Here is a 72,089-nt window from a genome sequence, read left to right as displayed (position 1 = left end):
CATACAGCCTGTAAAATTTCAGTCAACTCTTGAATGAGCAATGGACCCTCCTACCTTGTAAATCTTGGCTGGAACAGAATCATCACCAGGTGCCATATAAAAGATCCTAATGATATTCAGAATCTCTTTTTCAGTTGGAACTTCAGCTAGGTACAGATTGACTTCAACTTGAGATCAATGGCTTCCACATCAATTGATGATGGTCTGTTATATACCTGTAACTAATCAATGTGGTTCCATCAGCACTGAGTAGATTAGACATACTATCTTCTTTTAGTCCATAAATAGCCTTTAGGACATCATAAAAGCACTCTGGATTATTATTCACATAAAACTGAATTTCATATTCCTTCTTACTGAGCCAAGAATCCTGCATCTCTCCAAGCTTCACTTTCCTTTGGATGGAATTAAGTGCTGCCTTCTTAGATAGATGAACTATAATGCTAGTAAACCCTGTGGGGTTTTTGTTTTTCATTTAGCAGTTTCTGTATTTCCCCATTATTTTTATCAAACCAGTCTTGATAGTTTGAGCAAATGCAGTGAAATACACCAAAACTCTGAAAGCTGCCCACTCCTTTTCTTCTCCCCCATTGCCAGCTGGGTATTGGTTTATCTTTCCCTCCAAGTTAGCAACAGACTGTTCCCACTCAGAGAAGTACTCTAATCTCTTGACATTAATTCTTCTCATAGTCAGTTTGCCTTGGAGTTACCAGTTTGGTTGAACATGAATATTTAGCTTGGAGATGAGGAGTCTGTAATCAGTCCAGAAGAGTGCACCTCACATTGCTTTTGTTACTCTCATATCCTGTATGTCTCTTCTCCTTACAATCACATAGCCTATTAGATGCCAGTGCTTGCTGTGAGGATGTATTCAGGAAGTTTTATTGCATTTAGGAAAAATGAAGACAGTTTTGGTGATGAAAAGATCATGAGATGCACAAGTCTTTAGCATAAAGGGATCATTGCTGTTGCTGTTTCTAACTCCATTCCTCCCTAGGATTCCCTGTCATATCTAATAATCTGAGCCTATTCTAGTATTAAAGTCACTCAGAATTATAAGCTTGTTTTCTAATGGTACATTGATTATGAGAATCTCCAGGTCTTCATAAAAGTTCCTTGACTTCATTAGGGTTCATCATGGTGGGAAAATAGGTGATAGTGGCATGGAATTTTTTTTGCAGGTGGCAATCACATTGTCATTTGGCTGTCGTTTCCTTTCAGTAGGCATATGAGTTTATTAACTTGATTAGTTTTGATTGCAAAACCTACTCCAGCTTCACAGCTCCCCTTCTCTATGGACACTCCAGAAAAAAACTTGTATCCAGCTCTGACTTCAATAATCTGGTTTTCATTTGTCAGACTTGTTTCACTCAGGGCTGCTATTTATATGTGATACTTGTTGAGTTCTCATGCAATAAGAGGTGTTCATCTTTCAATTCTACTGGATCTTGATTTATCTATGAGTGTGTATATTCCATGTAATGGTTAGTGGAATCACCTTTGAAGAATTTTTGTAAAATTTTTTGTGTTCTGACCACAGGTGGGATCCCCACGTGCCTCAGTAATCAGGCCAAGATTGGGGAAACAGACATTTTAGGACACCTTTCCTAGCCCCTTCCTCACACCAGGAAGTGAGTAGTGTGATCCTCAAAAGCTTGCTCAGACACCCAGGGGACTGCTGAATTCCACTGCTGCTTCCGGTAAGGAGACCACCCTATGACCTGGACCAACTATATACAGGGTTGTGACTTCAGCTCCTGGTGTATTCACCCCTGCTGCTTCATCACCTACCTATTGCCACAGGTCTTTTAATTTGTGTGTATATTGTATTTAAGTGAGGCAGAGTTGCACAAAGTCGTTGTCGTTGGCCTCACTCTCTCTTCCAAAGACATCATGGTCCAGTGGTAAGACAGAGTCAAGACAATTGTGCAGTGGATGACTTTGGTGTCTTCAATGTCTAACCAAGTTCTAAGTTCTCCATAGTGCCTGCTTTAGCTGTCTTCATGGTTGTTGGACCAAATTGCCTTGTATCCAGAAAACAACCCTGAAAAGAACTTGGCAGCCCTCACAGCAGAGGGCTACACCCCAATGTTCTACTAGTCCCATTAGTGAGGAGTAGCTCTTTTTAAAAATAACTCAACATTTAAAGGATGAAAGTTCTGTCTGTGGGTGCCTATGTACACAAGGTATTTGTGTATCTGTTGGGAGGCGTATGTATTTATTATTAAAATCATATTTTCTTGTTTATTAAATATTTTGCTGAAATTCTTTTCATTTCCCAAAGCCATCACATGAATTTGTTGTAACTTTTCTAAATAGTAAGAAAGAAATTGATGGTTTCAAAATATTAGCACTTGAGTTGGATGGCCCCTGAGAGCTAATTCTAGGCTTGGCACATACATTTTTTTCCTTTAAAACATAGGAAGGTATGGGATGACCACCAAAAGGACTAACATATTTTGGTGTTCTTTAATCACTGAAAACTTTGCCTGTTGATGAAGTGAAATGATAGGGGGTGGGTGACATGCAGAAACATTGCAACATATGGAGAGCTGTGCTATGAAACAAAAGCAAGAAAATAAAAAACAATCTTGTAGTGCCAATAGACTCTTCCAGTTCTTATTTCAGATAATCATAAATCACCCAAGCTGGAAGGATAATACAACAAGTTGAGTTCAATTGTTGCCTCTGATCCTCATGGACCATGTGATTGTGGGAAAGCTGTTTAAGCCCTCTGAGCCCATTTCCTCACCTGTAAAATGCGTATAATAATTGTAATCATCTAAAAGAATTTCTGAGAGCCCTCAATGCAGCAATATTTCTAAACTATTTTTCCAAAAGTCTTTCAGATTATTACCCCTTCTATGATTGTGTCTATTCTTTTGTGCTAGCTTTCATTAAGGAGAACTGGCTTTGGAGTTAGAATGATGGGAGTTCAAACCCAGCTTCAAATACTTGACACCAACTAGCTGTGTGATCCTAGGCAAGGCACTGAACCCTGATTACCTCACATCCAAAGTCATCTCAATTCATATCTGGTCACTGGACCCAGATGACTCTGGAGGAGAAAATGATACTGGTGACTTAGCACAGACACCCCTCACTCAAATACAATTCATGCTTGTCATGGCATCACCTCCCTGATGTCATGGTCTTCTTCAACATCATCATCATCATCATTAAGGTCTGCTCTAATTCCTCACTAGGGTTAGGAAATAATTCTGGGATTTAGAGACTATCTGCAAGTACACAAAAGGGTCTTAGAGGTTAACTAGTCATCTAACCAGAAAATTATAGAATTAATCTGAGGTCATGAAGTCAAACCTTCTTGTTTCCTTTGGTTGTCATTCTTAATTCAATCAAGCAACAAGTCATTCAACAAGATGTTATTGTTTCTACTATGTGTTAAATACTATGGCAGGTAGTAAGGATATAAATACAAAGAATGAAGTCATATAGACACACACACACACACACACACACACACACACACACATACCTACCTACACATACAGTGTGAGTACAAAGTAAATACAAGGTAGTTGGAAAAGAAAAGTATTAACAATTGGAGAAATGAGAAAAGACTTCATGTAGAAGATGGTGTTTGAGCTGCTTCTTGATCAAAGAGAGGAAAATTATGAGGTAGAAGTAAGGACAGACTCTGTTCTAAACCTTGAGGATACTAAGAAAAAACAAAATAGTTCCTGCCCTCAAGATTAAGGCACAAATGTTATCCTCCTCATCTAATTTCTAGTTGATTTGGGAAGGAAATAAAATGTACAAAAATGATGTAATACAAATACACAAGAAAGGTACAAAATGAAATGCTTTGTGAGGTCCAAGATTGAAAGGGCATATTTACAAGGAATAAAGAAAGGTTTCCTGGGAATGGCTTTGGAGATCATCTTTGGAGGGGATTGTAGGAAGGAGTACATACCAAACTTAAAATCTGTTTTGGAGGAAGCACATATAGAGGATGGTGAGAAATTTACTTTGTCAAATGAATGAAATTTGTAGAACATAGTATGAGAAAGAGTAGAAAGGCTAAGCTGCTATGATATTGTGGTAGACTTTTGAAAGACTGGTAAAAGAGATACACCTATACTTGGAAGGTAATAATGTTTTGTCCTTTATTCTCGAAGACCATGACATCAGGTAGATGATGCCATGACAAGCATGTGAATCAGATTTGAGTGAGGGGTTGCTCTCCTAAAGTCACCAGCCTCACTTTCTCCTCCAGAGGCCTCTGGATTTAGTGGGAAGCTATGAATCAGGATGACTGGAGATGGCTCCAGATGCAAGTAAATAAGTGTTAAATGACTTGCCCCAGGACTAAGGCCAGATTCAAACCCTGGTCCTCCTGATTCCAAGGCCTGTGCTCTATTGCCTGTACCACCTGACTGCCCCTGGAAGGTAATGGAAACTCTTTGAATTATGTTGAGTAGAGGCACAGCCATATCAATACATAAGAAAAATAAGTGTAACAGTGATATAAAGCTGGATGGTGGGTGAAGAGAATAAAACAAAAAAGATGTATTAGGATACTATAATTCAGGCATGTACCTGTAGTTTCCAAAGTCATAAATGAAAACTGGAAAAGACCTTAGCTTAAAAAAGCCAAGGTCTTTTACTTTGTCTAGGGTCATTATCATCATTTTGACCTATGTTTTGTCACTGGACTTTGATGACTTTGAAGGAGAATGAAGTTGATGACTTTGCACAGCCCTACATCAAAAAATTAAAATTTTTTTTTCGATTACATGTAAATAGTTTTCAACATTCATTTATTGTGTAAGATTTTGAGCTCCATATTGTTCTCCCTTCCCCCTCCCCACTACAACAAGTAATCTGATACAGGTCATAGATATACAATTTTTAAATATATTTTCATAATAGTCATTTTGTGAAAGAAGAATCAAAACACAAAGGGAAAAGAACATGAGAAAGAAAAAAACAAGAAACAAATTTTAAAAAGTGAAAATAGAAAACCCTTTGGTTTGCATTCAGACTCCATAGTTCTTTCTCTGAATGTGGATTGTATTTTCCATCATGTCTTTTAGAATTACCTTTGATCATTCCCTTAAATCCAATTCACTTTCAATTCAGGATATTACTTTCATGATCTCATTGGTCCTCTTTGGGTATAAAGGACTAATAACAATAGGTACCTGTAATAGATTTTTGGCAGTAGAAATAGAGAGGTGGGAACAAATGAGAGAGTAACTTTAGAGTCACCGGGAGATGCTTTTAGATATGAAAGGTTAGGGTACGGTAAAAGACAAAGATACTACACATGTTGTAAAAATGAAACATTGGATGAAATAGTTAAGTCTGAAGAATAAAGATGATCACTAGTTTCTTACTTGGTAAGAACTTCTAGCAATGATTACCAAGTTTTTTCCAGCATGCTTTGCACAATGTTTGCACATAGCAGGTGCTTAATAAATTATTTATTTATTTATTATCAGTTCATCCATCTGTGAAATTCACAAAATGCTCTAAATGTTTTGCTTCATTATTTTAAAGCAAATACATGTCATATAGCAGGCATAAGAGGACAGTGAATGGGTGTCAAAAATCATCCATTCTGCCAAAAGTTTGTTACACCTCCAAGAGTCTAGGAATCATTGATCCAACAACATGTGGCCCGAGTTTGCTTGGTGTGTTTATGGTATAACTATTGTCATAATTCTCCCTGAGTTGAGATTCTTCTTTTAACTTTTTTTGGTTAGAATTTTTTTAAACTTAAAAGTTAAGTAAATTTTAAGATGAATTTAATGTTTTTAGTCAGTTTGGTGAAAAATATATTCAAATGTCTTAATTGATATCAAGCACTCTAAACAAATAGCTGAAGGAATCATTTTTTTAGGTTGTTTTTTTTTTTTTTTGCAAGGCAAATGGGGTTAAGTGGCTTGCCCAAGGCCACAGAGCTAGGTAGTTATTAAGTCTCTGAGGCTGGATTTGAACTCAGGTACTCCTGACTCCAGGGCTGGCATGTTATCTACTGCGCTACCTAGCCACCCCCAAATGAATCATTTTTAAACTTTCCCCATATCTGGAGAGTTTCAAGAGGAAAGAAAAGTTCAGAGTGTTTCAAGATATCATATAAAGGTTCATTAAAGGAACTGGGGCTATTTAAGGTGGAGAAGAAAAGATTTTAAAAGGAACATGATATATAATACATATAAGTTTCTAACTTGAAGGTTGTTGTTGTCCTTTATTCTTGAAGAGAATCATGACTTTAGGGGTGTGATGCCATGGCATGTAAGTAAATTGGTTTTAAAGGAGAGAGGGCTGTGCAAAGTTATCAGTCTCACTTTCTTCTCTGGAGCCATCTGGTTCCAGTGGCCAGATATGGACCAGGATGCCTGGAGATGGCCCTAAGTACAGTCAGAGATCCTGAACTTTTAAAGCTCAGTTTGATGGAGACAATATACATTCTGTCTTTAGGGCTAGGTAAGAAAGAAATGAGGCAGAGAGTGGCCTCTTTAAGTATTAAAAAATATTAAAAATCAATATGGGAGAAGACCCTCAAGGTTTCTGGCCAAAACAGAACATTTATATTGACTCAGCCAATCTGAACTCAATGACCAAATGGTGCTTGACCTGGAACCTATTGTTGACCAGTTGATGAGAGCCAGAGTGATTTGGGGTCTGTAAACTTCAAGATGTCTTGTCAGGTTTTGGAGTGATAAAAATTTACAATCTTTTGGGCAGAGTACACTCAGGTGTTCTATGTGGACAGAAAGAAGGGAGAGGAGAGGATAGGAGAGGAAAAGAGAGCTACGTTGCCCAACTGTCCAACAGTGGGGCAGCTTCTGCCACACATTGGGTTGTGCAAAGTCAGCAGCTTGAAGGACTAGCATGTAGAAGCGGGTGTAGATGTGCTCTGTTTGACTCCAAAGGGTCCAATAGGGCAGAACTTGAAGCAAATAGGCACATAGTCAGATTCTGGACTTGATGTAAAGATGGTTTCCTAATGATTAGAAAATGTGGAATAGGCTGCCTTAGGAGGTAATAGATTCCCTTTTATTGAAGTCCTTTAAGTAAAGACTGGTTGACTATTTGTGGGACATAATATAATATAGAGCTTATGTTATTCAGATTCAAGTTGAACAAGCTGGCCTTTGGGGTCCCATCCAGCTAAAATTATGTGAGTTTTGTGTTATTATATAGACAGTATCTATATATAGGAATGCAGTGTTTTAGGAATTGATTCCACTGTGTCACGTTCTTAGATTTTTCATCCTTTAAATTAGTGCTGTTAAATTTTTATCACTTAATTTGAAAGGACTATTAAAATAGTTTGATAGATTAGAAAGAGAAGCTTCTGAGCATATCTATATTTTTGAAGGTTTGGTTTTTCTCGAACATTACTTATTCATTGTAGTATACTTGACCAAGAAATTCTAAGTCTTATCCTTTAATTTCTCATGAGATACCATTTCATTATTGTTTCCCCTTTTTGAAATTTTTCTATTACTGTCAATTGTCAATTGTCCTTCCCATCACCCTGACTTGAATACTTAGGGTTATACTCATCACCTCCAGTGTTCTCAACTCTACATATTTGTTCATTTGTCAAGTTTCACTATTCCTACCTTCATAATACCCCAAATATATCTAGTCTTTCCACTCACAGAATTACCTCGGTGGTTTAGTCCTTTATTAGCAAAAACCTTCATGATTGCAGTAGCCTTCTGCTTGGTCTCCATGTCTCATATCCTTCCCTTCTCCTGTGTAGCATCTAATCAGCTCCTAAAAACATATCTGACCATGCCACTGCCCTGTTCAATGGTCCTCCATTTCCTTCAGAAGTAAATATAAAAGCTTTTGATTTTTAAAGACCATACAACCTGCCATCTTCCTCATTTCCAGTTTTCTTACACTGCTCCCTATCATTATTATACTATTTAGTAATGCTGGTCATCTTGTTATTTCTTGCACATGCTATCCATCAGCTAACTCTGCTTTTTCACTGAATGTGTTCTATGCCTACAATGTTTTCCCTTCTCATCTCAGCTTCCTGTCTTCCCTCAAGACTCAATTCAAATCTCACTTTTTATGTTAGCTAATCAACTAAGGCCTTCCCTGAGATTAGCTCCCATTTACACTGCATGTGTATGAAATTATAAGAATAGAATTATTTTTGTTTTGTCTCCACATTTGAACTTCTCCAGAGCAAAACCCATAGTTTTGGTTTTTCTTAGCACTTTAAGACAATGCCCGGACCAATGTGGGCACTTTAATAAGCGCTTCTGGTTGAAGTTGATGATACTGATGTCAAGTTATTGAGCACTCTCCAGTGAGGCTTATGATTGCAATGTTTTCAAAATCCTTTAGGATTCAACAATGTTATTCAATTTAGCAAACATTAATTAATTGCCTACTGTTCTCTGCTAGACTTTGGGTCTACCAAGATAAAAATGAAATAATCCTTTCCTTCAAGGAAGTCAATTTTCCTGAGAGGATATGACATTCACACAGGTATATATATATATGTATATATATATATACATACATATACATATATATATGTATATGTATGTATATATATATATACATATATATATGTATATTAAAAAGTGGGATGTGATAAAAGCAAAGGAGATGTTCAACCTAAGGATTCTAGGGATGCTTAAGAGGAAGTCAAATAATTTCTGCTGAGAAGACTAAGATTCTGGTAGTCAGCCCTTTCTCATTTCACCTCCATCAGAACCAACAACAACTAAAATATTAACATCCATGAAAGTTCCATTCATTACTGATACTTTACTCTACCCCACTCACAATATTGAAATTCAGTTTGCAGTTAAAAATATATATTAAATGAACAAACAATGACAATAACAATTCACTAAATCTTGTTCACCAGTGACCAGAGAATTTTACTTTAAAAAAACAAAGAAAAACATTGTTCGGATTAACTTTATTTCAAGGTGAGTTACTGATTCCTTTTTTTCATGTAATTATTTCAAAAGTTATGTTTAAAGCCCATTTGTGGTATCTTTTCATAATTTGGTTTTCTAAAACTTGGCCCCCAAAGGAGCATTTGCAGCCATATGAAAACAGAGTTTTTAGGGCTCAAATATGTCTTAGTGGATTAGGGTTTCAAGGAAGAAAAGACACACCCAAGGTGACAACTTGTAGACCATGTTTCAGCCCAGAGCAATTTGAGATGTCAGAGACATTATAACTTATTAACTGGATTCCTTTTCAAGAATGCTCACCAACCAATAACTAGTCCTGTGACTTGTTCAACCACATTACTGTGCTTTCCAATTCTTGGAGATTCTTTTCATTTTATGTTACCTTTAAACTGGGGGTCTTAGGTCTTTAACTAAAAAGCAAGCATTTCTGGTAGTTTTTGTTTGTTTTAACTTTGCTGGTTGTAAGGGCAGTAAAGGAATGAGAAAACCAGGTAGATCCACTTTCTTGAGATTCTTCTGAACCACCCACTAGTTCTTGCTTCTCTTTATAATGTGGTCTTTATGAGCGGTTTTTCATAGGCAAAAGCATTCTTTACTGATCCTTTACTCCACCCCACTCACAATATTGCAATTCAGTTTACAAAAGAGACCTTGTTGACACCCTATACTTGCATTTGACAGTGTAAAGACTATCTCTTTTGAGTTATTGATATCATTTTAACTGCTTTCTTAAAAATAAGCTTTAGGGTTTTTTAAATAATTAGGCATAAAATCTCTGGCATGTTATTTAATCAATCACATTTCTTTGCAGTCTCTGTTCAGCCTGGTCAGCTGTGGGGAAAGTGGATTTAGTTTGGGGTGGGGGGGAGCAGAAAGAAGAATAATCCTATCTGTGCTAATCAGCTATTGGGTGGGCTGGCTTTCAAGATGACCATCTCCTTCTGGGAACAGTCTGTCTCCTTGAGCAATCCAGTCACACTGGTGATGTCTCTATGCTTGTTTATAGTCCAGCCTTTTAGTTATTTTCAGTCAAAAATTTGAGCTTTTAAAAAATATGGCAGCAAACAAATGAAAGTCTTTGAAGGTCTTCCCCTTTGGGAGAAAATTTGGGGGTTGTGAAACATAGCTATGGTTCTGGGAAGGCTGGGAAAAGATGATGAAATTTCTGAAGATTGGGGGGGAAAAGCCTGTGAGCTAAGCTCATTTCTGAGGATTTTCGTTTATTACTTTACATTAATTAAGAAGAATAAGCTTCTAAGCAATATTTCTAAACTCACATGGGGGGAGCAGTGGGAAGCAAGGGCAGTGGAGCTCAAGCAGAAGGAGGAATCTTAAAAGTATTAGCTAGGGTTAAGACAAAAAATGAGTGAAAGAGTAGTGAATTAAATCTCTTAATAAGCCAAATGAGAGGTCTATGAGAAATATTATCCACAACTTTCTATTAAGAAATGAGGTAATATGACAATGAAAATAGAGATGAGCATTTATATCCCAACCTTGAAATTTATCTGTGTGACCATAGACAAATTATTTAGCCTCACTGAGCCTCAGTTTCCATTTCTATAAAGGAAGAAAAATAATAACTATAGAATCTTCCAAATAGGGTTATTATGAAGATCAAATGAAATAATGTATATAAATCTATAAATATCAAAGCCCTACATAACTGTAAATTATTCTTATCATCCAGATTATGGTGGCACAGTATCAAAATTCTATATATGTTGCTTTGTTCTCACCTGGAATAATCCACCCCTCATCTTTGCAAACATCTGAAAAATTTTGTGACAGTAGTTTGTCTAAAAAATTCTACTTTCTACCTTCTCATTAAGTATTTGTTTTGTCAAAGTATGTGTGGGTGGGAGGGAGTTGGTGGGGGACAATTAGTTTAGCTTCACCAATGCAAAAAAGGCTTTTTTGAAGACAAAGAGATAAAAATAAATTATTGCATGAGTGCAATGCTGATAATTTTGTTTAGCTAACTTGAGTTTGGGTGAAGTCAAACCATGTTTTATAAGAAAGAACTTCTGAGATGAGGGAGGAATGGATAGAGTATCATGAAGTGTTTCTTGAAATATCTAGTTTGTATATCACAAGATTTTTTTTAGGGTAAGTCAAGTCCAAACAAAATGCAAGAGACTTCACAAATTCTCTGATTTTTCACTGGCTACATTACATCATGTCTCGGGCTCCAGGAATTATCTCACAGCACCTCTTTTTGACTTACTGTAATACTGGGAACTACATTCTAAAAATCAATGTATATTTGGTTTCACTCTAGCAAGCCTCAACAATGGCAGTCTAAAATACACTTTAGTACATTCATTGTGTCATTAAAGGTCAGCTGCTGTCGACAAACCTGAGATTTCCTGTAACTCCATAAAGGACATTCAGGATCCATGATGCTTTAAATCACAGGGGAGCAATTGGTAGGATCTTTAGGATGAAATTCTTTTGAATTTGGCATTTGATTGCTGCCTTTCCTTGTTTTCCTCCACTGACTCAATGGTCAGTATTTGTGAAATTGGGTTCATGCTCACCTTGACTTTTGAGTCAATTTTTTGTTTTTGCTCTTTGAGGCTTTTAAAAATTCAAGATGCGAAGTATAACCTATATAGCTCTCTCCAACACTTTCCCCAATTTAAGGATATCTTTGTTAATATCAACACTAGGGTTAATGTGAAGATAAAACAGGGTAATAGAAATGAAAGCAATTTGAAAAGCTAAATGCACTATATAAAGATAAGTTGGCATTATTATTGTTCAGTTGTGTCTTTTGGTTTATTTTAAACATTCCAAACCTGATGATTCTGGCAGCCACTGAATATGTCAGTATATCATGTTAAAATAGCCTTATCACACCACCTTATAACTTCCAGAATGGAATTCAATTGCAGCTTTAAGGGTGGCTTCCCAGGACTTTTTCCTTTCATCATCTTTCATCTGCCCATTCTTTATATTTCAGCAAAGACTCAATATCAGTAACAATTCACCTCAAATAATACTTTTCTTAATAAGGTTTGTGCTATGGAAGAATCAAATGGACATTTTTTTTTTTTGCCAGTTGACAGGAACTGCCCTTGGAGAAGTAAGGATGGATGTTTGGGGAAAGGACAATATGTGTGTCTGTATCTGTGTGACAGACACATATACAGAGAATGTGTGTATTTTGTTCTCCATGATGATATAGCCATTGCTATTTTCAGAAAACTTTTTCTTTTTTGTTAAGTCAAGAAGCCTGTAATTCTTAAATGATCTCTGAACCTTATTTAATGCGGTAAGCCACAAAAGGAACGATGTTGAACTTTGGTGTCTGCAAGTCAGAAAGTAATAACTTTCCCCATCTTTTCTGTAAGCGACTTGGGTCTTATGATGAATGCAGACCCTTTCCTCACAAGGTTTCCTTGATATTATACACTTGTAACAAATAAGGTTAGAACCTTTAAAATATAGCATTTAGTAATGTGCTGGAAATAGCTTCTTCTCGATTCCTTTAAAGGTCACTGCATTTGCTTTCCAGTGGTAATTTTAGCTCTGTCCTCCACAGAGTGGAACATGCCTGCCAATGCTCCTTCAATTTTCCAAAGATTGAGAGGAAAATGGCAGGGTCTTTCTTTCTCATAATGGGCTGTGTGTGTGTGTGTGTGTGTGTGTGTGTGTGTGTGTGTGTGTGTGAGAATCTGTGTGCATGTGTGTGTGTGTGTGTGTGTGTGTGTGTGTGGTAATGTGTGCATAAGAATAGATATTTTCACATGAATTTTCAGTTGAGACAAGCTATTTGCACTAGCCTGCATGCCTAGCCTATACTGGTGTAGAATTTAGGAATTTAGGCAGTGGCAGCTAAAGAAAAAAAAATTAAAAGTGTGATGCTGTCTGACTTGATTTTGCACCTGGGATTCTATGGATGTACCCTCTTCTCCTCTCCCTGCATTTAAATAAAAGCAAATGAGTAAGACCATAGTTACATTTCAATACACCTTTTTCAAAAGTTTTACTGTCTGTCTTCTGTCCAAAAGAATGTATTCCTTAAATCTGCTACTTAGAGCAAGACGTAAGTTAACTATTGCCAAACTATTGAAAGCAGTACTTGGTGGAAGGAACGGAGAGAGCAGAGTGTTTCATGGAGAATGGTAGAAATAGCTGATCTTTTCAGCATTTAAAAAAAAAATTGTTGGGGACAGCTAGGTGACGCAGTGGATAGAGCACCGTTCCTGGAGTCAAGAGTATCTGAGTTCAAATCCAGCCTCAGACACTTAATAATTACCTAGCTGTGTGGCCTTAGGCAAGCCACTTAACCCCATTCGCCTTGCAAAACCCTTAAAAAAGTTGCTTTCATAGTCACCACCATCAGGAATCCTAGACAGAGTCTTTTTGAGAGTATACATGGTTTTAATGGGGTTATAGTATATAGATTATGGGTGATAGACGAGGATTTTTTAAAATTTATTTTTAATTTATTTAGTATCTTATTTTTCCCTAGTCACATATAAAAACAATTTTTAACTTTTGTTTTTAAAACTTTGAGTTCTAAATTTTTTACCTTTTTCCTTTGTGACCCCCAACCCCCACATTGAGAAAGGAAGCAATTTGGTATAGGTTATAAATATGTAGTCACACAAAATATTTCTATAGTAGTCATGTGGTAAGAGAAAACATAGACCAAGACCTTCCTCCAAAAAAGAAAAAAATGTGCTTCAATCTTTATTCTGAAAACTATCAGCTCTTCCTCTGGAGATGATAGCATTCTGCATCCTTCAGAGGTGTCTTGAGTCAGTACATTGCTGAGAAAAGCTAAATCATAAACAACTGATCATCCTACAATATTGCTGTTACTGATCTTGGTTTTTAGTAGTCTGAAAATTTTTAAATTATCTGTCCTGGATCTATTTTCCAGATTTATTGTTTTTCAAGTGAGTTATGTCACATTGTCTTCTATTTTTTTCAATCTTTTGGTTTTGGTTTATTTTTTCTTGATTTCTTATAAAGCCATTAACTTCCATTTGCTCAATCAATTCTGATTTTTAAGGAATTATTTTCTTCAGTAAGCTTTTCTACTTCCTTTTCCATTTGACCAAATCTACTTTTTAAGGAGTTTTTCATTCTTCTCCTTGTTGGCTTTTTGAACCTCTTTTTGTCCTAGTCTATTTTTTAAGGTATTATTTTCTTCACTATCTTTTGTGTCTCTTTTACCAAGCTGCTGACTCATTTTTCTTACATCACTCTCTTTTCTCTTCTCAATTTTTCCTCTATATCTGTTACTTGATTTTTAAAATACTTTTTTGAGCTCTTCTGTGACCTGGGACATGTTCATACTTTTCTTAGAACCTTTGGATGTAGGCTCTTTAACTTTCTTCTTCTGAGTATGTGTTTTGAACTTCCTTGTCATCATAGTAACTTTCTATGCTCCGATTTTTTTTTCTGTTGCCTATTTATTTTCCCAGACTACTACTTGATTTTAACTCTGTTAAAGCAGGGCTCTGCTTCCAGGGTAGAGGATGCACTGTCTCAGGCTTCTGGAGTTTTGCATAGCTAATTTCATAAATACCTTTGGGGATTTATAAGTTTTCAGTTCTTCCAAGGTGGGATGATCTAAGAAGAGGTGCTTGCTGCTTTCTTGGCCTGTGGTAGTCTGGTCTGTGAATGTCCACAAGCCCTGAAATTATGAGGAGGGTCTCTGTTCCTCAGTGGTTCTGGAATGCTAGTGTTCCTCCTCCACCTAGGACTGCCACCCAGGATTCTGACCAATATCTACATATTGGCAAAGCAACAGAGACCTACCTCTGTGCTGGCCAAGAGAATCTATAATCTCCTTTTGACCTGTTGTTGATTCAGTCCTTCTGGAAGCCTGGCCCTCGTTTACTGGGGCTAGGACTGGGACTGCACTGGCTTGACCTGCTCTGACTTGCCCTCCTCTCTCACCCTGGTGCAACAGATCTTCTTGTCAACCTTCTAAGTTGCCTTGGGCTAGAAAATTCTCTCCCCTCTTTTTGTGGGTTCTGTCACTCTAGAATTTGTTTAGAGTCATTATTTAAAGGTATTTGGAGGGGTTGAGGAGAGAGCTTGGGGGAGTCTCTGCCTTCACTCCATCATCTTGGCTCCACTTCTCCTTTTGAGGATCTTACAGAGTTATAATTTCCTTTTTATGTCCTTGCTCACCCTCTTCTTCACTAGGAAGGCTTTACCAGTTCTCCATCCTTCTCTTTCTACCCATTTTTTCAAGGAACAGCTTCAAACTTCCAATTTTTATTTCCCTTCCATTTAAGTGACCTCTCCTTCTTCTGGATTTCTAATGAAGTTCATTTAGCCCTGAGTATATTAGTCTTTCTGTTGCTAGTTTTATGCAGTCTTCACATGTCACAAACTCAAGGCTCTTCACTATCCTGATGCTAGAGCACTCTCTACTGATCTCCAATATCATACCTCCAACTGCCTTTCAGACATCTCCAACTAGTGGTTCAATAGACATCTTACATACAGTGTATCTAAAACACAAGTCATTATGTTTTTCTCTAAACCATCTCTTCTTTTACCTTCCTTAATACTGTAGAGGGAAACACCATCCTCCTAGTCTCTCAGGTTCACAACCTACAAGTCATCTTGTATCCCTCACTATCTTAACCCCCCCACCCACTCATCCATAGCCAAGCTGATGTTAAGACCTGCTGATTTCATCTTTACCACATCTTTTGAACATGACCCCTTCTCTTTTCCAACATTGCCACCACTCTTGTACAGGTCCTCATTACCTCATGCCTGAATTATTGCAATAGCCTGCTGGTGGATCCACCTGCCTCAAGTCTCTCCCCATTGCAATCCATTCTCATTCAGTCACTCAAGTGATTTTCCTGAAATCAGATCTGATCATGTCAGTTCCCTACTCAGTAAACTCCACTGGCATCCTCTTGCCTCCAGAGTCAAAGACAAAATGTTCTGTTTAATATTTAAAGCCTTTCATGGCCTAATCAGCTTCTACATTTTCAGTCTTACCTTACTCTTTGATCCAGTGACAGTGACCTCCTGGTTGCTTCATAGACTCCATCTTTTGATTCTGGGCATTCTCTCCCCAATCCTGGAATTCTTTCCCTTCTCTTCTCTGACTACTGACCTCCATGGTTTCTTTAAAATTCCATCTTCTGCAATAAGCCTTTCCTAAACCCTTCTAATTCTAATATCTTCTTTCTGTTATTATTTCTTTTTAACTTATACTCTAAAACTTTTAGGGGAACTAGGTGGTACAATGGATAGACCACCTGGAATCATGAGGATCTTAATTCAAATCTGACCTCAGATACTTGACTTGTCCTAGCTTTGTGACTTGGGCTAGTCACTTAACCCTGTTTGCCATCCAGGGGTATCTCTAGTTGTCCTGATTCATATTTAGCCATTGGACTCAGATGGCTCTGAAGGAGAAAGTGAGATTGTGGCTTAGCACAGCACCCCCTCACTCAGATCCAATTCATGTACTTGTCATGGCCTCACCTCCCTAATGTCATGGTCTTTGAGAACAAAGAACAAGTATCATCTGCCCCAATAAATGGTAAATTCCTTGAGGTCAAGGACTGTTTTATTCCGCCTCTTTTTGTATACTTAATGCTTGTCACACTGCCTGGCAGCATTATAGGTGCTTAATAAATATTATCTGATTGAGAACTTCTATTTATCTATGTACCCTTCATCTTATATTTATGTAGTTGATTTTTATTTTTGTGCTCAAGTATAAGATTTTATATTTATTCCTATTGAATTTCATTGTGTTAGATTAGTCAAATCTTCTAGGCTATCAAGATCCTGATTCTGTTGCACACCATCATAGTTACCCCTCTCTGCTTTCTGCCTTTTTCAAATCTGATGCATAATGTCTCTTTAATTATGTAATTGATAGCAATTCTAATCCACAGATGAGAAAGGACACCTGAGTTACTTTTGCTGTAAACTTCCTACCATATTGATCCTGAACCATCAACAACTGTTCCTTAAGTCTAGCCATCAAGTCTGAATCTGAACTCATCTGATTATGTCATCACCCCAAATATATCTGTGCACTTTTTCAGAAGAATAGTACAAGTTATTTTATCAAAATCTTTGCTAAAACAGGAAAAGATATTCACAGCATTCCCCTCATATACTACTAAGATAGTACTTCTGTCAGAATGGGAAATAAGGTTCATCTGGCATGACTTGATCTTAATGAGGCCATACTGACACTCTGTAATCACTGCTTCACTTTCTAGATATTCATCAAGCAATTCTCTAATGATCCTTTAAAAAAAATAAAGCAAATCTCACTGGACTATAGTTTAAAAACTTGGTTTTTTAATTTTTTTTTGAAAACTAGGGTTTTCCCCAATCTTGTGGTACCTTTTCAGTTTTCCTATGTTTTTAAAAATATCATTGTTAGCAAAACTGGAAAAGACTTATATGAAATGATGCAAAGAGAAGTAAATAAACAATTTATATAAAAAAGCAATATTGTAAAGATTATGAACTTTGAAAGGTTTAGTAACACTGATCAAGACATTGAACAATCATACTTAAAAAAAGACTCATGCTTAATATGTTATCCACATCCAGATAAAGAATTGATAGACTCAGAGTTTCAATTGAAGTATATTTTCCTTTCCTTTCTTTTTCTTTCCTTTCCTTTTTTTCTTTTCTATTTCTTTGACATTACAATGAAGGATTTTTTTTTGCATGATGGTAGATATTTGTAATGGGTTTTTGTTTTTCTTACCTTCTCAATTAAAGGTGGGAGATGGCAAGAAAGAAGAGAGTGAATTTGGAGCAGAAAATAAAATTGAATTTTAAAAAATATCACTGACAGTGGCTTGGTAATTATATTAGCTCTTTTATTTAGGACCTGAGGATATAGTTCATCTGGATCAGATGCCTCTAATTCATTATGTAGGTTCTCCTATTTCCTTATTTATCTTGAGTATCAGCTCCCTGTTTAATCAATTTTGCTCTACCTTTTAAAGTGAAGAGTTAATTTTCTTTTGCAGAAGAATTAGAAATAACAGGAATCAAGTAGCTCTAGTTTCTCTCTGTTGTCAATTATCATTGTCTTATTCAATCCAAGAAAGATCTTTTCCCTTCTTTCATCCTCTTGTATCTCTCAATACAACTTAAAATACAATAATACTTTGTCCTTAGTTTTCTTCTCTAGTCTCAGCTCAGTTTTTTTTAATCAAAATGATTGATATGAAATTATTGCACATGTATAATCTATATCACTATATTACTAATTCAGAAAGGAGTTAGGGGAGGGAATGAGGGATAGAATTTGGAATTCAATACCTTTTTTTTTTAAAAAAAAGTTTAAAGTTGTTTTAACATGTAATTGAGGGAAAATAAAGTGATTTATTTTTTTAAAAAGAAGTTATTTACTTACTTGGTCTTTATGAGGAGAGGGAGAGGGACAGAGAGAAGGAGAGCAAAAGAGAAAAATAAAGACAGATGGAGAGATGGGAATAATGAAGTATTTGAAATACCTCAATATTAAGATATCAAACTTCTATGTCAGATAAGATGTTTTCCAAATTCCTCACCTACTTCTTCTTCCTATTCAAGTAGTTCTTCTGTCCAATGGCAAATTCAATTCTATTTCTCTCTCTTTGACTTTTATACAAATACTTTCCAACATGCTTCTTACCTCCAGTTCTTGGATTTCTTGCCATTAGTATGGCTTCTTAATAGTCTATACTAGCCTACCCTCCACACCTTACTTGCCTATATCTTTTGAATAAAGTATACTTACCCAAGGCCATGGTCCAATCAAGGTTTTTAACTTTCTATTGTGTCTACTTTAGAATATAAATTGGCATCCTCCCAGAAACTTTTTAGTGCCCTTTTGATTACATTTGCAAGACAAATACAGTCTTATCAACCTTTGTTAGTTTTACTCCACCTGTTTAGGAATATCATTCTAAGTCACAATCCAGAATTTTTTAAAATTGGATTCCACTTGATTATTATATTCTCTGCACTTTATAATTTTGACATAATCCCCTATTCTCTCCTCTATGCAATTTTCTGATCTAGAGATATCTTTCTCTTTGCCAGGAACTATCTCTTTATGTATGCACTTGATGTCTTCTCATAAATTGCCCAGAAGATTGGTCCCAGGATTATCCCTTCTCTTTCTTTGATCCTATTTTTGGTTATTCCCTACTAATTCTTTCCCTACTACCTTTAAACATTTCCAAGTCTCTCCTACCCTTAAAAAAACATTCACCATACTCTACTATTCCCCTCTAACAGACATCATATATCTCTCCTCTCATTCTCAGACAAATTCCAAGGGGAGGGGATGGGAGGGAATGCCTACCAATGTTGTTTTCATTTTTCTCACTTTCTCACAATTCTTTGTAAAGTGTCTCCTGATCTCAGAATTTAACTGAGAGTGTTCTCTCCAAAGTAACCTGATCTGATGGCCTTTTCTCACTACTTAGTTTTCTTGACCTCTCTCCAACACTTGCCACTCTTGATCATTGTCTCCTACTGAAAATTATCCCCTCTCTAGCATTTTCTCATACCATTCTGTATTAGTTCTACTTATCTGACCACTCTAGTTTCCTTTCCAATATTAGGATCCATATTATTCCCTTAACTGTGACATACCATTACTATGTCCAAGACTATCTTTTCATTTCTCTCTACACTTCCTCAATTGATAATCTCATAAATTCACATGGATTTAATGATCATTTCTATGTAGATGGTGTCCAAATCTTCAGATATAGCTCGACTCACTTTCCTGAGCCTCAGTACTCCATAGCATCTATCAATCAGAAATTTCTAGGGGCAGCTAGGTGGTGCAGTGGATAAAGCACCGGCCCTGGAGTCAGGAGTACCTGGGTTCAAATCTGGTCTCAAACACTTAATAATTACCTAGCTGTGTGGCCTTGGGCAAGCCACTTAACCCCGTTTGCCTTACAAAAACCTAAAAAACAAAAAATAGTTTAGACAATGCTAGTCACCTAGTAAGTACTATATAAATGTTAGCTATAATTATTATCTTAGATTCCTTATTCTCACACAATTCACATGTCGAATTGATTGTCATTATCATAGCTGCATCATCTATCAAATTCATTCCTTTCTTTCTAGCTACTAAGTCAAACTCTATTGAATCCCCCTTCACTTCTCACCTGAACTATTACAATAATCTCCTAAATGACCTGCCTGCTTCAGGTCTTCCTCTACTCCAGTCCAACCTCAACACAGTTCTATAACAATTTCCCATCCTTTTGTTCAGATCTGACAAATGTCACTCTCTTTTTCAATAAATTCTATTAACTCTAGGATCAAATATAAACTCCTCTCTTTGACATTTAAAGCTCCACACAAATGTAGGCTGCAACTTACATTTCTGGCTCCATTATACATTATTTCCTTACACATATTCTATGGTCCAGTCACATACATAATTCTCCATTCCTTTATTTCCTTTGCACTGACTGTCCCCATACATTACCTCGTTTTCCCCATATCTTGTATGCCTTCTCTCCTTCAAGACTCAGGTCAAGGGCCACCTTCTACAGAAGGCCCTTGTTGATACCCCCAATTACTAATTTACTCTTCTGCAATCATTTTGTATTTATATTGTATCTATTTTGCATATATATGGAGAGAGAGAGAGAGAGAGAGAGAGAGAGAGAGAGAGAGAGAGAGAGAGAGAGAGAGAGAGAGATATTGTCCTCTCACACAGATAAAATAAAAATTCCTTGAAGACTGGGACTTATTTCACTTTTGCCATTATGTCCCTGCATGGTACCTTACTAATACCAAATGCTTAATGAATGTTCGTTCATTCATTCATACATACATTGATTTAGTAGCAAAAAATGGAAACAAATTGAGTATTCATTATTTGGAGGAGTTGAAAAAAAGCTAAATAATATTGATCTAAAAAGAGCATTCAGAAAAAACACGGGACATGTAATGACATAATATGGAGCAGAGTCAAGAAGGTAATGCAAAAATAACTCCAATGATATAAATGAAAATAATATTGAAAGGCAATTGAGTTTTAATTAATTATAATATTAAATTTAGGCCCTGAAGAACTGAGGATATAACAATTCTCTCTTTTAAACAGTGAGGATTTTCAGATATGGACTATGGTATTCAATACCAGTATCTTGGTTTTGCTTAATTTTTTCTATCTTAGATGACAACACTCAGTACTCAGGATAAACCAGTGGACAATGATTATGGTGTTTTTGCTTTTACAAAAAATAAGCATCAAACTTTTTAAAAAAGAAATTATATTATTGAAGCAGAAGTTAGTAAATCTTTTTTGCTTTAGTTGGTAGCAAATAAAACAGTGTTGAATAGTGTAAATGCTCCTAGAAAGTTAGTCTACTCCATCGCAATCCTGTTTTGGGGTGACTTTTTTTTTAAGCAGTTCATTATTTTTTACTTTTTTAGTTAATGAGCATTTTATCAATTCATCCCTCATACTATATTCCCTTCCCAAATTGAGTAAAATAAAAAAAATTCTTAATATACTGTATATATTGAATATATTATAAAATTAATTACTGCAGGGTGGCTAGGTGGTGTAGTGGATAAAGCACAGGCCTTGGAGTCAGGAGTACCTGGGTTCAAATCTGGTCTCAGACACTTAATTACCTAGCTGTGTGGCCTTGGGCAAGCCACTTAACCCCATTTGCCTTGCAAAAAAAAAACTAAAAAAAATTAATTATTGCATTAGCTATGTCAGAAATGATTTCTTTCTGTGTTTTAAGTTCATCACCTCTGTCAGGAAATGAGTACTATGTTTCACATTCATTCCTTAGACTTGTGATTAATAGCTGTGGTGATCAGAGAGACCTAAAAATTTTCAAAGTTGTTTTTCTCTATAATATTATCATTGGCTCTTAGAGACCCTCCTGGTTACCTCTTGTTTATTATTAATTAAATACTTTTAATTTATAATATTAATTTACGATTATGTGTGTTTATATATGATATGTGTGTACCACTATAAGATGCATCATGTAATGTGTATCTGGCTCATGAGAGAGGAATTGAGAAATGTCAGGAATCTAGCCCAGCTGTCTCCTAGGGTGACTATAATTTATGCCTCTTGGTGAAGAGGGGAAAGGCTACTTACCTCACCCATTTCTAAGAGGAGTATTAGACTAGAACTATATCTGTCTGTCAATATCTTTGGGTCCAACCAAACGCACAAATTCATGGACTCTCAGCATTGTGTTCAACCTGTGCTTAAAGATCTCTATACTACTCAGATTATAGCTTTTCCTTCAAGGAAATGAAACTTTTCACACCTGACTTTGAATTTTTGCTTAGCCTCTCCCTAATCTGGATACTGCCTTTATTGACTGTGTCATATCCTGGACATTGTTTTTCTGATGTCAATGAAGGATTTTGAGTTCTATTTGGGATATAGGAATAATCACAAGATTAAGGGTTTAAACCCCAAATTGAAACTCAAAAATCATCTAGTCCAACCCCCTTTTACAGGTGAGAAAGCTGAGGGTCACAATGGTTAAGTGAATTACATATAGTCCTCAGGTAATAAGTGACAGAACAGGTATTTTAATTCAATTACATTGCTATCAGATCTAACCCTCTTTCTACTATATCACAGTTACAAAGGAGGTATTAATATTCTTATACTTCTCTTGCAGGATGCTCCAGGTGGTGTAAGTTAATAAAATTATAATAATTTATTCCCAACAAGATTAGTGCAATATCAGAATTGTATCATATCACAAATATGGTAAATAGCTAAACCAGGATTTGAAGTCAGGGGTTTTATTGCACAGATGGCAAAAGTTATTTTACTTAGAATTTAAGAGTAAAGAAAGAAGAAAATTAAAGATAAGACAGAATCTTATAATTATAGAGATGGAGTTCAATTTTGAATGTTTCCTCTGTGAATCAAGATGACTCTCTCTGGCCTAGAACAAAATCATCATCTGTAATCTCATCACTAATGCTGCAAACGCAAGCCTTGATTGACTCTACCTACCTCAGTCTCCCCTCTCTTCTGGTTTGGAGGGAAGAGTATGAAACTCCAATGTCTTCCTTTATAAAGGGCAAAACTTGGACTTTCAGATCATTCCACTCTTCAAATGATGTACCATTCCTCCACTCCCCCTGATGTTTTGACTATTTTTGTGTGTTATTGTCCCCTTTAGATTGTAAGCTTATTGAGTGTAGGGACTATTTTCTTCTTATTCATTATATCACTAGCACTTATCACAGTGACTGATTTATCTACACTTAATAAATGTTTATTGGATTGGTAAATCTAGCCCAATCCATTAGTCCCACAACAAATTCATTATAGAGCCCTGGTCTCCTGATTCCTAATCTGTAGTTCTTTCTACTGCATTGTTCTAAATTGAAATTTAAACAATTAACTAAAATCAGTCTAATCATCCACACTTAAAAGCAAACAAACAAGGATCATCATTAATCAACAAGCTTTTATTAAATGAGTACTATTTGCTAAGCATCATACTAAACTCTAGATGCAAATAAAGACCAAAAAAAATTATTGCCTTTCCCCAAGAAACTCAAAGTGGGAGGCAATATGTAAACAACAATGTACACACAAGATATAAACTGTATAGGGGAGGAGGAAATAATTTCAGAGGGGAAGCGCTAGTGGGAAGAGGGACCATCCCTAGGCATCTTGACCTATGTCTTGCCACTGGATTCAGATGACTGGAAGTGAGAGTGAAGTGAATGAATTTGCATAGCTCCAATTCAGTTGCAATTTAATACATCATCTCTCCTTATATCATTGACCCTCTTCTAGAATAAAGGACAAATAACAAGAGTGGGAAGGAGGGGGGGCAGGTAGGTGGTGCAGTGGATAGAGCACCAGCCCTGGAGTCAGGAGTACCTGAGTTCAAATCCAGCCTCAGACACTTAATAATTACCTAGCTGTGTGGCCTTGGGCAAGCCACTTAACCCCATTGCCTTGCAAAAACCTAAAAACAAACAAACAAACAAAAAGTGGGAAGGAAGAGGAGAAACTAAGAAAAGCCTTTTCAGAAGACAATATTTTAGTCATGTGTAATAGGAAATCAGGGAAGCCAGGAAATATAGATGAAGAAGAAAAATATCCCAGCTATGATAGAGCAATGAAAATATCCTGAGTAGGAAAATAAGGTATCTTGTTAAAGAAAATGCAAATAGATTAGGATTGCTGAATCACAGAGGGTGTAAGGACAGTAAAATGTAAGAACAATGAGAAGGTTGGAAGGGGTATAAAAGAGTTTTAAAAGCTTTTAAAGGATTTATATTTGAACCTAGAAGAGATAGGATGACACAAGTTTATTAATAGGGTGATAACATATCAGACCTGTGCATGTCTAGATTATAATATGAAGTCAAATTGTAATTCATTTTCTATGTCTGTTGTCTATCTATTTTTAGGCAGGTGTTAATAATACACAATGGACTTGGCCTAGAATTGAACAGGAAGAAGTGATCAAATGAGATCACATTTGGAAGATTTTACAACATCTTTAATGATTACACCCTGCTTGCTTTTACTAAAATTCATCTTTTAAAATTGAAAAACATTTTTCAATTGTCCTCCTTTGCTTTTCCTTAGCTTTCTTTTCTGAATATATTCCTTACACTCTTCTACAGAGTCTTATCCCTTGTAAAAGACAGAGATTTCAAAAGAGAAAAATGGCAATTAAGAACAATAACCCATACTCTAGTCTCCCATATTTTCAAGAGAGGGAGGTATATTTTCTCATCTCTTTTCCAGAGTCAAATCTGATCATTATAATTAAATAAAATTCAATTTTTTCAAGCAGGATGTTTTTAGAAAACCCTGGAAAGACTTGCTTGAACTGATGTAAACTGAAGTGAGCAGAACCAAGAGAATGTTGAACATAGTAACAACAATCTTGTATAATGAATTATAAATGACTTAGTCAATCTCAGAAATACAATGATCCAATTCAATCCCAAAAGGCTAATGATGAAGCATATTATCAATTTCCAGAGAAAGAACTGATATTGTTCAGATACAAAGTGAAATATACTATTTTCACTTTCTTTCTTTCATTCTTTTTCTTTTATGTGAGTCTTCTTGGGAAAAATGACAATACACATGTATAATCTATATCTGATTTCTTACCATTTCTTACCATCTCAGGGAAGGTGGAAGGGGGATGGGAGAGAGAGAGATAGAATTTGGAATTCAAAACTTTTTTTAAGTATTTAAAATATTTAACATGTAATATATAATATATATTTTAAAAATATAGAAAGTAAAAAAGGAGAAAAAAATTCAGTCATTTTAATTTTTTGTTTACTGCATTGTAGAGCTTCTTGTTCTTGTTCTTTTTACTTCACTTTTTGTTCCTGGTTCTGCTTACTTCACTCTGCATATAAATGTCATCCAGTCAAGGCTATTTTTTTAATGCCAACATTAATTTGGGCATTCCATATAGTTGTACTGCATTGAGTATCACAATTTTAAAAGAACCAGAATTGTAGGTGATTCAAAAACCTGCCTATTATCATCTGTGGGGTTTTTAGATAATCTCTGTCTCTCTGTCTCTCACTTTTCTTATCTATAAAATGAGGAGTTTGAATTAAATGATCTCAAAGGTCTCATTCAACTCTACGAATCTCTGATCCTTTGATCAATGAGCAATGGAAAGATTCCTAATGAATATCAGAAGAATTCAGGATCAATGATGACTTCTGTATAAAAATTAGTATTTAAAACACCATCAAAGACATTCATTTTTCTTTAAAAGGGGACTGGTAATTTAATATAGTGAGAATAGGGGAATAGCAAATGGACAGCCTGGTGATACATTGATGTCCTTGAGATAGTTAAAAAAAAAACTTAAGGAAAGGATCTAGTACATTGTGGATCCTCTAGGAAGAATTTATGGAAAAATTTGAATGAGAACTACTGAAAATGAGATGTCATGGATGGGTTCTCCTATGTACTGGTGAAGATGAGCACTTTAGTAGCTTTCAAAGTACCATGTACATGTCATTCTCCTCAGATGGAAGTTGAGCTACTTGAGGGTAGGGATCGATTCATTTGAGTCTTTATATTCTTAGCACCTTTCACAGTGGCTTGCTCATGGTAGACCCTTAATAAATGCTTGTTGATTAGATGATGCATAGATATTGAAGCAAAATAAGCCAATGTTTGTACCTTTTTTTTTCCCTGTACAATGAAGTGTGCCAGCTCCTACTGATGCCAGTGAGAGTGAGGAGTTACCTCTAACAATCTCAGAGCAAAAATCTAATTTCTTCCCATTTTCTCAGAGGGTACATTTTATTCCATTTCCTCTCATCTGCACGTCTATCATTTGCATATTAAACTAATGAGTGGATCAATTATTTAAAACTGGTGGTACTTTATTATGTCCAATTAAGTGTTTAATCAGGACATTGTGGACTTTAATCCTCCAAAGGCACAATTGTGCTGCACAAATTAAACCACCCAGCAAAATCTCACTAACTACTTCTTGTGCTTCAAGGGCCCAGGGTGGAATTGATCCCTGGTGTAGTTTTTACCTGAGCCTGAAGGTGAACTTGAGGAAGCCGACTCAAAAAGAAGGACCATGTGCACCAAATATCTCTTCCCTGCCCCCCACTTCTGAATGGAAATAATAATAGTAACAGTTGACTGCAGCTAAAGATGATAATTACATAGTCCTTAACAGAATGTTGACTGTGGAATGGTAATTATTGCAGGGGCTCCAGGGACATGGCTCATGGAATCATTGTCACACAACAAACCCAGAAGATTGTTCTCAGGTGAAGCATGTATTGATTTTGCTGTTCTCTAGGCTCCTGTAAAGCAAGTGACCATGTCATTTAAGCATCTGTTAACCAAACACATCAATACACACAAAATATTTTTTAAAATTACCTAGAAATTACCTCATCATTATAGTGTATCTCACTGTAAGTGTATCCAGTTCCATTTTTTAGTACAGTTCCATGTATTGTGTATATCTCTTCTTTTTTAAAATATGTGCAAAGAACTTGTGTTTACTGTCATAAAAATCTTCTTCCCCATGAGCAGAGGCCATGGGATAAGAAATCAACTCATTCCAAAATTAGCAACTGTTTTCATTGAAGAAGCTATTGTTCCAAGCAAATCTGAAGACACACACACACACACACACACACACACACACACACACACAGACATATATATATATATATATGACTATATATATATATGACTAAATATATATTTTATATATATATATATATATATATATATATATATACATATAGGACTAGTTGGGAGAGCGAGCATTCAGTTTAATCAAATCAGTTCAACAAATATTTCACATGTACCTCTAATATGCTAGTAACTGGGGATACAATGACATAAATGTCCTCAGAGAGGTTATACACTCCTGAAAAAAAGAGTTAGAGAGAAAATAGGGATACGTGGAATTGAGCTGAATCATGACTTTATCAATAAGCAATGGAAAATTGGTTCTGAGAATCTAAAAATTGCCAAGACAGAATTTCAGAGTAATAAGTAATGAGGCAATGCTCTGAAATAAAATCTACTTTTTGGGTGTCTTCTTCCCTCTTTGCTGTTAATGTGTTTAACATGGACAACCATTTCAAGCAGGAGTGATAGTCAACAGGATGCAGGGGGTATCTTTTCTTCCCAGTTCCAAGCAGTGGGGAAAAGTTACATTTAGAACAAGGAAGATCATTAAACCCAAATGACTCAGCAAGTTCACAAATGTGGAAGGTTTGTTGGGTGCAGACAACTTTTTCATCAGCTTGGGAAGAAATGCATTATTGATAATGATGATGATGATTAAGATGCTGATTTCCTTCATTATCCTCATTTTTTTTTGCAAGGCAATGGGATTAAGTGGCTTGCCCAAGGCCACACAGCTAGGCAATTATTAAGTGTCTGAGATCGGATTTGAACCCAGGTATTCCTGACTCCAGGGCCAGTGCTCTATCCACTGCGCCATCTAGCTGCCCCTGATTTCCTTCATTATCGAAGAAGACCATGACATCAGGGAGGTGATGCCATGACATGCATGTGAATGTGGTCTAGTAGCCAGATATGAATCAGGATGACTGGAGATAGCCCAGGAAATGAGGCAATCAGAGTTAAGTGACTTGCTCAAGGTCACACAACTAGTTTAGTGTTTGAGGGCAGATTTGAACTCAGGTCTTCCAGTGCTATACCCACTTTACCTTGGTCATTATGTGATTAAATACTCTATGGCTAAGCTATAAATTTCTACTCCCTTTCTTTAAAAAAAAACCATATATAGACTCATTTGTTTATATGAAAGACCTCAATAGAAATCAATTTTGATTGTTTTTAACTCTTAGGCAGAAGGTCAATCCTGATAGAAAGATAATCTCAGCAATTTTTTCCTAAAATTCCACCTCTTTTCCAACTGTTCCCCTGAAAGATATGACTCACACATATAAATAAATTATTAGAAGTAGTCCAAGATGTAATTAAAAATATATTTCTCCATGAATTGAAGTGTTGTTTAGAAAAATATTTGATAGTATACTTTATTACTTTATTACACATACTACACATATTTTATTACACATATTATACATATTTTCCCCATAAATGCCCTTTGCATACTCTCTCTGTGTCTCTCTCTAACTGTGGGAAGAGTTCTATTGCAGTTTGGGTATAGAATTACTTGTGAATCCAAATACTAACACACTAGAAATATTTTAGCACCTCCCTTCTTCCTTTTTTAAAAATAGGAAACCATTCAACTGTCCTGACAAATGCTCAACGGAAGGTCAAATTTTTCAGCCAGTCCATATACTAGAGTCAGTCTATGGGAATAAACAACAGTAAGGATGGAGACACCCAAAAAAGAAAAACAAAGCAAAACAGTGCCATAAGAGTTGCTCTAAAGCCTTTGGATAGCAGAGAACTACTCTCAAATTTCTCATGTGCCCTTCACTTTCATCAGAGTGCTCACTTACCAGAAGAAAACAAGAATAGAAAGCCCTTCAAGTGCAAAAAAAAAAAAAATGTGCCATCTAAGCCCAGGTTCTATTAGGCAAATTAGCATTATATTCCTTTCAGTCACCCAGGTTTATATATATCCTGTCAGTATCACCCTCAACTCCTCATTCTCCTTTCACCCCACATACCCAGTGAATTTCCAGGTCCATTTGATTTTACTTTCACCATATCTCTCCCATTTGTCTTTTTCTTTCCATTCACACAGCCTTTACCTTTGCTCAGCTCCTCACCACCTCTTGCTTGACTATTTTTTTAAAAAAATATATTTATTTTCTCACCTACATACAAAGAAAGTTTTCAAAATTCATTTTTCTGCTTTGCGTTACACATTTTTCTCCCTCCCTTCCTTCCCTCCCTCCTCCCCTTAACAAGGAGTAATCTGATCTAGGTTATATATGTACAATTATGTTAAGCATATTTTTATATTAGTCATGTTATTAAAGAAGAATCAGAATAAAAGGGGGAAAACATGAGAAGAGAAAAACATAAAATAAATTTTGAAAAGTGCATTCAGTTTCCTTAGTTGCTTCTCAAAATGTGGATGATCATTTTCATCACAAGTTCTTTAGAATTGTCTTCTGTCATTGTACTGCTGAGAAGAGCTGAGCTTGCTTGACTATTGATAGTAGCTTCCTACCTCTAGTTATTCTCAGCTCAGATCCATCCTTCAAACAACTGTCAAAGTTTTCTATTTCTTTAAATAAACACTAGTTTTAGTCATTTAAAAAATTTAGTTTCAAATTCCCTTCCTTCCTGCAAACCCTCTCCCACTCATTGAGAAAACAAGTAATATGTGAAAGTATGCAAAACCATTTTCATATTAACCATGTTGCAAAAAAAGGGAAAAAATAAATTTAAAATTTTTGCTTTAATTGCACTCATAGTTCATTAGTTCTCTCTTTCTGTAGGTGGGTCCTTTGAAATTGTCTTGGATCATTGTATTGATCAGAGTAGAAAAGTCTCTCAGTTGATCATTGTTACAATATTGCCCTCATTTCATTAGCTGCTCATTTCATTCTGCATCAATTCATAAAAGTCTTCTCAGTTTTTCTGAAATCATCCCCACATTATTTCTTATAAAATAATCCCCAAAGTAATATGTTTTTAGACAGCACATCTGGCTATTTTATTCCTCTTCTCAAAAAGGTCCAGGTGTTCCTTATTTCCTCTAGGATTAAAAAAAATAACATTTCCTGTTTGACATTTTTCATCTTGGGTCCAGCCTATGGTGCCAATTAATCTCTAGCTAGTCGAATTTATCTTCTTGCTATTCCTTATATACAACATTTCAATCTCATGCATCTCCCCAATACATGACTTTTTACAGGCTAGCTCCCATACTGGAATTGTACTCCCTCCTCAACTCTCACTCTTGGAATTCCCATTATCCTTCAATACTCAGCTCAAGCTATATATAGGAAATCTTGCCTGATTTTTCTGTTAAGCTGCTTCTACCTGCCCCACTGCAAATTTTTTTGTATGCACTTTGTATACATGTTTTATTTACTTAAATGGATACATGTTTCTCCAAAGATTGCAAATTCCTTGAGGTTAAGAAGTTTCAGTTTTGTCTGTGTATCCCAAAGTAGAGCTCAGTGACTACTATATAGGTAATATACTATTTTTTATGTTTTTTTGCAAGGCAAATGGGGTTAAGTGGCTTGCCCAAGGCTACACAGCTAGGTAATTATTAAGTGTCTGAGGCCAGATTTGAACCCAGGTACTCCTGACTCCAGGGCTGGTGCTCTATCCACTGCGCCACCTAGTCATCCCTGGTAGGTAATATATTTTTGTTGATTTATGGATGACACAAGAGTCAACCTTACCTTGGTGAAGACTTTGCCTGTTCCCTGGGAAGTTGTCCCAGGGGATTGTTTAAATTTGGAAGGTCTAAGGAGGAGATCGGTTTCCCTGCCTTCTGATAGCCAAAACATCATCCCTCAACTATTCAGTTTTCTTCTCATTCTGCTGGCAGAGGGACTGTTTACACAGTAGGGATGAAAGACCTGACATCTGTGTTTATATTTCTTCGTTGTAGGGTCCCCCAAATCCACAGTTAGAAATCATCTATATTCAAGCACCTCTGCCCCAGAATTACAAGTGCAAATCCTTACAACTTCTCATGACAGATTGCCTTTGATCTTTAAATGCAAAATGCTTTCTGATTAGTTGTGCTTGGAGGACCAGGGATGGTTGGGGTTTTTTCCTTAATTCTTTGACAAGGTCCCTCCAGACCATTTAGAATGGAAGAGCCATTTGACAATTTCTGTGGGGCAAAGAATGAAGATGAGAGTTTAGAGTTGAAATGAGGTAAGAAAGACTAAGCCACAATTTCTTTTAGAAGCCTAGTAGAGATAATTACTGATGTATTTGCAATATAAGATGAGTGGAGGCCTTTAGATTTCTTTTGATGGGAACTTGTCATTGGAAGAACAAGACTTTACAATCAATTTCTAAACTTGAAAATTGTGGTTCCTTTCTAAGTTTTCATTTGATTTAGTTTAGTGAAAGAAAATTCTCTTCTCTGAAAGTCTGAATGAATGTTGACCACTCTGCCCACCCAAACAATAATCTCTTTCTATTTTGAAGCTTTGGTATCATTAACCTTATTAGCAAGACTGAAGCTATATGACTCAGTGAATTAATGACTAACTCTTAGACCAGGAATTCTAAGGTATAATCTCAACCTAATCTTAGGTTTCAGACTTTACTCATGTGAAGGAGACATATGTCTCATGTCATGCCTCATATTCTTCATGTTTCTGAAAGTTTTCTAACTTTGAAAGATCAGAAGTGCCATAGTGGTTCTTGTCCTTCATTATCAAAGAAGATCAAAATGACATCACTACATTTGAGACAAATTACAGTGTGTCCAACTGTGACTGATCAGACCAAAATGAGCTCAGAATGCCCTATCACAGGTTGACCACAAATAGTCCATGTGAACACCTGTTTCCTTTGAGCTGCTTCAGTTCTGCCTTCCTCAAAGAGTGTAGCCCCTTCACTGATGAGGGCATGCCATGCTGGGCAGTCCTATGCCAGTGTCTCCTATGCTGAACAATCAATTTTAAATTTCTTCAATGAAACTTTCAGGATGTCTTGGACTGCTTCTTCTGACCCCCCTTTGATCACTTGCTTTGTGTGAATTCTCCATAAAATAGTTAACAATGTGTTTGGTCCATCATAGTTGCTCTCGGTAGTTATGTTAGAATGCTGGGTAGTTTAGCTTGAGAAAGGACCTCAGTGACTGATATCTTCTCCTTCCTGGTGATCTTCAGACTCTTCCTAAGACAATTTAAATGGAAGTGATTCAGTTTCCTGCCATGTGCTGGTAGACTGTCCAGGTTTCACAGGCATATTGCAATGGGATCAACATAAAGGTTCTGTAGACCTTCAGTTTCTTTTCTCCCACCTTTTCTTTCAGAGTCTCCCAAATGCTGAACTAGCTTGGGCAATGTAAGTGTCAACCTCATTATCAATGTGTACCTTCTTGGAAAGGACACTGTCAAGGTAAGTGAACTTGTCCATAGTATTCAAAACTTCTCCATTTGTCATAATCTCAGAAGTGTCATAAGAAGTCAAGGAATCCTAATACATAGCGACTTTACCAGAAACTGAGTCCAATGACTTCAACCCCAAGGAACATAGCTGGGGTTTGGACTATGAGCTAGCAGCTATACCATCCCGGGAAGATATCGTATTGACATCCTACTAAACATTAGAACTCCTTTAAGTTTGAGCTGTGTCTCCTAAGGAACTGAGGTGGTAAAGAGAAGAGTGTGCCCCAGTTTGTGAAGGAGATGGATGATGTACTTTGGTTCCTTCTATATCTTTTTAATACATATCATTTTGCAGAAGCTAATTTATATTATTAATTAGCAAAATGAAATTGGGATGCCAATCACTGGTGATTGATATTTGGGGGCACACCAGGATAAGAACTTATGCCACTATTTTTAAAAATCACTGCTCCTCAAGTTTGCCCCAAGAAATGTCAGAGGGAGTTGTATACAGTTATTCTCTACGGCCCTATCCTTGTAATGCACATGTAGGTTGGGAAAGGAAATCTAGGACCTTGCTATATAAATATGTATGTATACATACATGTGCACATGCATGTATGTTTAATGCATACTTTATTTAACTCCCTGCTAGATTTTTCTGGGAAACTGGAAAAATTAGAAAAAAAAATTTACTACCTTCAAGGAAGACAAAATGAATACATTTTCAATAATCAGACAGCATTTAAGAACTAAGATGTGGCTATAAAATTCAGAGGAATATTTAATACATTAGATACAGTAACCTTACATATCCAATTAATCTTCAATGGCCCCTGGTTAGGTAACATGGGTCACTGAAGTAGAATGGTGGACATGAACTCAGAGACTTAGATTTAAATCCTGTCTCTGATACTTACTAGCTTTGTGACCATTGTCAAATCCTCAAACCTCCCTGAGCCCTATTTTCTTCATTTCTAAAATAGGATTAATAATAATATCTGTTTATGAAATTCTCATGAGGATTGAATGACATGCTATACATAGAATACTTTGTGGTCATGATAGCTCTATAAAAAATTAGTTATTATAATGCAATAGATTCTCCTTCAAGCACAAATTGAATGTGATGACTTCTGAGGTTGCTTCTAACTCTGAAATTCTGTGGTTCTGGGCTGCTACTTTCTGAGCTAATTATTGTGGTACATAGTTAGTCACCATTACCTTGCCACCACAATTGTGATCTCTTTTATGTTAGCATATATAATTGTGATTTCAGTGTGTTTTATGACTAGACATGTCATAACTATTTGCCTCTACTCCAGATCCCACATCATGCCACCAGTGGCCACCAGCCACAAGTAGAGCTACAAATGTACTTGGGATGACTAGTGTACATGTGTTTTCATTTCATAGTTAATTGTCTTGTCTCTTTTGTCTGTTAGGCTCTGTCTTTTGTTGTTTTTCTTCCTTTACAACATGTATGTTCTTTGTTATTATCAAATTAATTCCATTAGTATTTGTTGAATAGAATTATTAGGTTACTGAGTTATATGGAGAAGAATATTTAAAATTAGCAATGATTAGAAAAAATTCAGAACATGTGATCCTATTAAGACTAAAGCTGTTTTGATTTCATGGAGGAAGTGAGCTTTGAAGGACTGATGTTACTTGAACACTTAGAGGCAGCTAGATTGCACAGCAGGTAGAATGCTGGTCCTGAAGTCGGGAGGCTGGAGTTCAAATTTGATCTCAGAGACTTACTAGTTGTGTGATCTTAGGTAAGTCACTTAACCCTGATTGCCTCAAATCTAGGACTATCTCCAGTTATTCTGATCCATACCTGACTGTGGGACCCAGATTGTTCTAGAGGAGAAAGTGAAGTTGGTGAGTTAGCACAGCAGCACCCTCACTCAAATCCAATTCATGTACATGTCATGTTATAGCCTCCCTGAAGCCATGATCCTCTTTGAGAATGAAGGACAAACATCATCAAAAGGTAGAGGAGAAGACAGAGGAAATTGAAAGTGGGGATGTCAGAGGGAGTAAAAACACAAAAACAAGGATGATAATATATAAGAAATGTGGGATATCTTGTCCCTTATGCTAATTTAGTTTTCATTAACTCTATTTGTGTATTGCAAGTTCCTGAAGGGTGGAGTAAATATTATCTTTCTGTGTACTATAGTACTTGAGAATATGACCAGTTTATCTCTTCCCTCCCTCATCCCCAGTACATTAATGTAGGGAAGTAATCAAAGAGAAGAATAACTAAGAGTCCAATTCTTTGGAAGACCTTGAAAAACATACACTGAACATTTATTGCTAACTTTAGAAGCAGAAAACCTCTATTTGAAACTTGATTTGGCCACTTATTACCTGTGTGACCTTTAGCAAGTCACTTAAACTTTCTGAGACTGGGTCCTGACCTAGACAGTGAGGAGTTGGACTGGGTCACCTCGAAGGTCTCTTGAAAATTTAAATCAATGATCCTGATCATTGTGCCATGCTGAATGTTGAGTAAGCAACTTACCTCTCAGTGTCATCAACTTCAGAATATAAAACACAAAACAAGCCATGCCAACCAATCTCTTTTCATTGGGGGAAAACTGAATGTTGAATAGGAACATAGACTACTTTTCATGTATTAGTAGTGTCTATGTTATGGCTAAAAACTGTGTAAAGTTCTTGTATGTAGCCAAGAAGCACAATTGGCCGATTCAGAGATCAGTATTATGTTTATGCTTCTCTGAAGGTTAAAGCTTTGGTTAGCTTTCATAAGACCCCCTGAGGTGATTTCAGATGTCAGCACAGGAAAGTGTTAACTGAGCCTAGGGCCTGCTGTGAGATGTAAAATGGTACATTCCCACAAACCAACCAAAATTTAAGCACATTCTCACTTTGGAGTGTGTCTTAAGAAGGTAGAAGTTAACTTCAAACAAACAGTAAAGAGAACATAAATTAATATAGTTTGTTCTTCATTGCTGAAGATATGAGCCATGAACAAGCAACCAATTGAATAGTGAAAACTCTACTAACCTAGTGGTATTCCATATTTTCTTTTCTGACAAATCCAAATTTCTTTAGGAATAAATGCAGTAATCAGAATATACTGAAAATGAAGTGTAGCATTAACAGCAACATTGTGATGATCAACTATGATGAATCCAGCTCTTCTCAATAGTTCAGCAAAGATAATCCTGAGAAACCTGTTACGGAAAATGTCATCCACACCCAAAGGGAAAAACTATGGCATCAGAATGCTGAGCAAAACATACTAGGTTCACTTTTCAAAATTTCTTCTATGTTTTTCTTTCTTTCTCATGGCTTTTCCCCCTTAGATCTAATCCCTCTTTTACAACATGACTAATATGGAAATTAGTTAAACATGTTTATACTTGTATAATCTATATCAAATTGTTGATAGTCATGGAGGGGGAAGGGAAAGGAGAATGGTAAAAAAAATATGAGGAAGAAACTTGCAAAAGGAGGAATACAGAAAATTATCTATGCATGAAATTGGAAAAAATAAAGAAAATTAAAAAGAAGAGAAAATAAAATGAACAAAAGTAACTTTTGTCTTTTTTATCTTTCTTTGTCAAATTTGTATTTGTTTGGAGCTGCAGGATCATCTCTACCTTTCTTTTACAAGAAATGCTGCCTTCAGAGCTAACTGCACAACTGATCTCTGGAGGAAAAAAATTTGCTCATTTTTTTGAGTGAATATGTATGTATTCTTCATCATAAGCAATTTGCTTTTGAAGTCTGATGAAAGGCATGTGTAAACACATCAAGAAAGTACCTCCAAAACTACAGACCTGGTGTTTGTATAATGCATTCGTTAGGGTTGCCAACTTGCTTTTTTTTTTCTTGAATCATTAAAACTGTCTTTCTAAATCTAGAGTTGCTTTTAATATTTTCTGTACACATTTCATGCTTCATCATAGCCATGGTTTAATGGTTCAAGCACAGATAATTATCTCAAGGAAACAGAAACCTTCTCTCTCAGCCATCATATAGGCTTTGTGGTTCATCCATGACTCTTGGCGAATCCTTTAGAAAACCCAACCTGGCTTCCTTGGAAAGATACTTGGTGTTAGAGAAATACTACTGGGGAATTTGTATTCTGTCTCTGACATTTACTTGCTTTCTGACTATGAGCACTTACTCTTTGAACCTGTTTCCTTGTCTGTAAAATGGGTATAATAATGCTTACATCTACTTCTTGATAGGGAGTATTGCAAAGTGGATGGAGTTTTGACTTCAGAGTCAAGAAGACCATGTTCAATTCAAGTCCTAACTCTGAAAAATATTGACTGTTATTCTGGGTAAATCACTTCAAGTCTATCCAGGTGACTCCAAGTTTCTAAATTACAGAACAGGTGCTGCTCTACATTGCTACAGAAAATCCCTTACCAGCAACTCCCTACACTGATGAAATCAGACATCTGGCTGAAAGAAAAAATCTACTTCAGAGGCTTGTTGTAACAATGATATGTAGTAGTGTTTAGAAAGTATTTAGCAAACTTTAAAATAATGTATGCATTTTAGTTATCATTACTCTTATAATTCATTTTAGTGACTTAACAGTATATATTTAATAAATGTATTTATAATATTTCCTTACACCATTAACCAGGCAGTTAATTTCAGCTACTGTATTCAAAACCATAGTATTGTCCCCATAAAAGATGCAATTTAGGTATGTTTTCAATCATAGCTTGTACAAGTGTGCATTTTGAAGTCTTTAGAGAATGGATAATTAGAATCACTGATTCATATACCTGAGACATTTCTATCAGTTTATAAAAGTGGTCCTCTGAAGGAAATAAGGAGTAAATAAACAAGCTGAAATCCTTATGAGAAACCTAAAATGAAGTGCTATTTGTCACCTTTCTTCCTCAGCATGAGATTCATTAACTGATCTTTTCATTGGCAAGGGCTTAATAGCAATGTTCTAATAATTGCTTCTGCAAAAGAAAACACTTCTGGGAGAAGAAAATATGTGAGTAAGTATAAACTCCATTCATTACATTCTGCTGCCTGAACATGTTTTAGACAAAAGAAGTCTGTGATTAAAAAAAAGTCAAACATTTCAAATCTGGTGGTGAAAACCCTTTTCATCATGTTCATAGATGCTATCAAACTTTTAAAAATACTGCAGTTTATTAAGATGTATATTTTTGTACTCCATCTAAATGACAGGGTCTTAGGGCACATTGTGACTTCAGGCCAAACTGAACTCAGTTCCTATATTTCTTAAGGTTTCACACAGGAAGACGCTCCCAATATGCACTGTTGATATGTCAATAACTTAATTCTCTATGACAACTTCCATTCTGGAGTGAGAAAAGTCAATAGCTTGAAGTTTGCATCACCTTGGACAGCGGCTAGGAGAGTTCTATGCAATAAAGAAAAAAAATGGTCATAAACCATGATAAGCAATGATTTATCAATTAGATGTGAGAAAAATAAAGAATCATTAAAATGACAAAATACTCTAAATCATTAAGAGCTGCCCTAATTAAATAATATCCCGATACAAACCAGAGATTTATGATCTACCAGCTGTACAAAGAGGGTTTATCAAAATAATGGAAATAGATATACATCATGGATACAGCCTCTTCTAGCTGCTTCCTTTGGCACCTACTTTGAAGGCAGAGCAAGGAAGTGGCTTTCAAACAATAGTCAGTGGCTGCTTTCAATCTGATGTAATTCAGTCTCTGGTGGGTCATTTGAAGACCTTTCTTCCCTGCTGGGCAGAGTGGTTATGTTTCTCTTCCAACAGCTCAGGGTCTCTGTGCAGACTGCCCTTGGGCATTTGAGGTTTTGTGCTATTGGGTGATGGTTCTATTTCTTCCTGTTCCTTATTGTTATTTTAGCCCTTGCTGTTTCTTTTGGCACAGGTTCAAGAATGGCAGAGCTTCAAGCATTACCCTGCAGCACTCTTGGTGAGGGTGTGGACTGGGTTGGATTTCTCTATTCTGCATCCCTGAATGTCATTGGCCCTGCACACTATCAGTGCATTGCATCTACCAGACACTGACGCCATGGCTCCTATTGGCCAGGACAGCTGGATGTATCAGAGCATGAGACTGCCTACTTCAAGATAGAACATGTTATCTTGGGAAGGGGATCATCCTCCTACCCCTTTCCCCATTTTCTATCTTCATGCCTAGACCTCTGATGACTTCTTAGGTGCGAAAGTCCATCATAATGGTCCTTAGAAGTGAAGGAACAATTTTGTTCCTGTTTGTTCCAATTTATTTTTTATTTGCCATATTTAAAAAATATATATTCATTTTAGGTTAGCATCACACCTCTGATACCTGTGGTACTTATACACATGAGTAACCTAGGCATCTGTCACCCCTTGTACATTTGGCTGCTCTTGCATCCCCACCCCCTCCAGTGACCTGAATGTCTCCTTCAATGTCCTAATTATGAAACAGTACTGCCCTCCAGGGTTCTTAAATCATTCTCTGTGGTGGCAGCTCCTTTGAGAGGACTCCTCTGTTTCAAATCCTTCTGATCAATTATCTGCAATAACAGTCACTGTAATAAATACTAGACTGCTGTCTGATAAATCTCATCTCATCCATGAGTATATTGCAGGTCATGACCTTTTCCTGGCTTGCATCTTCAGGACCTAGCTAAGCATGATTGACCAGACAGTAACATTTGACTTATGTGTGCTGTTTCAAGCAAGGCAAGTTTGATTGTGAGAAGGGGGAATTTTACCTTGTTTCTTCTGAGCTTTCTTTTTTACTCATTATAATAGACACACATTTATAATTTGTTTTAAGGCTTAATAAGTATTTTGCATGCAATTTTATGGAAAAAGCTCCATTTTATGGACAAAAATAGCTTCAAAGAGGTTCAGTTTTAATTCATATATGAATTCATATTTATATATAGACACAGAGCTAAGAAGTGAGTGAGGTAAGATTTGAACCCAGGTCCTGCCAACTCTGAATGCAGGAGGTTTTCCTTTATTGATGATGCTTCCCTAATTCACAATATAAAAAACTACATAGTTTGACTTGATTAGTTTCTTCAGTTTTATCTATGTACACAAATGGTTTGACTATTTTAAGTAATTATATTACCAGTCCACTTAGCAGCCAGTTAATAAATAGTTAACTCAGTAGAAATAGTTAAACCTCTCATGCCACTGAATTCTGACAGTGTTTTTTGGAAAGAAGAAGGTTCTTGTCTAAAATGTTGGACAGAATCAATGTGGTATAGGAACTCACAGTCAAAAGATAACCTGCATTTCTTTTTTTAAATAATATTTTATTTTTCCCATTTACATATAAAGATAAATCTCATATCCATTTCTTTAAAAATTTGAGTTCCAAATTTTCTCCCTCTGTAAGATAGTAAGCTATTTGATATAGTTTCATATAAATATATACACACATATGTAATCATATAAAACTTAATTCCATATTAGTCATGTTTGTGAAAGAAGAAACATATAAAAAGAAAACAAGCCATGAAAAAACTAAAGTGAAAAAAATGTATAGATTACTCATCAGTTTCTTTCTCTGAATGTACAGAGCATTTTTCATCATGAGTCCTTTGGAACTGAAGCCTGGGTTTCAATCCTTTCTCAAATGTATACTAGCTATGTCACCTTTGAAAGTGATTCATCTCTTCAAGTCTGTTTTCCTCTCAGATGAGTTAATGGGTATAAGTTCTTTGTGGACCTGAAAACAATAAATAATATTGTATTATAATAGAAAATGATAGATACATGTCACTTCTTGCTATTGTTATTACTACTACTACTATCACTGCTACAACTACTACTGATCCCAAAACTTGCTAAGATTCTTATAGATTCCATTGACAGAAAGATTAAATGCCTTTCAAATTTAGGGGGGAAAACACCTTTTGTATTGATAGAAACAGATAAATGCTCTCATCTATCCTTCTAGTGGTAAATATCATTGAATGGAAGCTATTTTTAGAGATCATGTGCCTATGGGTGGTCCACTCGAAGAAAAATGGTAGCTTTTCCATAGGTTTTGAGGGACATAGTTTAAGGACTGACCCCAAACCTTGTGATAAGTTTCTAGATATTGTTACTTGGTCTTCTGATTTACATTTTATTTATTAAAATGAATCTATATCTATCAGATCTGAAGACACATTAAATATTAACTGTGTGCTTGTGCAGCAGATAACTTTTCCCCTTTTTCTCTTCTTCACTATCTTATGAATCAATGACACATTAAAATTTTCAAAGAAATTGTATTTCTAATCAAGTTTTCCTGATTCCAGGGAAGGTACTCTATCCTCTATACTACCCAGCTGATCCTAATTTGTTCCTAATAATAACCCTAAGGTGTCCCAGTCCTTAAAGTACTTAGAGGTTCTATGCATAATTAAATCAAAAGTGATCTTACTTTATTAGATACCTTAGTTAGATGGGAGCTACTTTAGAAGGGTTTTACATAGATAAGGAAGTGCTCTTGCCTTAATCCATATTTTAGTTAATGAGGGTTTTACCACCACAGTTGAGGTGCTAAAGGGATAGTGGGAAAAAGTATACCTAATACTTTGGTTTGGGCCAGTTATAGGGCTATGGTTGGTTTACTATAGAGACAGAGGGAGGGATTGTATTAAGAAGGACTGGAGGGGCAGCTATTAAGAGGGACTCTATCCTATGAGGGCCTGAGTTCAAATCCAACCTCAGACACTTAATTGCCTAGCTGTGTGACTTTGGGCAAGTCACTTAACCCCATTGCCTTGCAAAAAAAAAAAAACAAAAAAGAGAGACTGGACGTCATGAAGAGATTTTTGTTTTGCTTGACACTTTAGCTAAATTTGGAGGGAGTATGCTTGGTGGTCTAAATGGTTCATGAAATGATTTGACTTTGCATGATGCTTAGGCTCATGATGATTGTGTGTTTATGGAGTGTACTTGAAAAGGGAGTAAATTATAAAGTGATTATGATTTGATGTGATTTATAACTCTTGAGAAATGTATTTTTTTTTTTGGTAATTATTTGAAAGGCAATGAGGTTAACTGGCTTTCCCAAGGTCAAACAGCTAAGTAAGTATTAAGTGTCTGTGGTTCAATTTGAACTCAGGTCCTCCTAACTTCAGGGTAGGTGCTCTATTCACTTAGCTGCCCTGAGAAGTGTATTTTTAATGAGACAGAAGAAGGGAAGGGATATATAGTGACTATGAGTCAATGCTGCTTATTAATCAACCATTGAGAATAGTATTTCTATCAGGAGAGATAATATGAATATATTTTGACAAAGAGGTTATAAGTACAAAATAAGGTTAAAACAATAAAAATATAAAAAAGACTAATTCTAGGAGAAAGTTAGGTATTAGTGGATAAAGAGACACAAAGACCTTTTATAGAAGAGGGAAAGAAAGGAGGTGTGAACACTGAGTAAATCCTAGATTTGGCCCAGAGAAGGAATAACATACTTTATTAGGTTTAAAAATCTATTCTACCCTACAGGGAAATAAGTGGGGAAGAAAAAGTAAGGGAAGAAGAGACTAATAAAAGAAAAGGTGAAGGTAAAAGGGAAAGGAAAGTTTAAGTTTAAATTTAAAAGAAAAGTTGAAGGAGAAAGGAACAAAACACTGGTAAAAAAGAAAAGGGGAAAGGAAAAAGTAGAAATAGGGAAAAACAGCATTGAGAGGAATACAGAGTTAGTAATCTTTTGTTTTGTTTTAGGTTTTTGCAAGGCAAACAGGATAAGTGGCTTGCCCAAGGCCACACAGCTAGGTAATTATTAAGTGTCTCAGACCGGATTTGAACCCAGGTACTCCTGACTCCAGGGCCAGTGTTTTATCCACTGCACCACCTAGCTGTCCCTATCAATATTGAAAATTAAAACAACCTTGAGAAATTATTTTACATCTGCCTATTTCCTTTGACTAATACTCATTTGGTATGGATCTTACCAAGTTACCACATTACTCTCCTCAAGACTCTCCAGCTGATCAATATTTTTACTAAGGTGAAATGCCCAGAGCTAAAATGTCTTTTCAGATCAGGAGTCAGTGTACAACAAAACTGTCACTCCCTAGTTCTGGATCTCAGGTACAGTCTGAATTTGCATTAGATTTCTTGGCTAATCTATCATATGATACTGCTTAATAATACAGAGCTTGCTGTTCTCCAGAACTGAAAAGAGATGCACTGTTGTGCTATTATTTGTACACCACCCCTCAGAATTAGTAATCTTAACTGTGAATATGAATGGAATGAGGTCTCCTATAAAATGGAAGCAAATAGCAGAATGGATTAAAAACCAGAATCCTGGGGCGGCTAGGTGGTGCAGTGGATAGAGCACTGGAGTCAGGAGTCCCTAAATTCAAATCCAGCCTCAGACACTTAATAATTACCTAAATTACCTAACTGTGTGGCCTTGGGCAAGCCACTTAACCCCATTTGCCTTGTAAAAAACCTAAAAAAAGCCCAACCCAGAATCCTACAATATGTTGTTCACAAGAAACACATTTTAAGCAAAGGCTGGAATAAAAAAATCAGATTTAGTGATCCTGATCTCAGACAAAGCAAAAGCAAAAAATAGATCTCATTAAAAGGGATAAGGAAGGAAACTACAGAATCTTAAAAGGCACAATAGGCAATGAAGTTATATTTTTATTAAACATGTTTGCACCAAGTGCTATAGCAGCCAGATCTTTAGAGGAGAAGTTGAATGGATTACAAGAAGACATAAACAGCAAAACTTTAATAATGGGGGGCCTCAACCTCCTTCTCTCAGAATTAGGTAAATCTAACCACAAGATAAACAAGAAAGAAGTTAAGGATGTGAATAAAATCTTAGAAATTTTAGAAAATCTTAGAAAACTTAGATATAATAGGCTTCTGGAGAAAACTGAATGAGGATAGAAAAGAAAATACTTTTTTCTCTCTAATACATGACACCTATACAAAAATTGACCATGTACTAGGGCATAAAAACCTTTAAATCAAATGTAGAAAGGGAGAAATAATAAATGCATGCTTTTCAGATCATGAAGCAATTAAAATTACATGTAATAAAGGGCCATGGAAAAATTAAACCAAAAATTAATTGGAAACTAAATAACTTAAAGAATGAGTGGATAAAAGAACAAATCATAGAAGTAATCAACCAGTTCATCCAAGAAAATGATAACAATGAGATATCATAGCAAAATTTATGGAATGCAGTCAAAGCAGTTTTAAGGGGAAATTTTATATCTCTAAATGCTTATATGAATAAAATAGAGAAAGAGGAGAATTGAGTATGCAACTAAAAGCACTAGAAGAAGAACAGATTAAAAATCCCAAAATGAAATTCTGAAAATCAAAGGAGAGATTAATAAAACTGAAAGCAAGAAAACAATCTAATAAATAAAACTGAGTTGGTTTTATGAAAAAATCCAATAAAATAGATTAATCTTGGTTAATCTGATTTAAAAAAAGAAAGAAAAATACCAAAATAGCAGTATCAAAAATGAAAAAGTCTCCTGATCCAGATGGATTTACAAGTGAATTATACCAAACATTTAAGGAACAATTAATTTAAATTCTACATAAATTATTTTTAAAAAATTGAAGGATTTCTGCGAAATTCCTTTTATGACACAATATGGTGCTGATATCTAAACCAGGAAGAGTCAAAACAGACAAAGAAAATTATAGACTAGTCTCCCTAATGAACATTGATGCAAAAATCTTAAATAAAATTTTAGCAAAGAGATTGTAACAAGTTATGCCTAGGCTAATACATCATGATCTGGTAGGATCATCAAGCAGGGATATTCAATATTAGGAAAACATTCAACATAATTGAACATATTAATAACAAAGCCAATGTCCAGTCCTATTATAAACATTAGAGAATATAGGAATAAATGAAATTTTCCTTAAAATAATAAGCAATATCTATCTAAAACATCAACAAATTATATATTACATAAACTAAGAGCATTTTCAATAAGTCCAGGTGTGAAACAAGGGTACCCATTATCACCATTACAATTCAATATAGTATTGAATATATCAAATGGGGAAATGACTTGTAACCTTATAAATTTGATTCAATTCTCTCTATATTTTAGAAATGAGACCTTTATCAGAACCCCTAGCTATCAAATTTGTTTCTTAGCTTTCTGTTTTCCTTCTAAACTTGGCAGCATTGGTTTCATTAGGGTATATTGAATATACCTGGTCATGGTGTATTAGCCTAGGCATAACTTGTTACAATCTCTTTGCTAAAATTTAGCAATAAAAAGAAAAATAAATTGAAGGAATTAAAATTGACAATGAGAAAGCAACACTCGCACTCTTTGCAAATGATATGATGATATACTTAGAGAATTCTATAAAATCATCTAAAAATTACTTGAAAGAATTATTAACATCAGCAAGGTAGCAGGATATAAAATAAACTCATATAAATCATCAACAAAGTCCAAGGTCAATAGATAGAATGAGAAATTCCATTTAAAGTAATTGTAGACAACATAAAACACTTGGAAACCTACCTCCCAAGACAAACCCAGAAACTGTAGGAACACAGTTGTTAAACACTTTTCACATAAAGTCAGATTTAAACAATTGCTGATGGTTAGGCCAAGCTAATATAATAAAAATGATAATTCTACCCCAATTAAATTGCTTATTCAGTGCCATACCAATCAAGCTACAAATCATTATTTTACAGTGCTAGAAAAAAAATAGTAACAAAATCCATCTGAAGCACTAAAAGGTCAAGAATAACAAGGGGGGAAAATGTAAAGGAAGATGACCCAACTGTACCAGATTTTAAATTATACTATAAAGTGGCAGTCATCAAAATTGCCTGGTACTGGTTAAGAAATGGAGTAATAGACTGATGGATTATGATAGGTAGAAAAGAAACAGTGGTAAATGACTTCAGTGATCTATTGTTTGACAAACCCAAAGACATTAGCTAGCTTCTGGGATCAGAACTCACTATTTGACAAAAACTGTTGGAAAAATAGGAAATATTATGGCAAAAATCAGGCATAGGTCCACATCTCACACCCTTTACCAAAATAAAGTCAAAATGGGTTTAAAAGGGTGATACCATAGACCAATTAACAGATCAAAAAATATTCTGTGGGATCTAGGGAAGGTGAGAAATTTATAACTAAGTAAGATATGGAGTACATTATAAATTGCAAAGTGGATGATTTAGACTATATTAAATTAAAAAGGTTTTGCCCTAATGAAACCAATGCTGCCAAGTTTAGAAGGAAAACAGAAAGCTAGGAAACAAATTTGATAGCTAGGGGTTCTGATAAAGGTCTCATTTCTAAAATATATAGAGAATTGAATCAAATTTATAAGGTTACAAGTCATTCCCCATTTGATAAATGGACAAAGGATATAAACAGGTAGTTTTCAAATGAAGAAATTAAAACTATATATAATCATATGGAAAATGCTTCAAATTATTATTGATTAGAGAAATGCAAATTAAAATATCTATGAGGTAACATCCTATACCTATCATATTGGCTAAGATGACAAAAAGGGAAAACAATCAATGATGAAGAAGTTGTGGGAGGATTGGGACATTAATGTGCTTGTTGATGGAGTTGTGAACTAATTCAACCATTATAGAGAGCAACATGGAACTATGCCCAAAGAGCAATAAAATTGATCATACTCTTTGACCCAGAAATTCCAATACTAGGCTGATAGCCAGAAGAAATCATAAAAAGCGGGAAAGTTCCCTCATGTTCCAAAATATTTGTAGCAGTTCTTTTTGTAGTGGCAAAGAATTAGAAAATGAGGGGATGCCCATCAATTGGGGAATGACTGAAGAAGTTATGGTATATGAATGGTATGGAGTACTATTGTTCTATAAGAAACCATGAATGGTTAGACTCTAGAGAAACATGGAAAGAATTACATGAACTCATGTGAGTCAAATGATCAGAACCAAGAGAAAATTGAACATATTAACAACACTGAATTGATCAATCTTTATGGATGCAGCTCCTCTCAGCAGTTCAGAGAGCTAAGACAACCCTAGGAGACCCGTTATGGACAATGCCATCCACATCCGGATGAAAAAAAAAATCAAAAAACCACAGAATCTGAATGAACACTACATTCACTTTTTAAAAACTTTCACTTAAATTTTCCTTCCTATGGTTTTCTTACTTTTCCCTTAGTCCTAATTTGTCATATACAAAATGACTAATATGTAAACATATTAAACACAAATGTACATATACAATATTCACTAGTCTCCTGCTGAGGGGGGGGCAAGGGAGGTTGGAAGAAAATTGTGTTACTTATAAAATATGCATATGGATGAAGTTGGAAAACTTTCATAACATGTAATTGAAAAAATAAAATATCAGTAAAAATAACCCTGTAAAATAAGTTGTAAAAGCATGATCATCAAAGGAAATTGAGTCAGAAAGAGTTTAAACAACTTAAGATTGCATGTGGTAGTATTTAAGCTCCTTGTTGACAGGTACAAATATTGGTTTTGCTTTTGTATTCCTGGCACTAAGCACTTGCTTTATATATAGTAGGTATCTAAAAATACTTATTTAATTGAATTAAATTCATAGAATCTGAGATTGGAAAGGACCTCAATGAGCAACTTGTCTAATCTATATATGAAAGGAATTTCTATTACAAAATACTCATTAAGCAGTCATCATCTTTTGCCTTGTAAACCTCTGAGAATGAAAAGCACAACACTCATCAAGGCAGTCCATCCAGTTTTGGTCAACTTTGATTTTTAGAAAGTTTTTTCTGACATAACATCTAAATTTTTTAATTGGTCTCTTTGCAATTTACATCCATTCCAGTTTCTGCTCTTTAAGACCAAATTAACTAAGTTTTATTCTTCTTCTACTTGACTGTCTTTCAAAAACCTAAATACAGGTCTCACATCTCCCCTGAATTGGGAAGAACTGATTTCAATTGTATCAAGTCGTGGTAAAGCTAAACTTCAAATCTGGACTTAATTTCCTGTGTTACATGCCCTCTATCATACCACTCTCCTGTGTTGCATGCCCTCCACTATACCACCCTCCACTGTGCCTAGTTTGAACCCATCAGTCTTGAATATTTTTACACATGTAGTCCACAGTTCTTGCTTTCAGTCCAAGAGCTGGGACAAGTAATTTGTGTTCCCTAGGGAACAAGGAAAGGAAATTCTAAGTGCTTTCCAAATATTGTTACATTTCCTCCTCAAAGCAACAATACATCTCTATTTTGTAGTAGAGAAAACTGAGGCAAAATGACTTGCCTAGGATCACAAAACTAATGAGACCTGATTTAAACTTCAATCAGCCATTGTCTATACAAGTTTTAAGTCTCTCCATTTCCACTACACACAGTCCTTCTCTCTTACTATTACTCCCTAGCAGATGCTTTGAGCCTTGGCTATAACACAGGAATCTCAACTTACCATAAAATAAATGCTATGTTTTGGGAAGGGTAGAATTTGAGGGCATTAAAATATGTGTTTATACAACAAAACTTTAAAAAGGGTTCCTTCTCCCAGGTCCCTGCTAGGTAACTACATTATCTATCCCTAGTGCCATATTGGTCATTCCATTGAAACATTAGTGCCCAAGCTTGATGATATCCAGCTGCAAAATTTATCAAGTGTTCACCACATCTCTGAGGCCTCAATTATTGAGATCATTGTTCAGTTTCAGTCCACCATCTGTTGTCCCAGTCTTCCTAAGTGATTTTCTGGGCTGGGTTCCTTTGTCATGGGGAATGTGAAGGAGTTGTTAAAAAGCACAGCACATTCTTTTGTGCATTGTAAAGCCATCAGGACTCGATTAGAGGAATATTCTTTAGCAACAATTGATTTGTTCAACTATCATTCAATTTCTAATACTCTGGTTTTAATGAAAATTGTTTGAGAGGTTGGTGGGAGCATTGCTTGGGGCTCCTTTGAGGTCACCATCTAGTTTCTAATATGTTCCAAGCCAGTTTTCAGTGAGAGAATGCTGGGCAAACTGCCCCCTTTGTAACACATAAAAACTAGAAATGTGACCCAGGTATTGGTCTCAGAGATCACTGTTTCTTTTTTTTTTGGGGGGGGGAATTTCTATAGATCTCTACATTATAAACTAATAAATAGACCTGATGAACCTGGCAACCCTTAGTAGCTGAAACTATTGTTCTAGGGTCTGGGACTTGGCAAAACTCACAATGTATTTTGTGCCCAGTCCTTTCCCCTTGAATTTTTAGCCACCCCCCCCCCCCACTTTTGAATTTGCAAGGAAGTTTCAACCATATGTTTCTGATTCATTTAGAGTTAGCTCAAAAGTTAGTTCTAACTCATGCAACTATTGTTCTGTAAGAGCTATTTGATTTCTTAGAAGCCTTTACTAATCCCTTTAAAGCCCTTTCCCTTCTTCAGACCAGAGGACTCTTAAGAATCCTAAGGGATTTTGTTTCAAGGTATATTGTTGTACTGCATAGAACTGCAGAATGCTACCATCAAATGAACATGTGATCTCTTCTCGACCATCACTCAGGTGCCTAGAGATAGCACATCTTGGACTAGCATGTGTTAAAATGAAATGTGCAAATTCCCATTTGAGTCTGTGATAATGAGTATAGAGCAATAGAGTAGATTTCCTTGCCTCCATTCTGATAACCAATGAAGAAGAAGCTGATGGGTAATCAGATAACTGGTTTGAAAGGGAGGCACTTTAGAGGATATAACTTAAAAATCCTAGCAGAATGTTCAGAAAATTAGAATTAACCTATGCTGTATTCCAGCATAGCTCACTTTGGATGTAATTCTGTGTTAAATGGCCTTTCTCAAGTGTTTTGGAGATAATCCTGAAGTATTTTCATTTTGACTCCTGCATGCTAGCTCATTACCAGTTATCATAAAGCAGTGCTCATATGCTACTTTCAAACTCTGAAAATGTAGCATTACAAAATATTTATCAACTGACCAACATACTTAGGGCATTTGGGGTACATGAGAATGAAATGGGTGACCCTTGGGCAGTATATATATATATATATATATATATATATATATATATATATATATGTATATATCTCGATTCTTTCATGCTAAAATTTGGCTGTCCAAACTTTCTCAGTACAATTCAAGGAAAGTGCATTAGATTTCAAATCAGGGTTGAAAATCTGTGTCTGATATATGTTAAATTAATCACCTTAGGCAAAACACCTCACCTTTCTTTATCTATAAAAGAAGATATATTCTCTAGTATCTCCCTATCTCTAGTCTTATGACCCTATGATTCACAAAGGCACTCCTAGAAATTTTTGTGGTATAAAAGCCTTGCTGGATTTCATCAAAAAATTTCAGAGATGGAGAGAACATTAACTAACTGGTCTCACCTATTTTCTTCCTATAAGAAAATGATCATATGAAATAAAAAAAAACCCTTATTGACCAACCAAAGTTTAACTTCTACTTGCTTAACTTCAGCCTAAGCCATTCTATCCCTCACTGTATGTAGGGATAAAAAGTTTATAAGTGATAGAACTGTGTCTTTTAACAGTTTTCTGAATCTAAACCAAATGATTTCCCTACCATTAGCAATGAACAGGTTTCTGAATATGATAATAATATCCTGTTGACTTAAGATCAAATCAAATCCCTTATAAACAAGGGATCTTGCCATTGGAATTCATCAGTCAGCGTACTAGTGAGATGAAGAAATAATCAACAGGAAAAATTGAGATAATTCATATGAAAGACCACAGACTATCCAAAGACATTGGAAAATTCTCTTGTTTACTTGTTCTACTTTGTTCTCCCATAATTTCTTTCCTACCCACAATCTCTCATTCTCTTCTTTCCTCTATCTGTTAATTCCAAGCAATCACCTTTCCAAATGGCTCTTTGATGGTTAACTGACAAATGGATCAATTGGGTTCTGTGCTTTTGATATTTGTGCAGCTAAATGCTTGATAATATTGGTATGACTGGAGATTCACAAAGTGCCAATCACTTTTCCTTGGGTGACAAAAGAACTCATAGTGTAATTAAAGAAAGAATATTAAGGTATTTAAAGATCTTTAAAGAAATAACTCGTAGTCTATCAGTTATAACACTTTCCCTCTGAAATTTTGCCTTTTCTCTTCAGATTTAATTTTTGGCTTGTCTTTCAATGAGCTGCCTCCAGTCAGACTTTTTTTTTTATCAACTTCCTCTTATTCCATAAAACTGGAAGATGATGCCAAGAGTGTTTTCTGAAAATCATAAAATATCATGTCTCTCTCTTGGGCAGTTGGCTGGATGTTTTTCACAGTTCCCTTCTCTGCCTTTGGGTTTCAAATTTGCCTTGTACTGTAGACTATCTAGAACAGACTGAGAAACTACCCAGAACAGACTGAACAATACATCCTAGAATTCCTGCTATGAGTTTTGAGATGTCCCTGATCTGATTTGCTTTTCTACATTTAAGGAAATAGAAAACTAGATAAGGCTTTGCATGCTATCATCTCTTACTCCATCTATCCAATAATCAATGAAGAAAAGTGAACATTAAAAGTGAATGAGAAGCCCTGAAAATGAGAAGCCTTGGCAAAATCTCACATATCAGAAGTGCTAGTCCTCCCTGAGCAACCTATATACCTCTCACTTCAAGATGCTGTAGCAAGTGCAATGTCCACATCCTGATAAACCATCTTGGTAGATAGGCAAAACCAAGTTGAGAGTAATCAACAAGTCTCAAACATATTGGTGAGGTAGGGAGATATTCATCTCAAGCATGTGAAGACTTCCCTGATTGGAATGGGTGGATAAGAATAATTTGTTCCAATGGCCATGAAGGCAGCTGTAGTAGGCACTAATAGAACACTTAGAACTTGATGAGACCATCAAAGATGCCAAGGTCATCCATTGCATTACAGGTTATTGCCAGGCATCCTGACTTTTGTCCTTCCAGTAGACTTCAATAACTCTGGAAGAGAAAATAAGGCTGATGACTTTTTTGTGATTCTATCTCACTTAAATCCAATTTGCATGAAAGTCAAGACATCATCTCATTTTGTCATTGGCCTTCTTCAAAAATGAAAGACAAAGGAATAAAACAACAGTCCATGGATTAAGTTCTATGATGAGATGATGAGTTCATTGGGACACTAGTATTGGGTTTTTTTCTTGATCTGGAAGTGAGCCATAAGTATCATCTATTCCAGGACCTGACCTTGAGACTCTGATATGTAAAATGACCTTTCTAATGCTACTTTTAGTGGATCTGGGGTTTTAAATCTAGTGACCTAACTCTGATTTTAGTATACTTTCTATTATTCCACAATGTTTCCTCATTGATCTGACAGCAATTTGATTTGAGTTTTAGTCAACAGAATATTATTATCATATTCAGAAACCTGTAGAGGAGAGAAGGGAAGGAAGAGGGATAAAGGAAAGAGAGACAGAGGTAAAATATAGAAAATGAAGGAAAGGAGAAGAAAAGGTATGGGCAGGGACATGAAAGTAAGGGGAATGGGATAGAGAGCAGAGAAAGAAACAAAACAAGGGAAGAAGAGAAAGGAAGAAAGACAGAAGAAGGAAAGCATGAAGGGAACAAAAAGACAGGGAGTATGATGTCATCACTGTACCATTAATTGACAGATGTCAAAATCATTTGAACTACGATTTTATCTTGTAAAGTTCATTGTCTTCTGGACAATGTTCTCAGTGCTCTAAATGGGAAAGTAGTCTTGGACCTGAGCAAGTAGGTTAAAGGTATCACAGAGCCCACCTGGGTGAAGTGGAGCTCTGCCAAATTGTATTCTATGACCTCATCTTCAACACTGAACCAATGGGACAATCACATTTTCAAACCACACTCTGCCCTGCCCCCTTCAACTTCCACTTAGATAACACATTCTTGCAAGGTTCCCAGGGTTAGGATTGTGAGTTCCTTTCAAGGAAGTTCTTGGGAAGAGGTCTAGTCTGGTTGCAGCAATTAAACTTGCCAGGTGAGAGCCACCCTGATGCTTTCCTTAGACTGACGCTTTCATCAGCCATTAATGAGCATAGTGCCAGGCAGTTTTATAAATTAAAGGATTCAGATGATCGCTATGTGTAAATCCTTCCAAGAGGCATGTTCTAGACAGGCGGCATAGATCTGAAAAAGAAAATGATAATGTTTTGGAAAATGATGACATTCTGTAAATAAAATCAGGCAGCATAAGTACTTGGCAAAACTATTGCTCAAGTCGACATGCTCCAATTTATTGCTACATGAATCAGGAATTAATTCTCCTTCCATCATTCCTCTATTTTGAAGTGTGACATTGTTAGCAATGTCTGAAACCTCAACTGGTACTGAGATTCTTAATGCAATAAGCCAGAATGAATATAAACATTTGGGAAGGGAAGTAAATTGGGTTTCTCTCAATTTTCTGGGGAATTGAGTTTGCAGTGACTAGAATATATGAAATTGCCAAAGGGGGAAGGAAAAAAAGGAGTTGAATCATTTTGGCATTCATGGGGGGCATTTATGTTCCCTGATGATAACAAAGTCCAGAAACTTAGTGGATATGTTGGCAAGGAAAGATGACTATTTAAACTGTTTATCTTCAAGATATTTGATGCCCTAGTTGTCCGAAAGTAAAGAGATGTGATATGACTACAATCCTGGAATCCTTACAAGTTTATTTTTGCTCCCATATCAATCCCTCCACAATATCATACTTTCTGTCTGCCTTTCCTCTTTTCCTCCCTCCCTCCATGCAACATACACTATCTGATTTAGTATCTATGAAAAGAGGAAGGTGGCAAATATAATATTTGTCTTGACCATCATTATACCTGGGTTAGCAATCAATATTTATTAAGCCTCTACTATGTATATGATATAATGCTATATATTCCATTGAACAAAAAAAATATAAGAGGTAGTCCCTGTCCCTTAGGAGGATATATTATAGTTGGGGACAATCATAAAAAGAATGAGACCATTGGGGCTTTGTCCCAGAGTACTGAAGTTTAGAAGGTGCTACTAGCACCTTTGCAAATAGAAAATAACAAAACAAAACAAAAAAGTGGAGCCTGTCATATAATAGTTGAAACCAGAAGTTAGTTCCTCCCTGAGTGGTAATAACTCATTTGAGCTCTTCCTCAGCCTACTCTTCATCTACCCTGCTTTCTGTCCTCACTAGTCTTCCCAGACTCTTTAGTGTACCAGGTTCTCCACAGGACAGGTCTCTTCCCACAGGAGTCAGTATATGTGGTGATCAGATTTCTCCCATCCTATGGGGCCTTGTCCCCAGGATCTGATATCCCTTACCTCATCCAACTCAATTTATTTTAAATAGTTGATTTGATAACATTTTTAGTGCTATTTGTATTGAGAGTCAAAATTGTTAGATATGACTCTATAACTAGAAATACAAATCAATCAATCATGTGACTAATTTATATGATCTCATGATTTTTTACAATTCTGTGATCAATCATTAATACTCTTTAAACACTTAATGTATACCACATACTATAATAAATATTGATGATAAAAATAGCCAAAATAGAAATAGCTCTTGCCCTCAAGGAGATTTCATTCTAATATGACAGACAACATGCACAAATATAAGAATATGAAGACTATATACAAAATTAATTCAAGATAGTTTGGGGAAAGTATGTATGTATGTGTATATATATATATATATATATATACATATATATATATATATATGTATATATATATATATATATTTGACTAATTATGGGAGTTAAGGCCAGAAATGGTTTCATGAAAAGGTACCATTTAGTTGAGTCTTGAAGGGGGAGTGTTTTCTGTAGAATTCTTAATTTTTTAATTTATCCTTCATTTTGTGTTTCATAACTTTTCATTGAGCTAATTATATTAATAGCTTGTGTGGGAAGTCTTCTTAGGCAACTTTTGGAATATCATTATTCACTCATGAGATTGTGGGTCAAGGTAAATCACTTCAACTTATATAATTCTGTTTCTGAATTCTATAATTTCTCCTTGATCAAAACCAAGAGATGTGAAAATCTTACTTTGCAAAATAATAGTAGGTGACAGATCCAAATCATATGACTATCCATATATAATTTAATGAAACTCAATTGGGTAAAAGAGGCCATTCTATTTCTTTCTTCCACAGCCTTAATCACTGAATGGGAATTGCCTCAGTCAAACAAAGACCTATAAAAGATCTTAGTTTAAAAAGGTCTTTTACTGCATCCAAGATGAGATATCCAATTGTCTGGATCCATATCTTGCCACTGGACCCAGATGGCTCTGGAGGGAAAAGTGAGGTTGGTGACTTGGTATAGTCCTCCCTCATTTATATCCAATTTCCTTCCTGATATAATGGTCCTCTCCAAAAATGAAGGACAAACAACAATAATAATGAATATCAATCCACCACGACCCAATAATAATCACTTTTTTCACAACAATCTTGTGAGAGAGGGAATATAAACTATATTATCTCTATCTCCATCTCTAGCTGTAGAAGAAGAAACAAAGTCACAGATAAGCTAAGTGGCTTATTTTTGGTCTCACAGATTGTGTAAGAGTCAGGCTTTGGCTTCAGATCTGTTGACTCCAAATCATCCATCCTCTCCACTGTATTATCCTGCTTTTGTAATTACAACAGGATCACTCTCCCTTTATCCTAACTCCTCCAAAAGAAAGCATTCAAAATCAGTATTCCTTTCCAAAGTCTCACTCCCAACTCCATGGAATAAATAGTTGACATTCCAAGGAAAACAAAAACTTCCTTGTGTCATGGATTGTCAGATCTTGAGATTGTGAGCAGCTGTTTGGGGGAGGCAAGCAGAATTGGGGTGAAATTATTTCAGGAGTTTCCAGTCCTCTTAAAGAAATTATACTTTAAAGGAAAATAATGGCATAATCAGAACCATATTGGAATCAGCACATCTGAACATATGGCAGGAAAAAAATGACCACTGCTGTCTACACATGGAGACCACTCATCCAAACTGAGGCCAAAGTCTCTTTTCACTTGAGTGAGCTCCTTCTGTCTACACAGGTGACCAAGAGCATTAGGAAGTGAAATGCTGTCCAAAAAGACCTATCAGCACTGTTGTCAATGCAGTAAACTTTATAATGTGTGCTTTTCAGATAGAGGCTAATAAATGAGCCAAGGGAGGACTTTGTGACCATCTTGTATAAAGACAGTTCTAAGATTCAACTTGAATCTATAGGTGAAAAAAGTGAGCACTGATTCTTTCTTACCAAGAATGAAGAAGCATTTAAGAAATGGTAGCTTAGAAGGCCCAAAAGAATTGCCATGGGAACAAGTCTATCTCTTTTTATGGGTAGAATTAGGTCTACCATTTTAAAGAGCTATCAGTAGATTGAATTGGCAAAAGAAAGGGGAGGTTATAAATATTTATAGAGAGTCTATAATGTAGCAGGTACTGTATTAAGTGCTTTACAAATATAACATCATTTGGTCATCAAAACAACCCTAGGAGAGGCAGTTATTATTCACATTCTACAGTTGAGAAAACTGAGGCAGAGGTTAGATGAGTTACCCAGGGTCCCAAAGCTAGTATCTGAGGTTGAATTTTAACTCAGGTTTGCTTGACTCCAGGCCCAGTGACTTATCCATTGCCCACTTGTCATAGGGGACAATAGAGATCCAACTAAATAATAAATTTGGGAAGGACATTGGTAAATTGTGCTCACTGAGATGACGGCAATAAGGATAATGAATGATTACCAGTTCCTGTGTTTTGAGGGTCAATTTTGAGGAGAATAATCAGGAGATGAGGAATGACACCATAGCTTTCTACAAGTCTAATATAATGGAGGGACTTTTTCCCTCCTTGTCCAGTTTAAAGAAGGCACAAATACCCTCAACTTCCTGTCAGCTAAAAGGATTCTTTTAATTGACTTTTAAGCCCTAGAGGATTGGTGGAGGCAATGACTATTTTCCCGCTAGTCCATGGTCTGTGATCTCATGAATGGGTAAACCTGTGTGTGAGGTGAAACAGTCTATTTATGTCTTCTTTCTTTTGCATAGGACCTTGTGAAATTTTAATAGTCAGCTGGCAGCTAGGTGATTCAGTGAAAAGAGTACTGGACTTGGATGTGTAACCTTGGACAAGTCATCTAACCTCTATCTACCTCAGTTTCCTGGAAAATAATAATAGAACTTATCTCATATAACATTAAATGAGATGACATATGTGAAATACTTTGTAGTCATTAAAGTATAATATAAATACTAATGATTATTGCTTCCTCCCTGAGTCTCAGGCTATTGGCTTCCAAGGGAGAAAAAGTATAATATAATGGAGGGTCGGCGGACTAGATGAGATGAGAGAGAGAGAGAGAGAGAGAGAGAGAGAGAGAGAGAGAGAGAGAGAGCTACAGAGAGAAAGAGAGAGAGAAAGGGAGAGAGACACAGAGTGAGACACTATGGGGGAGAGAGAGACACACATACACACAGAGAAAGAGGGAGAGACACAGAGTAAGATAAAAAGAGAGATCATCAAAAGAAAGAGTCTACATGTAGTTTATTGGGGTATACTAAATGAGGTAAGATGAAATACCTACTGAAGAAAGAATGGAGAGAGTTTAAAGCTTAGAACTGATAATTGTTAACCTTACCTAAAAATTTAACTCTCTGAAGCTTAAAAATGAACCAAACAGGAAGAAACAACTCCATGAGATAACAAAAATATTAAAAGAAAACAAAATATTGAGAAAAGAAGAAAGTATAAAATATATTATTAGAAACAATTCACCAGGAAAAATGACAAAAAGATTTTTTAGAAGCATTGGACTATCATTCTCCAATTGACAAATGGTCAAAGGATATGCAAAGGCAATTTACAGATGAGGTAATCAAAGCAATCCATAGTCATATGAAAAATTGCTCTAAATCACTATTTATTAGAGAAATACCACCTCACATCTCTCAGACTGGCCAATATTACCAGAAAGGACAATGATGTGGGACAAGGGATGTGGGAAATCTGGGACACTAATGTATTGTTGGTGGAGCTATGAACTCATCCAACCTTTTTTGGAGACACACCAAAAGAGCAACAAAAATGTTCATACCTTTTGATCCAGCAATACCACTACTGGGTCTATACCCTGAAGAGATTATGAAAAAAGGGTAAAAACATCACTTTGTACAAAAATATTCATAGCAGCCCTGTTTGTAGTGGCAAAGAATTGGAAATTAAGTGAATGTCCCTCAGCTGAGAAATGCCTTAACAAACTGTAGTATATGCATGTCATAGAACACTATTGTTCTATTAGAAACCAGGAGGAATGGGAATTCAGGAAGCAATTGCATGAACTGATGCTGAATGAGATGAGCAGAACCAGAAAAACATTGTAAACCCTAATAGCATGGGGGTGATGGTTAACCTTGATGGACTTGCTCATTCCATCAGTGCAACAATCAGGCACAATTTTGGGCTATCTGCAATGGAGAATACTATTTGCATATAGGGAAAATATTGTGGAGTTTGAACAAAGACCAAAGACTATTACCTTTAAATCAGGGAGGGAAAAAAGTTATCTCATTATGTAATTTTGCTGTCTCTTATACTTTATTTTTCTCCCTTAAGGACGTGATTTCTCTCTCACCACATTCAGCTTAGATCAATGTATACCATGGAAACAATGTGAAGACTAACAGACTGCCTTTTGTGGGGGGTGGGACACAAGGTAGGGGGAAAATTGTAAAAACTCAAAATAAATAAAATCTTTCTAAAAAAGAAAAAATCGTTGGACTATCTGAAAACTAAGACAATCAGTCTATGCCCCTTATTAACAAATTATAAACAAAAACTGTCTAAATCTATTAGAATTTTAAGTCAAAGTGAAAATAGAAGGAATCCACATCCCATTAAAAAACTTCAAAATGAAAACTTGTAGGGAACATTCTAAGAGGCAATTTAATGTCTCAGCATTGGGCCTGGAGTCATGAAGACTTGAGTTCAAATGTGAGCTCAGACAAATTCTGTGTGACCCTGGGCAAATCACTTGATCTCTGTTTACCTTAATCCACTGAAGAAAGAATGGTAAACCACTCTAGTATCCTTACCAAGAAAATATGAACAAACATGAAGAACAGTACATAACATAAACAACCTAATAACAACAACAAGATCAGGAACATTCTAGTAAATATAAAACTTTCAGATCTAAGGAAAAATAATCCAAGCAGTCTAAAAGAAAGTATAAGTATCAAGGAACCAGAGTCAGGATTTAAAAAATTTGGAAGCTGCCATTTAAAAAAGAAAAGCAGAAAACAGTATTCCAAACCATAGAAAATAAAAGCTTGCAATGAAGAATAATCTCCCTGGCAAAATGAAGAATAATGCTATGTAGGGGCAGCTGGGTGGAAAGTGGTTAGAGCACCAGCCCTGGAGTCAAAAGGACCTGAATTCAAATCTGATCTCAGACACTTAATAATGACCTAGCTGTGTGACCTTGGGCAAGTCACTTAACCCCATTGCCTTGCAAAAATCAACAACAAAAAATAATTATACTATGTATAAAATATGAACCTTTAATGAAAAAGAGAGCTAAATGAAAAGGTCAGAAATGAGCAGAATCTTTTAAAAACAAATTCAGGAGACAAAAGAAACAAAGGAATATACATATGATTAAATGGAAGAGATTATATAATAAAGAATTCTTTTCACTCTAAAAGAAAAAGAAAAAAAATTTTCTCAGAATCTTAATTACTATCAAGGCAGAGAACCTGGGAATGCTGCTATTTTATTTTGATAGTCTCAGGTGGAGAAAGAAATGGGAAGTATGGGAGGCAATAGAATGAATGAGATAAAGATTACACAAACAGGGAGAAAGATATGGAAAGAACAGGCATCCTAGGAATATCATTTTACCTGAATGAGACAAAGGAAAACTGAAAAAACTCATATCTCTGTGTATGTGTGTATGTATAAATGTATGTGTGTACACATACACACATATACACCCTCATACAATAAACATATATGAAGACTGTGGCAAAGAAATATGTTGGTTTTTTTTAAGTTGAGAATAAAACAAAAATAAATATCCCAACAATACTTATATACAAACTTATCAATAGAAAGTAATCATTCTATGATTCTTGCTAAGCATACCCTTCTTTATATGAGAAAAATATCACTATAGATGATTCATTTATGTTCTCTAGGGACCTTTTGCTACTTCCTTTTCCTTGTTCTTGCTAGGGAGAACTCCTTAGACTAAGAGACAATGTTAGAATTGTTTCTTAGAAATCTGAAGTGAGGGTGGAAGTGGAGCACAGGGGAGTCTACTTCTATTGATGAACCAAGCAACCCAAGAGCAATGAACTCAGGGCAAACTGCAAAGGCAGGTAAAGGATGGGAATGTGCAAAGGTTACCAACCCCTGTGGCTTCAGTCTAGCAGTATCTGGCTAGTCTCTGAGTTAGATGAGTGTTCAAAGGCTTGTCATGTAGAAGAGAAAATAGGTGGATTCTATTTGGCCCAAGAGGTCAGAATAAGGATCAAGATAGAGACATTAGAAGCAGATTTCAGTTCTCTATGAGGAAAAACTTCCTAGCAATTAGAGCCACCTTAAAGTAGAATGTTCTGCCTTGACAGGTGATGGATTCCTCCTTCCTGGAGGTCTTTAAACAAGGGCTGGGGGACCACTTGACAGATGTCTTATAGGGGGCATTCTTTTTTTCTGATTCAGGTTGGACTCAATGGTTTCTTAGTTCCTTTCCCCCGCTCTAAAATTAGGCAATTTTGTGATTCTTCAAGGTCTGACATTGGGATCCCAGGGCTTTCAGTGGAAAAGCCTGGAAAGTCACAAAGCTGTCAAGGTAAAGTACATGTACTGTTCTGCGCAAATTCTCCCGGATACAGCTCCCACCTGGAGAGTTTAATTGCTATTCCCAGCCTAAGACCTTCCCCACAAATTACCCTTTTCGGAACTGTGGGTCTTATCAAGGTGTTCCGCAAACAAATGAATTATCTCAAAGGAACTGAAATGACCACTGCAGACAGGGTTTTTCCCACAGGCTGAAACATGAATTTCATTTACCTGAATACTTACTCTATAAGAAAGGCTTGTTGTTTCCTAAGGCTGGAAGACATATTAAAAGTTTATTTGGTCTGGTTCTTTGCCCACATGTCCTAGAAAGATGAAAATATTTGTAAGACAGAGAAGATAGGACAAAACAAACAAAGATTCAGAAGATTTGGGTTGAAACCCACTCTGCCACTAACTATCTGTGTGACCCTGGGCAATTTGGAGAGTATGAGCCTGGGCAGTGGATGGGTCTCTCACCTGGATGGAAGTAAGAGAGCAGGGGCTTCATGAATCAATAGTTAGGGGTAAGTGTCCCAATTCTAGCCTCTTCCAGGAATGCTTGGAACACTTTTTGTTTAAGAACATCTGCCATTGTAGGATAAGGCAAGAGATCAATATGATTTCATTTATGTCCCCTTAGGACATAATAACCAGACATGTATTCTGACCTGATCTGCCCACTGTCTTAATCACTTCTTCACAAGTATTTAAAGAGGAAAATAAATCACCATTATGTAAATCTCTGTTCATATTTGTGTGCTGTTAAAGACTAATGGAGGACGTCACCCAACCAAATTGACTGAGTCTACTACAAACTTATTTTATATATCTCAACTGGACCTTTACGACTACATGGCACTCTTTTTTTTCTCTTCTTACATACATTCTATCAACATCATTACCCCAGAGCAAATATTGCAGACTTTTTATTATCTCCTCAAGTCTTCCTCTTTCTCTTCAAGAAATTGACTGTGAAAGTAACAAAAGATATTGAATAATAGTTTTAAAAGATGTCAGGATTAAGGGAGAGACCTTGTCACTAACAAGTAGACAAGGAAAAATTGAATATGAGAGTTCCAGGAAATGGAATAAACAAAGTAGAAAATTTCCAGAGAAGATCAAAAGAGAAAGAGATCAAAAATATAAAACAAGAGGTTGTCTCTCCTCTCTTCTCTCCTCCCCTTCCCCTATCCTTTTCCTTTCTTTTTCCTCTTCTCTTTCCTCCTCTCCCTCCTTCTCCTTCTATTTTTTCTTCTCTTTCTCTTCCTCCTCCTCCTTCTTCTTTTTCTTCATCATCATCATCTTCTTCTTCTTCTCCTTCCTCCTCCTCATCCTTTTCCTCTTCTTCCCACTCTGCTTCTTCCTCTTTCTCTTTCTATTCCTTCTCTTCCTACTTCATTTCAAAGGCATAGGCAATTCCAGGTGAGAGAACTCCCTCTACCAATGCATATCCACAATTCAAAGACCTAGAGAGAGTTGGCTGGGGCACTAAAAGGTAAAATATATGCAGAATCACACTGTGAGTAAGAGACAGTTTGTTCTTACAGAACTTTATATATTTTTGTTTTGTTTTGTTTTTGGAGTTTCTGTTCCTTTTATTTATTTAAAAAAAACTTTCCATTTCTTTCTTTTTTCCCCCCAACTACATATAACAGTAGTTTTCAACTACCTTTTTTTCTCCTTCCCTTTCTTCCCTCCTCATTCCCCCTGACAGAAAGCAGTACAATATAGGCTCTATATCTATAACCATGCTAAACCTAGATCCATATTAATCATGCTATGAAAGAAGAATCACAACCAAATGGAAGAAAAAATTGGAGTGAAAAAAACAATGTAATTCATAAGACAACTTTTTTTTTTAAAAAAAAATTGACAATAGTAAACTTTGGTCTGTATTTAAACTCCACAGTTCCTTCTCTGGATATAGATGGTATTCTCCATTACAAATCTTTTAGTATTGTCTCTGATTATTGAATAGAGAAATGATCAAACCCATGGGGGGTCGATTCTCACCTCATATTGCTCTTCTTAGTATGTATAATGTTCTGGTTCTGCTCACTTCACTCAGCATTAATTTGTGCAAGCCTTTCTATGCTATTCTGAAGTCCCATCCCTTATGGTTTCTTATAAAAAAAAATAGTGTTCCATCACATTCATATACCACAACTTGTTCAAGTTATCCCCAATTGATGGACATCCATCAATTTCCATTTCTTTGCCACTTTTAAAAAGAGGTGATATAAATAGTTTTGTACAAGTGGGGTTTTTTAACCCCTTTTTGTGATCTCTTTGGGATATAGACTAGTAGTGGTATTGTTGGATCAAAATATATGATGCATAGTTATGCCTTTTTGTCATAGTTACAAATTGCTCTCCAGGAAATATATTTTTAAATATATTTTTAAAATATGCTATTTCTTTTGTTGTATATTATCTATACATATTCACATATATATACAGTAACAACATTTAAATGGCACCTTTAAGTTTACAAAGCTCTTTGAAATATTACCACATCTGATCTTCACAAGATTTCTGTATAATAGGTAATCTTTTGTCTTCATTTTATTGACATGGAAAACTCAGATTCAGTGACTTGTCCAGGATCATACAGAGAGTAAATATCTGAGGCTAGATGTGACCTCAGATCCTCATGACTACAGGCCAAGTACTTACTATAAATCTACCTATCTTCTTCATTATTCTAGGAATCTGACTTATTTTCAAAATAGTGGACCTTCTTAAATAGATCTAGAACCAATACTCATTTACATTCTTAAAATTTTTTCAGGTACCTCAGGTCTATAACACACTCAGTGTATTGGTATCTGAGGAATTTCTTTGGAAGTCTTTTCCCTCTTTATTTTGATGTGAATTTAATAAACACATCAATAAGCAGAAACATTTCAATTTACAAAGAACAAGACAGAAGGAGAATCTGTGAACTTATATATTTTATTTTTTCCCACACAAATTAATTGATGCTTTTTTTAAATCATTACCTCCTGACCCTTTTTCATGAGAAAATTATCTTCATTGAAAAATGTTTAAGAGTATGTGCTACTATGTTCTTCTGAATGATGAATGCAGTTTTGGAGACTGTAGTGACATGGGTCTGCAGCTGGGATTTGGAAAGATAAATTCATATTTTCACAAAATACTAACTTTTCTACTTGCTTACTAGCAACTCCAGTAGTACAGTCTGTAAAGTCTGTGGACTTTCACTTTCAGGGTTGTTGTTTTTTTAAGTAGATGTTGGGCTCAGGGTCAATCTACACAAAGCAAATGAGGTAAATTCTTGTGGATCCAGGTACCAGGGTTCTGACCACCACTCTTTTTCTCTCTCAAGGGTTCTAAACCATTTTTCTCTTATGGTCTTCTTTGGCAGTCTGATGAAGTCTATGAAACCCCCCCTCTCAGAATAATTTAAGTAAATTATGTAGCATGACTAAAAAAATTACATATAATTTTATAACATACATATTATAAGCAATTATATATTTCTATTATCCATCCATTATCTATCTATCTATCTATCTATCTATCTATCTATCTATCTATCTATCTATCATCTATTCGAATTACATAAAAAATAAGATCTAGGACTACAGGCTAAAAACTCCAGTTCTATCGGGGAAAAAAAAGGTTAAAAATTCCACTTACTTCTTAGGTACTTAGGTTTATTGTCCCCTGGGCTGGTCCCAATACATTTGTGCTGTTCATCATTCATTTTGCTTCTTCCAAAGAAATTTCAAGGAAGTGAAAAGCACGATGAGTCAACTCCTAGACTCACAACACTGTAGCTCTCTCTGTAAGATGCCTAAACATTCAAGTCTTTCTGAAGCAAGAGTTATTTGGTATCAGATCGCTAAAACGTCTAAGTAACTAGATTTTTCCAATTTCAGCTGGACCTTTGCCATCCTGGAGACACTGCCCCAGTGTGTGACTTGAACCTCCAGATGAGGAAAGATAATCTTAAGTGAGAAATAATACTCTGCAGTCAAGGCAAAAGTATACCTCTCCTTACTGAGGTAAAAGTGTGCCCCTCTTTTCATTTCCTCATACAACCCCCTTAGTGTATTTCAAATAGCACCTCCTGGAGAGGAAGTTAAGTGTTAAGGGATTTGAGAATCCAAAAGTTTCCTTTGAAACTTTGTGGTTATGGAACTTTATTAAACTCTGTGGCAGACCTTTACAGTGGTAAATACCCCAATAACATTCATAGGATTTAACATCAAGGTTGGAAATTTGATATGTGGCAATGGAGCTGATGGGATTGTGGGTACTGGGGAGCTTTCTGTTCTCCAGAACTAAAGACCATGAGTTTCAAATACAATTTTACTTTGGTAGTATGTGTGTGTGCGTGTGTGTGTGTGTGTGTGTGTGTGTGTGTGTGTGTGTGTGTGTATGATAGTTAATCAGGAAGGGACAAGGTCATTCCATTGCTCCCCAAGGGAGGTACCGTATATTCTCCTTTTTGGAAAAGGAAGGCAAATATGAGCCCTAGTGTATTTTAATTATGGAAAAATGAAAAAGAAAGGAATAAAATACAGGCCAACAAAGCAAAGATTTAAGCTGACATCACTTTCCATATAATTGTGATGCCGGCAGACACTCAATAAACATATCAGCATTGTTAAAATGATTTATCGGCCAAATAGTTGAATGTAAAATATTATCAATATATGTGTCATCATTGATCTTTCTCAGGTCTAGCTGCTGAAGAATGGGGCTGCGAGATGATTTCAACAAACAATCCTTGACAGGAAACCAAAGGCAACAATACACAGGGACAGACAGCTGACAAATGCAGTATGGGGCCATTAAAACATGTGATGAATTTGCCGGGAAAGTATATATTTGTGCAAGAGGTGAGCTCATATCTACCATAAATTTGTCAGCCGTGACACAGTGTTCTCCAGTTTGGCATGAGTAATGCCTTGCTATTTGCCGGCTTTGTCTGGCAAAAGTGCTATCAGTCACTCCAGGGTTATTTACAAAGAAATGTGTCTATCAGTTACAAGGACATGACTTTGCCACTAAAAGATAACAAAAGAGGAAATCAGCCAGTGGCCTCTCGGCAAGGGCTGTGTCTTCTCCAGAAAACCTCTGCCTGGGAATGAATCAGATGGACGGCAATGGACTGTGCTGGCCCGATGCCTGGCATGGGCAGCCTTAGTGCATTTATCCACACTGATTAGATTAGAAATTATTAATAGGGGGCTATGGAGTAGAGCAAAGGGTCATTTAGAGTTTAATTCTGTTCTCAGATAACTTCATTTCGGCTGATGGGATTGTTATTGTAGGGGTTTTATATGTTTATAGGAAACAATATACTCAATAATGAAGTCTTGCCTCCTTCTGCAAGGTCAGGAAAGCTATTGTGTAGCTAGATTGAAGTCTTCACAATTGTGTTAATTAAGTAACAGTGATTGGACTTGGTCTCCTCATGAAATGCATTTAAGGGACTAAAAGCTGCTGAGAATGTAGTCTTTCAATATAAATATATAGCGAAGCAAGTAAGACCAGAAAGCAGTCAGAGATTGAGTAAACAGAATAGCTGACGCGAAGCTTTTACTTAAGGAAGACAGCGGCTTGGCTGGCAGATGGAGCTTCTTGCCACATAAATACAAATGTCTCATCAGTTTAGTATTAAATGTAACAGGTCTTTTCTCTTTTACTCAATTCCTGACGAATCTGGAAGACAAGGTTATAGAATTTGATATTGATGGTGCATTATGACTCATCAGTCACTTTTTTCCCCTCCTTGCCCTGCCTGTTGGAAACAGATGATTAGTATAAAATGAGATCCAAAGCCTTTTCTGATAAAGGGCCATTTCATTGGTCTTGCATAATATAATAGGGCCATTAGTGACACTCTGGTTTGAGCTCTGTCGTCATATCCATTATGAACTCCCAATCCTCACCCCCACCTCCTCGGTTTATAACACAACCATTAAAATTTGCTGAAGACAGCCAGAATTCTATTTGTTCCAAGAGACAGGTTCCCTTCCAACAATTGCAAAAAGGCAAATTGGATGCAAAATGTCAAGTGGAACCAGTGAGGTAGACAGAGATGACTTAGCAAGTTTTGACTCTGGTTGTCCACCATCCAAACACACCCCAAATGGTTTCTGCTTTAGAAGTGAAAGTCTTTCCCAATGGTGCATGATGTGGAACTGTCTTTCTTTAAGAAAAAATGCAAATGGACTTTGCAAGGGATAATTGATCATTTCTTGCCCTCAGGTAACCACTAACCTGGGACAACACACAACCTCCCCTACCCCACCCCCCCAATAGAAGCATTGCTGCATCTGTGGATGCCATGAGTAGGAGTGACAGCTTCATTGATATAACGTATTGTAACTGCTCCATAGGAGCCATCATGGTCACTTGCACCAATGAGATGTGAGCTACATACCCTGTCCAGAGCAGCTCAACATGCTAACTGACTCTGATCTGTTTGAGAAGAAGTATATCATCATAAGACCCCTGAATACAAATCAAAATAGGGGTCTCCCAGAGCAGTCCCTTCTACAACTCCCTAAAACTATATTCTAATTCATCTATCTAGACTTTTAAATCACCTCCCCAATAGACAAATAATTATGTACTGTAACTTAGCTTTGGCATTCATTTAGTGGAGTCATGTCATGTTTTATGTGCTTTCTTAGACACAGTAATCTAGTATAGTAGAAAGAGTGTTGACATGAGGAGAGATCTGAGTTCAAATTTCATCCAATGAAACTTGTTAACTATATAAGCATAGGTCACTCAATCTCTCTGAGTTCCTTCTCCTCCTCTGCAAGATATTAGAAATAATACCCCATAGGGTTGCTGAGAATTTTTAAAAGAATATGTAAAATGCTTTGCAAACTTGTACAAAAGCTACATTAATGTTAACTCAACCATGAATTCACTAAGTAATTCTAAACTTTCCTCATCTATAAAATGAGGAGCTTGGAATAGATAGTCTCTCTCTAAGGCCTCTTTCACCTCTGAAGAGTCTCTACTTTGAACATAAAGAAAATTTGCATCCAAGTTTCAGCAGTGTTTAAGATACATTGTAAGGTATAATGAAAGAAAAGGAAGAAGCCCTATTCAACTTGTCAAAAGTTATGCTTTAATTTTTGGAAGGGGATAAGTCCTAGAGAAGTATAAAAGATTGCTTTAGTTTCTGACTTGCTGATAGACACTTTATTCTCTGAAGGCCACTCTAGCTTTCTCTTTTGGTTCAGGGTTCCACTCTTGCTTGTTCAAGCTGTCCTATAACTAGCAATATTTGCGGCAAGGGCAAGTAGCACCAACTAGGGCAAGCCTCACAATACTTGCCCATAGTTTTGTGATTCATGACACGAAAATAATACATTTTCTTTTCATAGTACATAATAGAAAGAATAATTTCATAATTCATAATACAATGGACACATAATTTAAAGAATAATTGAGCTATAGTCAAATAGATAGGAGGAGGAAGGACAATTAGTTGATATGTCTTACCTGCCTGAGCTAAAATATTGAAATGTAGTGGTTCTTGCCTCATGTCACAAATTCAAAGTCATATCACTTAAATAGGAAAAGAAAGTTTCTCATGCCATATATGATACTACATTCACAGTGACTCTTGATCAAACATTTAAAACCTCTTCTGTGTCATGAACTACCTTCCATTTATTTACTTTGAAATTCTACTTTACTGACATTTTCTTCATGATCTCACTAGCAAATTTTCAATCCTATTTTGGTACTTTTGCTTACCTTGTCCTTCTGGGTATAACCTCTCTTTGCCCCAGGTCTATTCAAATCATGTACATCTTTCAAGTTACCAACTTCTCCAAGAAGCTTTTCCTGTTTATTTGGGCCTTCACAGCTCTCTTTCTCCTCAGAACTCCTATAATGCCTAGAGTCTATAATAGTTGTTGTTAGCTCTTTTTCTTAAAGTATGCAAATCCCCATGTGATAGTAGTTATAATAAGAACTGAAAGGAACTAGTTAATGTGAAACCCCAAGAATCCCTTTTGCATATCATACAGCTTGGTACTTACAATGTTTAATAATAATGTTTGCTATTTTTATATTATTCTTGATCATAATGTATGTTTCATATCTCAAATGGATTAATAGCATCTCTCAAGACAGATTTTAAGCAACTTGATGGCAGAGAATGTCCTGGGCTTTTGTATACCTTCAAATTGTTGAGCAGTCCATATTTGGTGCAGCTACATGCAATTACCTAGTCAGAAAAACTCAAGTTCAAATTCAGCCCCAGATATTTATTGATTGTGTTACTCAGTGCAAGTCACTTAACTCAGTTTACCTCAGGTTCCCCTTTTCTAAAATGAACTGGAACGGAAAATGTAAAACCACTCCAATATCTTTGTCAAGAAGACCCCAGGTGGGATCACAAATAAAATGACTGAACAACAACAAAAGCAATGAAATATCTTTTAGTGAGCTGATGAGGCAGCTGGTAGCACATTGGTCTGAGCTCTGGGCTGGGAACCAGGATGACTTGGAGTTCAAAGCTGGCCTTAGACCCTTACTAGCTATGTGACTTTGCACAAATCACTTAACCTTTGTTTGCCTCAGACAATTAGGATAATAATTATCCCAAACAAGATAATATTTGGGGAAGAAGAAAAGAAGGAGAAGAAGGAGGAGGAGAAGGAGAGAGGAAGGATAAAAGAGAAGGAAAGAGAAGGAAAAGGAAGAAAGAAAAAATGGATTTAGCATGGTCATATAAATGCTTATACCTGTCCTCTTTCTCGTGATATCTCAGAGGGGTCATTGACCCTGATTATCTCAGTCTTATTTTAATAATCTTCTTTAAACCATGGAATTCTCATTAAAGAATGGGATGGTATAAGAACTGGACATTTGTTGCAAGGATCAAATGAGATAATGAATCTTGTTTCTCTGTTGAACTTGGCTTAGAATAGTATCACCAAATTCAAAAATGATTGATAGCTAACTCATAAAAGCATGAATTTGTTTAGGAGATTCAGCCTTGGAAGATATTTTCAAAATTCATTATGTTTATAAAAATTCTATTTGGCCTACAAATTTAAATTCTTCAAGGATCTATAATTTTTTTCAGTATGGACATTTGCTCCTTTAACAACAGCAACAACATGAAGCATTTCTATAACCCTTTAAGGTTTGCAAAATGCTTTACAAATATTATCTAATTTTATCCTGGGAGGCAAGTGCTCTTATTATCCTCATTTTAGAGATGAAGAAATTGAGACCAAGAGAAGTGTCACTAAGACCAGACTTGAACATGGGATTTCTGAACTTGAAGAGTAACTCTCTAATACTCTCTCTTAATGGCAACAGTTTCAGTTTCCTATATGTAAAATAGACCTAATAGTAGTGTTACTTCATAAGATTATTGTGAGGATCAAATATTCCTTTGAAAAAATTAAAGAACTATTTAAATACTAGTTGTCATCATCTCCATCATCATTTTTTCTTTCAATTTTGTAGCTGAAATAAATCTTCCTTCTGTCACTTAATTGATGAGGAGTCTCTCAGAACTAAAATGGAACAAAGGACACATGTCTATAACTAAGAACCTTCTAACGTAATAGAAGTTTCCAGAGCTTATATCCCATTGGCATGTCTTTGAAACCTGGATCAATTCTACAGCACAATGAGATATCAGAGGATGACACTAGTGTTAATTGTAAACTTAGTTCAAATACTCCAAACTTACTTTTGTTGCCCCCATGCTACATTTACCATTTCCATTTACTTTTTCCCATAATGCCAGTATAAAGGAATATCCTTCTATAGTGGGCAATGCTGGGTTCCCTCAAAAACATAAATTCCATTGAAAAGCAAATCAAAGAGACAATAAGAGCAAAGTCAGAATATAGCACATCTTAATTTCTTTCAGCAAGGCTGGGCTTCCATTTTGTCCATTACCCAATTTCCTTGAGGCCAAGTCTGATTTTTTTCCAGGCCTGAGGCATATAGACCAATGCTAATTTTCCTAGATTCTTGTAATTGATATGAGAATGGATCAGAATATATTTCCCCCCTGTCTTCAGTGATGAATCATTCTTGTTTGTTCTAGATGCTTCTGGACTTGCTATCCTGTGTCATTCCTAACTGGTGCCAGTTTTTGATAAATGACATCAGTAAGGCCTAGTGTACTACCTCAGGTTCCTATTTTCTTTCTGTGTTTGGAGGTAATGATTTTAGAGATGGCCAAATGGCTAATGAGCCTTGCCCTCAGGAGCTAAGCACAGAAGGAACTCTCATGAGCCTATCAGAAGGCTTCCTTGTAAATGGTGGGAGCTAGAGAGAGCAAGATGAATGGACGTTTGTGTATCATATACTTTGAGAATTGAATAGAGGATTTATGGCATTCCCTGACTTGACACACTTCACACTTGTCATGTTGGCACATTGCATTATATTCAGCTGCCCATGGGGCTTCTGATGATGTTTGAGAAACAGGTAATGGATGTCTCAGTGCTACATCCATACATTTGTGGGGAAAGATCAAATATTAAAAACAAAGATACAGTAAAACCCTGCCCAACCAAGCAAACAAAAACACACATCTCTTCTTTACTGTGCCATCACCACCGACTTGCCTTACCTTTTGATAAAACTTGTTCCTCTAGCTAATAAGATGAGTCACAAGGAATAATGAATGTTATGAATTAAAATTTTAGTTTTATAGATTTATTTTATATGAGAATACACATAGATTACCTTAATGGACTTGTTCATTCCATCAGTGCAACAACCAGGGACAATTTTGGGCTATCTACAATGGAGAATACTATCTGTATCCAGAGAAAGAATTGTGGAGTTTGAACAAAGACCAAAGACTATTACCTGCAAATTATAAAAAAACACATTATCTTATTATGCAATTTTGCTAACTCATACTTTATTTTTCTTCCTTAAGAATATGATTTCTCTCTCATCACATTCAACTGAGATCAATGTATACCATGGAAACAATGTAAAGACTAACAGAATGCCTTCTGTGGGGGGTGGGCGGAGGGAAGCAAGAATGAGGGGAAAATTGTAAAACTCAAAATAAATAAATAAAGTCTTTCTTAAAAAATAAACTAAAAAAGAATACATATAGATCAATGAACATATATATATATATGTATATATATATATGCATTGCCCACATAAATGTGTATATATGTAAGTCCACATAAGTCTACACAAATGCATCATCTATAGATATAGCTCTGGAAAACCAGGTTTTGATAACGTCCATTGGGATTCCAATGGAACTACTTGAATACACTTTAAAACCAAATACTCTGGTTCTCACTGAGTCTCATTTGCTCATTGTTTGGATTTTGATGGCTCAAAGTGAATGCAGATAACAAATAATTCTGTTCTGGCCAGAAACTCTGAGAATCTTCTCCCAGACTGATTTTTTTGTGAAGGAAAACTAGGTTACCTTTTGCCATTCTTTCCTGGCCTCAAGGTCTCCCATCGTATCTTGGACCAGTCCTTCTGACCTATGTCTTGCCACTGGAAGACAGAGTGAATATGATGACTCTGTATAGTCCTGACTCACTTAAATCCAATTCACTTGCAAGTCAAGACATCACCCTGCTTAAGGTTCTCTTTGAGAACAAAGGATGAACAGCAATCAATGTATGTGTGTATAAAGTATATATAAATAAAATACATAAAATTAAATAACTTAAAACTGTACAGGACTGGGGATACTGTGTGTATATGTCTGTTTGAATAAAGCAGCATTAGCTATACAAAAAAGCCAGACTCCAATCTAAGAAGACCTGGGTTCAAATTCTACCTGTGATACATACTGCTAATGTTATTCTGAGCA

The 72,089-nt window shown here is 35.9% G+C and overlaps 1 long non-coding RNA gene across 1 annotated transcript; it reads right to left on the bottom strand.

The window, feature by feature from the left end:
- Positions 1-39,955: 39,955 nt before the first annotated feature.
- LOC141514150 (uncharacterized) lies at positions 39,956-64,080 on the bottom strand. Its single transcript, XR_012475959.1, has 3 exons — positions 63,917-64,080; positions 60,497-60,576; positions 39,956-40,165 (listed from the first exon to the last, which is right to left on the bottom strand). It is a non-coding gene; the product is annotated as an uncharacterized LOC141514150 (long non-coding RNA).
- Between the last annotated feature and the right edge of the window lie 8,009 nt (positions 64,081-72,089).

Source organism: Macrotis lagotis, chromosome 1 (genome assembly GCF_037893015.1).
Source record: "Macrotis lagotis isolate mMagLag1 chromosome 1, bilby.v1.9.chrom.fasta, whole genome shotgun sequence".
Lineage (NCBI taxonomy): Eukaryota > Metazoa > Chordata > Mammalia > Peramelemorphia > Peramelidae > Macrotis > Macrotis lagotis.
Note: the sequence above shows the minus strand (reverse complement) of the source record. Positions and strands in the feature narration are given on the sequence as shown.